The sequence below is a fragment of the Amborella trichopoda genome, chromosome 10, assembly GCF_054954075.1.
Source record: "Amborella trichopoda isolate Santa Cruz 75 chromosome 10, AtrichopodaSantaCruz75HAP2 v2.0, whole genome shotgun sequence".
Taxonomy (NCBI): Eukaryota; Viridiplantae; Streptophyta; class Magnoliopsida; order Amborellales; family Amborellaceae; genus Amborella; species Amborella trichopoda.
The window spans coordinates 13,163,817-13,235,905 of record NC_142345.1 but is presented as its reverse complement, the minus strand read 5'-3'; the positions used below and the strand labels follow the sequence as shown (position 1 = coordinate 13,235,905).

At 42.3% G+C, this 72,089-nt stretch overlaps 1 protein-coding gene across 1 annotated transcript; it reads left to right on the top strand.

Moving 5' to 3' along the window:
- The first annotated feature begins 46,249 nt into the window (after positions 1-46,249).
- Positions 46,250-51,922, top strand: SAP (Transducin/WD40 repeat-like superfamily protein). Its single transcript, XM_006848931.3, has 2 exons — positions 46,250-46,832; positions 50,635-51,922. Exons 1-2 carry the CDS (start codon positions 46,596-46,598, stop codon positions 51,730-51,732), a joined length of 1,335 nt encoding a protein of 444 aa, XP_006848994.1. The 5' UTR covers positions 46,250-46,595; the 3' UTR covers positions 51,733-51,922.
- Positions 51,923-72,089: the final 20,167 nt, after the last annotated feature.

The following is a 72,089-nucleotide window of genomic DNA, read 5'->3' as shown; positions in this document are numbered from 1 at the left end:
TTGGGCCAGAGGGGTGTATTGACCCATAGGTGTCACCACCAGTTGCGAAAATTGCACAGTTTGTTGGACCTGGTGAACTAGAGGAACCGATTGAAGAATCAACTGACTTGGTTGAGCTAGGGGTTAACCTATACCACTAACTTGGTTTGGGCTCGACTCGTAAGCCAGAGCATGAATAGTATAACTTAGGTCAACTTGACTTTTAAGGGCAGCTTGGATGCTCATCTAGCCTAAGGGTTGGTCTAGATTGATGCCTCTGCTGCGTATAATGTTGAGAACATCATGAGTGGTACTATGGTGGCTCAAGGTTGGGTTGGATCCCCTAGACCTAAGTGGGTCTTGATTATGAGATTGCTGCACCTCAAGGTTATCATGGTTCGAGTTGTGGGAATTGGCGTTAGATGCTGTATGAATTTCTTCCCTCACTCGACTTCTACTTTGGTAGCCTAAAATCCTTTGTACGACAACTCCTGGTTGGACCCCCTGACTATTTAAAGTCTTTCAAGCTAAATTAGCTTTTCGGATCACACCGATTTCAGGATTAAGGGTGGACGCTTGGGACTCTGCCTCTAAATGAAGACCTGGGCATTGGATAATGGATTGACCTGAGGTTTGTCGATAATCCCAAGGGATAGCAGCATACTAATCCCTAGGTTTGGGCAGGTTAGGCATAGAATCAGCCGTGGAGTGATCATCACAGTCCCCTTGAGTGACTGACATGGTGACTCTCTTTGGCAGGGTTCTAGAATCTAGACTTAGGGTGAGATCTAGACTCGACAGCTTAGGGCAGACCTAGCTTGACTCTAGGGGAAAAACCTTAACTAAGACCTAGGCTAAGACTAGACTTGAACCTAGACTTGCTAGACTCAATGGGTTTTTGGTTCAAACCCTGAACTTGGGTAAGCCTAGTCTAGCTCTAGAGGAAACTCTAAGCTTAGACCTATGCTAGAACTTAGACTAAAATCTAGACTAGATGGGTACGAGTCTCCGCTCGGACCAAGAATGGGTCTAGGTTCGGACCAGGGGGTGAGCCTGGTCTGGACCTGGACTAAGCTAGGTGCAAACCTGAGCTTGGACCGAGAGGGTTGTGAAAGTTAGACCGAGTATGGACCCGGATTGGATCAAAGTTGAGGTAGGCACAAGCCCCTGGCTCGGACCAAAATGGGGATCTAGGGTCGAACCAAGGCGAAACCTGGTTCAGACCTGGGCTAGGCTGAGTACAAGGCTGAACTTGGACCCAAAGTGTTTAGCTCGGACCAAAAGTGGGTCAGGACTGAGATCTAAGATTAACCAATTGAAATAAGCAAGCACAACACACGAAAAAGTTTGACCTAGATTTATCGATAGGCTTGGTTTGGTTCCTAATTATTGAAATGTGGCTAGGCTGATATAGGTCCCCACATAGGTCTTGGCCTCTTGTTATAGGATGTTCACCAAGTCCTACTATATGTGGAGTTGTTTTGAGGCAAAGGATTACAGAGGGGCGCTAACAGTTAAAGTTACACGAATCTCAACCGCCTAGATTCTCAAAGCTAGGTTCCCCTCACGTCGTTAACGTGGATTTTGGGGGTTTTCAAAAAATTTGTTTGATCTCGGGCAATCCTCGTCCGGTGTGTGTTGGAGTGTGTAAAGAAGCACACAATCGAAAATAATATCAAGCACACAAAACAAGAAAGAAAATGAATGAGCACTCGGCACTGATAGTGCCTAGCGATGTGCGCTTCGAGGCAAGACTCACTCGAAGAACAATATAGATGCAGGTGTAAGAAACCCATAAGAAGGTATAGTCAAGAACAATGAGACCAGGCACAGTCCGTGCTAAGTTGAGCGCAGCCCGATTCGAGGGTGACTCGAACGGGATACGGTTCAGGGAGGGTGCAATCAGCCTTGATGTATATATATATGTGTGTGTGTGTGTGTGTGTGTGTATATATATATATATATATATTCTTTAATTTCTTTTATCTTTTTTAACTTTGATGAAAACACAGTTAAGCTAAGCATGGTGAAAGCAGGGAAAACATGGTTTCAATCAAAATTAAAAAACTAAAATAAAAGAAAGAAAAAAAAGTCAGAAACTGCACAGACCTATCTGAAGCAAAATATTTTTTATATATTTTTGAAAAAAAAATTTCAGTCAAAACTTGGTCAACAGGGAGCCAAAAGGCTCTAGAACAAACCTCTAGGGTCCCAAAATGTTTTTGGGACACTTGCAGTTGGGCGACACGGGTGGTGTCGCCTAGAAGATTTTTTTATTTTTTTAATTTTCTTTTTAATATCGATGAAATAAGACTAATTTAAACTTCGAAGAATAAGTAAAAAACCAATATTTATGATGAAATAAATTATAAAATAAAAAAGATCTGTATCAAGTAAAATATTTTTTTTGTATTTTTAAAAATATTATTGTTCTCTGAAATTTTGTGAACAGTCACAAAAGAGACCCTAGAGCAGATTTGCAAAGTTTCAGAAGATTATTAAACTTTTGAATTTGGGTGACACAGGGAGTGTCACCCTGGATCTGAGCAGCATGGGTGGTGTCGCCCAGAAAAATCAGGGTTTTACAACCGAAACCATGGTTCTTGTTTACTACTGACTTCTGCGACTTTTTGTGACTGAAAACGATGAAAAACATTGAATAAAAATTGTATTTTGGCGCTTGGATCAGGCTTGGAAGGCCCCATGGTGGGTGCCAAACTGTTTATGATAAAAATATGACAGATTTTCTGATGCAAATCTGTTGGATCTTGACACCTTAAACTAATGAAAATACAGTACATAAAGTGGTAGAGAAAGTGGGACAAATCGAATCAGATCTGAGGCCAGATTTGCCCGGAAACGAGTAGATCTGCTCTCAGGTTTGTGGCAGAGCCAGCATGATCCAAAATACTAAAATACAATTTTAAAAGAAAAATAATCAAAATAGATCAAAATAAAACAGTAAAAAGAAGAAGAAGGAAAAACGAAGAAACAATACCAAACCGGGCCAGATGGCCCGGGACTCCCGAGCCTTCTAGGGCTCGCCCGTATCAGAACCGGTCCTCTTTTACCTCTCTGATTCGGATGTCGACCAGTCAGTCTCTAGTGTAATGGGTTAGATCTAGGGTTGTTGTGCCCTATGTCTAGTTCTGATCTAGGGTTGTTGTGCTCTAGGTCTAGGTTTTCTCACGCTTAGGGGTTAGGGTTTTAGGAGGCTAGGGTTTTCTAAAGCTATCTCCAGGGTTTCTGATTTCTCGCAGGTTTTTTATCTCTGTCCCTAGTCAAATGGCCACGAAAAGATCCTTTATCGGGGTCAAAATTAGTTGGGAATGATATACTCCCGTAACAAACGCATACTTATCCAAAACAAAGGGTTTTGAGGGTCTCGGATCTGGGTGACATGAGGTAGTGTCGTCCAAATCTGGGTGACACTGGGCGTGTCGTCCAATCCTCTAAAGTGGTTCAAATTAAAATATTTTTTTCAAGTGTGTTCCTCAGCGTCTTGTGAAGCTCTTAGAGAAAATTTAGGTCAAAACGAAGTTTTTAACTATTAATTATTTTTTTGGTAACAGGGCATATATAGGAATCTAGGTCAAAACATGATTTTTGCAAGGTTCCGGGCAAGCAGACTGGTTGTGGGTCACAAGATAGGTTGTGTGAATTATGGATTTGGGTTTACTAGGTTAAATATAGTCCTAAAGGTTCAAGAAACCATAGAATTTGCCAGATGTAAAATGGGGTGTTTACACTTACCATCCTAAGTTTTCATTGATCTTTATGGTAAAATTAAATTGTGTAGTCCGTACCTTGATGTTGTGTTGAGTTGCTTCATTTTCCTTCATCTATACCTTATTTTCATTAGTGTTTCTCCATCTGATTTTTCTGAGCAATTTAATTAGTTTATTCATCAAGATCAGTGACTTTATCTTCGCTTTTGATAAACAAAAGGTGGGTGATCTTCCTTCTGTGTAGAGTAAAAGTTCGGTGCTCCCTTGCTTCATATTATGTAGCTTAAATTGCTACACCTTGATGCATACAGATTTTTCTTTTCCGAATTTTTCAGAGAACATTAGTGTTTCTCCACACTTTATTAGAAAGTAACCATCATATTTTCAAGTTGAAAATTGGGGTTCGTGGTCAGCGTTTGGGTTGGAAAAAGTTTCGGTGGCCATGGACCACATATTGTAGTTTACTCATAGTTTGCTTGTTTTGTGTTGGATCTATCTCATCTTTTTGAAAACTAATCTCATATATATTTCTCTCACTAATTGAACCTTATTAAGTAGTTTTGAAGTGGTTTTAAGCTTCCGAAGTAAATTGGTCTCATTGTGCAAATAAAACCATCCATGCTCCCATCTATAGGACAAAACTAAATCTTTAAAAGGTCCACTTGTGATTTGGGCACTAAGGGTTTGAATTATTGGCTATCCAAATCTTTTTTTCACTCTCAACTCATTGTTATTAAAGTTGTATATGATCTGAAATTATGTTTATTATGTTTGTGTCATGTATTTGAATAGAGAAAGAGCATATTTGCTATATTTGTAATATGTCAAATTAAGTGACATAGTTTTATCTTTTTGTTGAAGAAGTGTATGAAGCAATGTATGGCTCTGTTATAGAGTTGTATTTCGTTGATATTTGAGTCATTTGAAGTGGCTGTAAACTGTAATTGTTAAAGGCCTTGTCTGTACAAGACTACATAGTGAAAATTTGAAGTTGGTTATATTTTCGACTTTGTCCCCTAGATCTTTATATCAAAACAATCTCCATAGATAATAATAAAAAATGGAGCTATATACCTACTAAAGTGAGGTCAACAGAAATTTCGGTTGATGCATTGACAAAAGGTTTTGTGGCTATGATGCCAAGAAGAAGATAGGCGTTAGAATCCATTCGTTACATAGTCTTTGAATTACAAATTGCAGGTTTAATGTTGTAATAACAAGCAATTTGGTGTGATTTATTGGTAACCAGATGAAATAAGGATTATGTAAGCACCCATTCTAGTAGAATCCATGTGTAAGGAGGATAAGTTACGTTCTTGATGAAGACTATAACTTTTTCTATACTGGGGAATTTTTATATACATGGTATTCTCGTAGAATCACTATATAGGATTGGAAGTAAGGGTGCTTTTTATAAGATTTGACTTGTCTCTAAACTACATCTAAAATCAAGATAAGGCCATGACCCAAAATGTACCTCCAGAAAAAGGAAACTAGAGATGTGCATTATGTATTTGTTGTATTACTACTACTCTGTTGGATAAGCTCCTTGATTCAAAATTATACTTTACCAAGGAACTAGATGGTGTTGTGAATACATCAATTAAAGGTGATGAATACATCAATTAAAGGTGAAAATTGAAAATCTACCTTCAGGTTATGTAAATGATATATGAATGCCTAATGCTTTCATATTATTTCGAGATTAGTGGAAGGATCGTAAAGTACTTTTGCAAAAGAAAATACTATAGGTTATCTCAAAATAATATCTACCTTAAAGTTAGGTAAATGATATATGAATGCCTAATGCTTTCATATTATTTCGAGATAAGTGGAAGGATCGTAAAGTACTTTTGAAAAAAAAAAAAGTACTATAGGTTATTTCAATATAATAGTTTAATAAAAGTTCTTTCGTCTCATTGTATCATCGAGAGAAAATATGAGTTTTTTGTCTCACATTGATAAATTGAAATGAAAGAGTCAAGTATACATAGAAAAACATCATCTACCCATATATTATTGAACTAAGGGAGAGAAAGCCTATCCAAAGCATGTAATACTCTCGCGCGTGGGTGCATTAGCGCTAGGGATGCACTTTATAGTTCGTACACTCGCATCAGCTCAGAGGCACTCGTAACTCATACACAAGTTTGTGGTTCATGAACAATTTACCATGGCAAAAGTTTTTTACTATATTGAGTCACAAACAAGTAGTTTGGTTAATGAACAGCTTTGACATTTTGATGGACCAAAGCACAATTTAGTTACACTATTTGGTTGTGCAGAAAACTCGAACAATATTGTTTAATTACAAAAGGCAAGGAGATTTTACCGTCCTACCAATTGTTACACATAAAACTATTCATTCTTTGATCCCAGATGTTCATAAATGAACTACTATGACTGTTGGCTATCAAATTTCATGAACGGTCATAACTAATTAACCATTTTATGAATAATAGTCATGAAGTGTGATTAGTCAAAAATAGTTGAAATGAGAGACTATACTATATTCCGAAATCGAAAGTGCATTTTGATTCTCTATATAAGAAACTCGAATCTGTCATTCAAAGTATATATATCTCTCTCTCTTTATTATTATTATTTTTTGTCAATGTTCAGAGGCTTTTATAAAAAAATAGCTGGAAAAACATGAAATGACAATGTTGGAATTAGGGGAACAGAAATAGAAAAGGAGGAAAGAGAAACGCCGAGCTTAGCTAAGCGGTCAGCAACATCATTTGCTTCTCGATAAACATTAAAAAAAGAAACCCTATGGCCAAGTGAAGCACAAATATCAAGGATGTCACGACCCCGCCCCCGACTGCCCTTTCTATCGGGTAAGAGGGTGATCGAGTGCGGGTTCGTGATCCCAAGGTAGCGTATGTCACTCAGGTCAGAGTAAACTCAACGCCTTTATCTCAGTAATCAAAGCCGACCAAGAAAAGTAACTAAAACAGTAATTTTAAGTACAGATGAATATTTAAATGATGGAAAACCATACATCATTAAAAATGCACTATATAAAGTTTCTTCCAGAAAGGTTACACTTGAGTCTGGGCCATCAAAGCCCAATAATACATTTTCCAAAATGAACAAAGTTCAGAGCTAAACTGCCCAATTACATACAAGATCTAAATTTTTTCTTAAGCGAGTAAGTCTTCAACTGCCCTTTCAAAATCACGAGCTTCTGACCCTCGACCTGGTGGTATCAATCTACAAGGGGAGAGATACATGGGGATGAGCTATAAAGTCCAGTAAGTAGATTTAGGCACTATCAACATTAATGAGTCTATTCATGCATCATAAGCAGTTCTTCCAATTAGTCGTGTAAATTAGAAGTCAGATCAATGCATCAATTGTAGGCATTATATTCAAATATTAATTATCGTTCAATTATTACAATTGTCAGCATTCACATTCACTATTCAAAAATTACCCACTCACTCTTTAGTTCACCTACTCCCGAAGTAGAGGCCCTATCCATCAGGTTAAGTCAATCCCATTGCTTAGGACTTCTACCGCACCTCAGGAGGGAGGGCAATGACAAGTGGGTAATCTACTTCGTAATGCCCTCATACTCTCGCACATGGTCCCCAGCGCACATTGGGATTTTCGATAGACACTTACCTTGCAAAATATCACTCACTAGTCTCACCATATAAATTTCGAGGGGTGCGACCCTCCCATTCCATTTTCACCTAACCCCATCCTATTATTCAGCGAGTTAGGGAACTTTGTCAACATCACTTTTCTCAGTATAACTATATTCACTCCTGATGGGTGTCCCACCGCTTAGCGCTCAGTATCAGTATAACAGAACAGTGCTGAGCAGTTTAGGGTCATGCAGTATGGACCGAGGCAGAGCAGTTTAGGGTCATGCAGTATCGATTGAGGCTGAGCAGTTTAGGGTCATGCAGTATGGACCGCAGCTACCGTTTAAGGTCATATAGTTTGGACCAAGGCTGAGCAGTTTAGGGTCGTGCAGCACGGACTGAGGCTATACAGTTTAGGGTCATACAGCACAAACCGTGGCTGAGCAGTTTAGGGTCATGTTGTATGGACCATGCAGTTTAAAGTCATGCAACTAGACCTTTGCTACAGTTTAAGGTCGTAGAGTTTGGACCATACAATTTAGGGTTCCGCATCTAGACCATCGTGTAAGTCGCCATGTAGGTGGAGCTTCATAAGGAATAGGTCTATGGATGGTAATCCGACTCCCTGGGGATAAAATGGCTAAGACTATTCAAAACTGAGGGCTCAGATGGAAATGGTGGCCTGATGAAGGATGACCAGCAAAAGTGGACCTTGCTGTGGTTTTAAATGGGCTAAGCATACTTTCTGAGTGAAAGATGAGTCTCTATAACAGGTAACCCTACTCCTTGGGGACAAGGTAGCTTAGTGTGAAGCTGACCCATTGGGGATTGGGGAAGTAAGAATGACCCTAACTTCACTGGCGATGATGGGGCGCAGTATGGGTGTGACTCCTAGTGAGGGATGAGGGACAACTCCTGACTCCATTGGGGAAGTCACAGTTTAGGTGCAACGGCTCAGGTGCAAGTTCACTAGGGATGACACATCTTGGCTTGGGTACAACTCCACTAGGGATAGTGGTAGCGCATACATTGCTTGAAATATGGCCGGCACCATGTGTACCGCTGATGGTCTATTGCGAATATTCAATCGGCGCTAAGTTCTCACAACACAACCAGCGTTGTTCATCTGGCATTGTGAATGACTTGTGATATTATCTGAAGACAACCGGCGCTGGGATCGTTTTGGAGACACTCCCGGTGCTAAGTCAACCGGCACTAAGTCAATCGATGCTAGGGTTGTATTTGGAAACACACCCGGCGCTAAGTCAACTGGTGCAATGGTCGTATTTGGAAACACACCCGGCGTTAAGTCAACCGGTGCTAGGGTTGTTTGGAAATACACCCGGCATTGTGTCAACCAGCGTTGAGGTTCTATTTGGAAACACACCTGGCGCTAAGTCAACCGGCACTAGGGTTGTTTAAAAATTCACCCGGCGATGCATCAACCGGCATTGGGGATGGATTGATGTGAGTTACCGCAGGCCTTGTGTCGAAGCCCGACCCTGCACATTGTCACTTGGCTTCCCTTGGATGCAACTGAAATTTCGAGTTTGTGAAGGGCTTTTGAGGGTAGTGTAGTCTATATAAGGGGGTAAAACCCCATTTTCCTTTATTTTTCACTAAGGGTAAAAAACTTAACCGCAATTTTTCTCTAACTGTGTGGAGAGAGCAATCTGTTGAAGTTTCTAGTGAGCAGTGGTACTTCAGCAGCAGTCTTTGCAGGGAAGGATTTTTGACAGGTCGCAGGATTTCGGCAAGGGTTTTACAAAGAAGACCTTTGACATGCGGACGTTGCCTCGAATTTGCCTCGAATTTGGTGAAGTTGCAGGAAGAGTAGCAGGGAAAAGAGAGTCCTATGGGAAGTTTTCAGCGAAAGGGAAGGAATTTCGACAGCTGTTTTCCTCTCTTATAGGGATTTTTAGGGGTTTCCCGGCGATTGTGGAAGTTTTCCGGCACTGCTAGTGGTGTTATACAAGTTTTCGAGAACTTTAGGGAAGGTTGCAGGAGTTTTTCGGTGAGGTTCTGGTGACACTCAGGCCAAAAACACAAGCAGGAAAGTTCTTTAGTGGGTTTCTGGCCGTACAGGAAAGGTTTCGGTGGGAGACGAACTGTCGTAGGAGGTGGGTCGTACGATTGTAGGAGGTGGACCATCGTGGAAATGGACTGTCGCAGGGGCAGGCGTATGGTTGCTGAAGGTGAACCGCACCCTTGGAAATCGTGTGATCATTAAGAGGTTGCGAAAACTTAAGCTTTGAGGAGTCTCAGTAGGCAAACAATTGCGACAGAGCCAGCGCTAACAGAAGTGCAACTAGCGCTGAGGCAACCGGCATTAATGGTTTGGAGTGCCGACACAATCGGTGCTGAACCTCAAAAAAGGCTACCAGCGCTTAGGGCTAGGAGCATAACTAGTGCTTGCCTTTGAAGAACACATTCGGCGTTGGCTTCAGTCATCGCTCGTCAGCACATGTGGCTTATCACGATGCGAAGAAAGACGCTCGCATATGACGGTCAGTTATGTGCAGGGTTCGCGGCGCTCGACGATGTTCATGGGCCGACAAAAAGTGGTGAAGGATGGGGCAAGGCTTGTGGTACCTGTTGGAAGCCAAATCCTCCAGAATAACAGTGAGGTCCATGTTGTTTTGTGGAAGGGCATCCATTGTGAACAAAGCATGCTTTCCGTCATAGGCCAGCTCCTTGTAAGGATAGCCCCTCTTGTATGTTTGATATACACGTCGAATTGATCCTATGTCGTATGTTCGACATACACGTCTGATGAGGTATTTGGCTTGTATGTTTGACATACACGTCGGATGGACTGAGGCTAACTTCTTGGAGTGGCTTTGCTTTGTCTTCTGGCTTGTAACCATCCTCTTACTCGTCAGATGAATTAAAGCTTACTCTCCAAGTGGTTTTGCTTCTTCTTCATGAGGAGGTCCTTCCTTTTGTGGGTTCACTTCTTTCTCATGGGACAGACATTTGTTTTGGCCTGTAACCGTCCTCTTACTCTCAGTTGCAAGAGCAAAAGAACAAGTTTTTGGTTTGTAACCGTCCTCTTATCATCAGATGCAAGAGACTTGTAACCTCCCTAGCAATGGGTTCTTGTAACTTGTAACTCATTTTTACTGCAATAAACATCAAAAGAGTTAGCATTTTTTTTGGACTATCTTGCTTGTTTTCACGTTGAGTCCCTTTCATTTGAATATACATCATGGATAGTACTTTTTTAGGTATCGCCCGTTGATAGGGGGCATTGCCTCTTCCCCATTAGGATGTGCCAATATGTAGGCTCCATTGGGAGAGACCTTTTTTACTGTAAAGGGACCTTCCCACTTAGGCTCAAACTTCCCTTTGCGCTGATCATGCATGACAATAGGCCTCTTGACAGCTAAGACTAGATCACCACGGGCGACTGAGCAGATCTTGATAGACTTGTCAAAAGCCCTCTTCATTCTCCCTTGGTTGAGTTCAAGGTTCTACTGAGCGTCTACCCTCTTTCCACCCAGTGCATCTAATTCTTGATACCAAAGCTTGACTCTCTCAACTTCGGTTATTCCTTGGTGAATAGCGACTCGGAGTGAAGGGATTTGTATTTCGAGAGGTAAAACTGCTTCACCCCCATAAACCAGAGAGTAAGAAGTGGAATCAGTAGTATTTCGTGTGGTAGTACGATAAGCCCACAGTGCTTCGAGAAGCTTCTCATGTCAGTTCTTCCTTGTTTTTGATACTGACTTTCGTAAGACAATGCACAGAGTCTTATTGGAAGGGCATCCATTGTGAACAAAGCATGCTTTCCGTCATAGGCCAGCTCCTTGCAAGGATAGCCCCTCTTGTATGTTTGATATACACGTCGAATTGATCCTATGTCGTATGTTCGACATACACGTCTGATGAGGTATTTGGCTTGTATGTTTGACATACACGTCGGATGGACTGAGGCTAACTTCTTGGAGTGGCTTTGCTTTGTCTTCTGGCTTGTAACCATCCTCTTACTCGTCAGATGAATTAAAGCTTACTCTCCAAGTGGTTTTGCTTCTTCTTCATGAGGAGATCCTTCCTTTTGTGGGTTCACTTCTTTCTCATGGGACAGACATTTGTTTTGGCCTGTAACCGTCCTCTTACTCTCAGTTGCAAGAGCAAAAGAACAAGTTTTTGGTTTGTAACCGTCCTCTTATCATCAGATGCAAGAGACTTGTAACCTCCCTAGCAATGGGTTCTTGTAACTTGTAACTCATTTTTACTGCAATAAACATCAAAAGAGTTAGCATTTTTTTTGGACTATCTTGCTTGTTTTCACGTTGAGTCCCTTTCATTTGAATATACATCATGGATAGTACTTTTTTAGGTATCGCCCGTTGATAGGGGGCATTGCCTCTTCCCCATTAGGATGTGCCAATATGTAGGCTCCATTGGGAGAGACCTTTTTTACTGTAAAGGGACCTTCCCACTTAGGCTCAAACTTCCCTTTGCGCTGATCATGCATGACAATAGGCTCTTGACAGCTAAGACTAGATCACCACGGGCGACTGAGCAGATCTTGATAGACTTGTCAAAAGCCCTCTTCATTCTCCCTTGGATGAGTTCAAGGTTCTACTGAGCGTCTACCCTCTTTCCACCCAGTGCATCTAATTCTTGATACCAAAGCTTGACTCTCTCAACTTCGGTTATTCCTTGGTGAATAGCGACTCGGAGTGAAGGGATTTGTATTTCGAGAGGTAAAACTGCTTCACCCCCATAAACCAGAGAGTAAGAAGTGGAATCAGTAGTATTTCGTGTGGTAGTACGATAAGCCCACAGTGCTTCGAGAAGCTTCTCATGTCAGTTCTTCCTTGTTTTTGATACTGACTTTCGTAAGACAATGCACAGAGTCTTATTGAAAGCCTTAGCTAATCCATTCGCCCGAGGGTGGTACATAGTCGAGTACCTCCATTCGAAACTAAATTGGTTAACTAAGCGATATGATGACTTCTAAATTGAGGGCCGTTGTCAGATATGATCCGGTCGGGCACTCCGAAGCGATATATGATATGATGTCGAACGAAGTAAGCTACCACTGTCCCTAGAACCTGCTTAAGGGGGATTGCTTCAGCTCACTTAGAGAAGTAATCTGTTGCAGCTAGGATAAAAACATGGCCTATTGCGGAAGGAGGGTCAATGGGCCCTACGATGTCCATACCCCATTGTGAGAAGTGCCATGATGCAACCGTTGGGTGTAAGGGCTCTGGAGGTTAATGAACCTGGCTGGAGTGTATTAGGCAAGCTTAGCACTTTTTAGTATAGCTTAAGGAATCAGCTATTATGGAAAGCCAATAGTATCCCAACCTGCGTATTTGTTCATCGCGTTTAGGACCGGACTGATGTAGTCCACAGATGCCTGAGTGGACTTCTTCTAGCACTTTACTTGCTCCTTGGATATCGACATATCTAAGAAGAATGTCGTCAAATGATCGTTTGAAGAGAGCATCTCCTTCGAGGAGGGTATACTTGGTGGACATTTGACGTATGCTATTGCGTTCGGCACGATCTTCTAGGAGCCTGCCATGGTTTCGAAAATTGGTGATGCTCTCTCTCTAGTCTTCTAGCTGCTCAATTTCTGCACACATTGGGTCAAATAATCCTGGTCCTTGATTTTGACCCTTAGCTCCTTGACTATGTGCTATTGCTTGTTCAGTTTTGATTACTTCTTTGGCCGATAGAAGTGTTCCAAATGGATAAGGGGGACACTCAGAGAAGATATTTCTCTCGTCATCTGCATCGACCTCGGTTCTTAGTTTGATGTGTCTCCATTCTGACACCTAAACAATTGTGGGCCCTGATGAGGACAACTGAATTGTAGCGTTGAGCTTTGCGAGTGCATTAACCTGCGAATTTAGCCTCTTGGGGATGTGACTCAGGGATACATCTTCAAACTATACGATATACGATTTTACATTAACGTACTAAGGCTTGAGGGTATCTTTTACATCATAGATCCCTTTGAGTTGCCAGATAACCAAATCAGAGTCTCCATAGATCTTAAGCTTCTCCAAGTCGAGATCGATAGCTATCTCGAGTCTGATTATAAGGGCCTGATATTATGCCACATTATGAGAACCGGCTTGAGCAAGAGAAAAAGATAGTGGCAGTACTCCTCTCGGAGTCAGGAATACTACTCCGGCGCGTCCTTGATCTGATTGGAAAGCTCCATCAAAGTATAATTCCCACATACGAACAAGGTTAGCATAAAATACTTCTTCATCGGGGAGGTCGCTTGATAAAGGAGATTATGCTGGTATGGGGTGTGCAACGAGAAAGTCGGGCAAGGCCTGGCCCTTGATGGCCTTCTACGGGACATACATGATATCGAACTCCATCAGCAATAATGCCCACTTAGCAAGGCGTCCTGACAAGCATGGGTGTGTCATGAGAAACTTTATAGGGTCAGCTTTGACCAAGCAAGTAATAGTGGAGCTTCTGTACTGTGAAGATTAGGGCTAGACACATCTTTTCTATTGGGGGATAATTCTTCTCGGTCCCCCTGCATCCTGTAGCTGGGGTAATATAACGCAGTCTCTTTCCCTCTTCGTTGTTTTGTGCCAACAATGCTCCGAGTGACTCGTCTACAGTAGTCACATATAGATTGAGGGGCTTTCCCAATACTGGTGTAGAGAGTACTGGAGGGTTGAGTAAATAATGCTTGATGTCGTCAAGGGCTGCCTGACATGCTTCATCCCAGATGAATGGTGTATCTTTCTTTAGCAGGTGTGTAAAGGGTTTACAACGACCTGATAGGTTTGAGACAAACCTACGAACGTATGCCAGTTGCCCTTGGAGGGAGCGCAATTCTCGAAGTGAAGTAGGTGATGGCATTTCGTGGATTGCCTTGATCTTAACTGGCTCAACTTCAAACCCTCGATGTCTGACGATGAACCCCAAGAATTTTCCCGAACGCACGCCAAAAGCGCATTTCAGTGGGTTCATTTTCAGATGATGAAGATGCAAGCTTTTGAACACCTTTTCAAGATCTCTCATATGAGCATCCTTCTCTTTGGATTTATCACCAAGTCATCCACATAACACTCCACCTCTTTATGCATCATGTCTTGGAAAATTGTCGTCATTGCTCTTTGGTATGTGAAGCCGAAATTCTTTAATCCAAAAGGCATCATTGTCTAACAGAAGACCCCTTTTGGAGTTAAGAATGCTGTGGCCTCTTCATCTTTGAGCGCCATCCTTATCTGATTATACCCTGAGTATCCATCCACGAAGGAAAATATTTAACAATGAGCTGTGGAGTCGATGAGCATCTCGGTGAATGGCAACAGGAAGTCCTCCTTGAGACAAGCAGTATTCAAATCGTGAAAGTCATATAGACCTTGATTTGACCATTCTTCTTCTTGACCAAAACGACTACCCATTTCGGGTACTTGACTTCAAGGATGAAACCTGCTTGTCTAAGTTTGGTTATCTCGGCATCTATCGGCATTTCGAGGTCAGATATGAACCTTCTTGATTTCTGTTTGACAGGTTTGACAGTTGGGTCAATGCTAAGACGGTGAATGATGATTTGAGGGTCCAAACCAAGCATCTTATGGGAATGTCAGGCAAAGACATCTCAGTTCATTTTCAAGAAGGCAATGAACTCCTCTTTCTTGTCTAGAGAAATTGATGCTGACATGAAGGTAGGTCTGGGGATCGCTTCATCTCTAAGATTTATTTCTTTGAGTTTGTCAGTTGTGGCTTGACCACCTTCTTCCAATTCTTCTGAAGCCTCTTGCAACTCTTCATTATTGTTTTCAGGGATCTTGTGATTGACCTCAAATGCAGAGACTCGTGATCCTAACATCTCTGCCTCTGATAGAGGCCCAGAGTGGATTATAATTTCTGCATCTTTCGACGTTTGAGGAAGGGAAGGGTCTTTCATAAACAAGGGGTGTTTCTCGGACTGTAGGAGTTCGTCTTGAAGATCGCAAGAAATTTGGGATATAACGATTATAGTGCAAGAAGTATGCCACTACGAATCACTCGGCCTTTGAGCAGCTATTTGCAGTGTTTGGTCCGTACGGGTTGGTGCTTCATCGACTTGTATCATGTGGCAAGTTTCCTGAGGGTAGAAACTTTGCCTCCTTGACTCTCTCAATCTCTACACAAAGTTAGGCTCAGGTGGCCACTGGAGTTTCTTTGGCTTCGACTTCTTGCGCTTCTTTGTGGTAGGTGGCTCTGCCTTAGCTTTAGCGGTCAAGGCATCAACGACCGTTGAGAATCCTGCAGCCTAGGCCAAGGTCTTTCTCAATCGTCTCTGCTGCATCCTACTTATATTGATTCCTTCGAATTCCTGATCAAGAGCCTCGAAGTTTGGGCACATCAAGGTCGTACCTGCAGGAGACATAGACAAGGAAGAATGAGAAGTAAGAGAAGAAGGAGAAGTAAGGTTAGAAGGTAGGGGATTTTTAAGGTCGTTCCCCTCATCAGACCGATTTGAGCAGCTCTATACGTCATCGTCAAAGTTGGACAGTTACAGGAGATCTTTTAGGTCTTTCCCTTGCTTAGACCGTTGGGGAGTGCTTTTAACGTCGTCACCCTCATCAGACGTTTGCTGAGTGGCAGATGGCACGGGGACATCTTCTTGACAGAATGAAGTAAAAAAAAGGATCGTGTCGGGGTTGAAGTCCAGCAAAGTTGGCAACGGAGGAAGGGGCCTAAGAAATTCCTGCTCGATTGTGGGTTGAGTAGTCTTATTTCTTCTGTGAGCAGCCCGTGGTGCCCATCTCTTTCTAGCTTTTTGAAGTGATGTCTGATTCGTCTCGCTGGGGTGGAAAACCGCTCTAGCTTGGCGAACCGCTTCTCGTCTTAAGGACTTGAGTCTGCTATAGTAGATCATCCATGGCTGCGAAGTCGAGGGTTCTGCAGAGTCTGGGTCATTGATCAGAAGGTCCTGCCTTGTGAGATCTTCTTGCCCCAATGAGGAAGTAATTTGGGGATCACTTACAGGGAGATTATAAAATTCTTGACACTCCCATATCTTCTCTATAAATATATCAAGGAAAGTTGTGCATTTTCACAAATAATGACCTTTTATCTGACGGAATGGGCACCAACGATCTTTAGTCCCCTTAACAAGGCGAAGGGGTTTCCTTGTCAGCTTTAGTGTGATTATGCCTTCTTGAAGCATTATAATGAAGAAAGCGTGGAGGATATCAAGAATTTCGTCTTCCTCTTGAATGGTTACGGCATGGGAGGCCTCAGCTGCCTCGAAGGCCTTCTTCAAATCTTCAAGCTTTATCTGACCTTTCAGAATGAGAGCCTCGATGATATCCTTTAGCTTATAGCAGTAATCTGTGGGATGATTGATCCTTCGATAATAGGCACAATAATTTGCCTGATTGTCAAGGCCAGATTGCTTTGGAAGCTGGATCATATTCTGCTCCAATAATAACTGGAACAGTGCACCCATTCCTTCTTGAAGGGATAGACCTTATTCCTATGCCTGGTGAAATAATCACTCCGATCAAAGTTGGCTGGTGGAGGTACCCAATTGTACGACTGTTGCTGCTTGCCATCCTGGGTTGTTACCTTCGCCGTGCTTACCTCTTTAGAGAGGTTCAAATTTTGGGAGGGAGCCTTCTTTGAATCAATGCCCATAACGGTTACACTAATTACCCCTTTCTGTTGGCTACCCCTTGTGATTTCGAGAGCCACCATTGCCCCGGTTGTTCGCTGAACTTGTAGATGGTTTTCGTGCCCCACCATGATGGCGTGACAAACTTTCTATGCAAACTGATTTAGAGATCAACTTTGACATGGAGGTCAGATTAGAGGCCTCGACATGTAGAGCGATTTCAAGTCGCATGTTCCGCATGCAAGTTTGAACTGTTTCCTTCTCGAGAATAGGATTAGGATGGCGGGAAGCCAAGTTTCTCTTTCTTTATATGATATGATCTACGAGCTCATCAGGGTCTTGAGTAAAGGTGAGAAGCTCGATGGTTTGAACTTCTCTCTCAACCTCATAGATGCATTGATAGAACAGTTTCTCCATCTCCTCCCATATATGCATCGAGTTTGGAGGAAGTCGGGCATACCATTGGAATGTTGGGCCATCAAGGGTCTCAATGAACTGGCGAAGAAGAAGTCTCCCGTCAGCTACTGTTTCTCGACATGCTGCTTGGAAGTGGGCGATATGCTGGTTTGGGGAGGTGGTTCCACTGAATAGTGGAAACCTCCCTTTCTTATAGTCTGAGGGGATCAGGACCTAATCAACATAGGAAGGATATAGTATTTGATAAGGCGTAGTACTCTGTATGCCCGGAATTTGTCTATTCCTTAGGCTATGGGTGACCATAGAGTCAATATCAGACTTAGAAATCCGATGCGAGATAGAATTGTCCTGTGTGGTAGAAGTAGGAGGCTGCTGTAGAGGTACACCATCAGAGTGATGGGAATTGGCCTCATGATTAGCCAACTAGCGTGCAGTGTCAATACGATCGATCTTTTCCATCATCGCGTGCACCATATCCTCGAACTTGCTCATGCGATCCTCCTGCTCATCATTGGGCTCGCTTACGACCATTACACTGACCGTTTCGACGTTAGTGGCAACAAAGGGTTTGTGAGCTTGACGGGTCGTACATGGTAGGTCAGTCAGTAAGGGGTCAGCATGCCTTGACTGAACTTGACTTTTGTACGCAGATCGTGTTTGGACTGGTTTCGACGATCTTGGGACCGTGGCTGGGGAGCCTATTCACAACGGTCTTGGGACCATGGCTAAGGAGCCGGTTTACGACGGTCTTGGGACCGTGGCTGTTGAGTGAATGGGTCTTCTTCTGCGACAGTAACCACAACATAGGGCTCATTGAGATCTTCTTCAGGCTTCATCGTCTGAAGGGGGTAGAAGGGATTCAGGTGAAGAGGGTCGTCAAAATTGGTTGTTTTGACTACCTTGGTCACCTCCCAAGTCAAAATTCGCAGACCTTTATCACGTTTAGCCTTGAGGTTTTGATGGACCTCGTGCTAAAACTGCGATCTAGGTTGCAGCTGGTCAACTCCTCCTACACATGAGAGAGCTGTCTCCATCTGGTGCGGCAATGGATGATGGCTAAGAACTAGAGTCATCTTGGGTCGAGGAGGATGAAGGACTCGATCTTTTGTGAGGTCCCTGCCCCAAGCTCTTTTAGTAGCTCCAAAGACATGACCAAAGTGTTGGGGCGGGTTCAGGATGGTACTCTTGAGGAAAACCTTCGAGTACCTAGGCTGAAGGTGCATGCTCGATAAAGGAGGAGCAGGCAGGATCAGGGTCAACTCATGAGGAGGCCTGAGTCGAGGACGAGGGGAGGTCTTAGATGGCGACACGTGTGCATCCCTTGAGGAAGGATTACGGGAGACCTGAGGGTCAACCCGGGCTAGTGCAAGTGATCTGGCCTTAAGAGGTCGTGAACTACAAGCAGGTGTCAGTAAGAGAACAGGTGCAATCCTGCCCCTTACAGGGTGCTTTTGTGTGTGCATAGGAGAAGGACAAGAAGGTCGTCTCCTGTGTACTCGGGTTGGCGCAATAATGACGTTGCCCAGAGAAGTGAGATGCACATGAGTGGCGTGCGCAGGATCTGGCCTTGGTAGGTTTGATCTTGAACATGGTTTCGAGGCAGTAGAACTCGAGTGGGTGACCCACGAGCCTTGTGGTGTGTGTGAGGGGTTAAGACGGTGGGGTTTCTGCCTCGATGTGTTGATCCTCTAGGGATAGAGACCAATGGTGTAGGAATGTGGGGGGTAGCCTTATGGTGACCCGCAGAAGCAATGACAGCTTGCTTTCCTTTTACAGAAAGGGACCAAGTGGCCTTCCGGTGTACCTCAAAAACACGACTGGCAAGCGACTTGCTAGTAGCTGGGTGCACAGCAACATAAGTACCGCCCATGCAAGGAGCCTTGGTGGAGTTTCCACCAGAGCGAAGAGATGGGGAGTGAGGGACCTTCAAGTCCCTCCTCACAGTGGTCCAGGTTAAGACCTGGGAGCTAGACAAGGGGTTTTGCTCAAGAGGATGGTCGAGAACGAAGTCGAAGGACCTTGTTCCCTAGGGACACTCTCGAATAAGGGGATAAGAAAATCCCCGATCCAGATAAATGTGTTATAGAACCCAGCAGCCATAAGCGAATGTGAAAAGAGAATGAAAGCAGATAAAGAAGAAACTAGCCAAACAAGAACGATCTAACTAAGGGGTAGTAAGTCCCCAGTGGAGTCCCCAAGCTGGTTAGGTGCCTCGATCTCACCCTTCGGATCCCTGGAGGATCGGGTAGCATGAATCTCTGATTTCGAGAGAGACCCAGGATGTTTGTGAGATCTCTCTCTCAGGAACCTTGTTCGAAAACTGGGGTAGGTGTTACCAACCAGTGAGAGAGGAATTTAAAGGTAGGTTCGGACTGTAGTTGGGCTGACTCGTGTGGGCACCCTCTTAAATCGCGAAGAAAGCCCCCCAGTAATGAAACTGGTTCAAAATCGCCTCCCTTGACTCTTATTCTTCTTATTTTTTCCTGCAATCACACACTATATGGCAAAGGTTATTGGACAGGTGGGTCAGGCTTCGCCCTTTTCCTCTTAATGATCATACGCAAGCATGCGTATTCAAAAAGAAGGAAGAAAGACGGGGGGGGGGGAGAGAAGAATTCGACAAACCGAGAAGATCAGGGCAGTGACTAGGCTGGTGGATAATTGGTGTAGCGTGGTAGCAAAACGGGCTTGATAACTGAGACTGGCTCACGGGATTGCTATTAGTTGCTACTGCCAATATCGACAAGCTAAGCACGATGGTCAATCTGTTTTGACAGTAGAGCAGGCCAAGAGAACCTGGCACAACAACATTACGGCTAGATGACAACACTGCAATGAGATGCTAAACTCAGTCTATCTTAGTCAAATAAAAGAATAGTAGAGGAATGGTTAAAGAGAAGAAGGGAATGGACGGAAGGAGAGAGAAGAAGGAAGAGAGGAGGAAGAAGAAGGAAGAGGAGATGCAATCGACGCTGGACATTACCGCTTATTTCAGGAGATGGGAGAGAGAGGAAGCAGTCGGCGCTAGGCTTCGCCGACTATGTCAGATAAGAAGAGAGGATGAGAACCAACTGGTGCTAAGTCTCACCAACTGACAGAAGAAGAGAGGAAAAAACTAGCCGACACTAGGTCTCGTCGATTAACAGAAGAGGAGAGAGAAGACCAACCGATGTCAAGTCTCACCGACTGATAGTAGAAGAAAGAGAAGACCAATCGACGCTAGGCGTCATCGACTGACAGAAGAAGAGAGAGAAGACCAACTGGTGTCAAGTCTTGTCGACTGATAGAAGAAGAGAGAGAAGACTAACCGGTGTTAGGTCTCGCTGACTAATAGAAGAAGAGAGAGAAGATCAACCAGTACTAGGTCTCACCGATTGATAGAAGAAGAGAGAGAAGACCAAGCGGTCCTAGGGCTCACCAACTGATAGAAGAAGAGAGAGAAGATCAATCGATGCTAGGCCTCGTCGACTGATAGAAGAAGAGAGAGAAGACCAACCGGTGCCAGGTTTCATCGACTAGTAGAAAAAGGAAGAGAAGACCAACCGATGCTTGGTCTCGTCGATTGATAGAAGAAGAGAGAGAAGACCAACCGGCACTAGGTCTCATCGACTGGTAAAAGAAGAAAGAGAAGACCAACTGACGCTAGGTCTCACCGACAGACAGAAGAAGGGAGAGAAGACCAACCGACGCTAGGTCTTACCGACTAGTAGAATAAAGAGAGAAGACCAACCGACATTAGGTCTCACCGACTAGTAGAAGAAGAGAGAGAAGACTAACCGGCCTTAGGTCTCACCAACTAGTAGAAGAAGAAAGAGAAGACCAACTAGTGCTAAGCCTCGCCAGTTGACAAAAGAAGATAAAAAAGACCAAGTGGCTCTAGGTCTCACCAGTTGACAAAAGAAGACAGAGACAAGAAGAAAACATGAGAGAGAAAGAGAGAGAGAAGAGAGAAAAAAGAGAGACAGAAGAGGCAGAAAGAGAGAAGAGAGAAGAGAAAGAGAAGAGAGAGAAAGAGAGAGAGAGAGAAGAGAGAGAAAGAGAAGAGAGAGAAGTGAGAGAAGAGAGAGAAGGATATAGAAGAGAGAGAGAAAGAGAAGAGAGAGAAGTGAAAGAAGAGAGAGAAGGATATAAAAGCGAGAGAGAAGAGAGATAAAAGAGAGAGAAGAGAGAAGAGAGAGAGAAGAGAGAGGGGAGGAGAGAGAAAGTTACCTGCCTGAGGGTGCTTGCCCTTTCCTTTTCTCTCCTATCTTTCTCTCTAAGATGTACTCACAGGCTCAAGCAAGGAATCAAAATTTTTATTCGATCTTCCAATAATCAACTAAAAGGCGACAAGTCTGTTTATAATGAGGCAGTGCTTATTTATATAGAATTGTGCCCTAACATGGGTGGATTGATCAAAATTAGACCTAATTGTTGAAAATTAAAATTTAATTGAATTAATAGAAATTCTAAAAATTGGTACAAAAGGACTGTTTTTCCCCTGCCTAACAATGTGTGAAATTCCAGAAACAGTCCCTACTGCTGCTCGAGATCTTGCATTATCTTCCATGGCTGACCCGAGGGTGTTCTAATGCCCATTTAATCGAAAGATTAGTGTTTTCTTGGAAGGCTCAGCATGGCGATCGTTTTGATACCAACTTCGAGCCATGAATCATGTTTTTGTGCCATGATCATGAGACTTGAAATTTGTCTCAATCTTGACAACTTCTCATCGATGATGCACTCACTCCTTGATGTTTTTCTATACTTTTTTCATCCTAGCACACTGAGCATGCCGTCATGATCACGTGGCAACAAATGGAATGCAATTTGGAGCCCGAACAAAGATTTCACAACTTTTGAGTTTTGGCCAGAATCTAGAATTCGACATCCAAAATTTAAGTCAATTCATCAACTCTGTGGGTGAAATCCGACCGTTCATTATGTACGAGGATCCGACCAATGATAGCCCTAGACCTTACGCACACAATGGAATTGGTTTCGTGTCAATCCGTTGCGCGAAAGTCATGATTTGGTCTATCGAGCGAGGCATGTCGCTGCTGAATTTTCTGCAACTTCTTTATGGATCAACAACTTCTCTATAACTTTTCTCCCTGTTTGGACATTGTCTCGGGGAGTGCCACATATGGAATTGTTTGTCTTGATGAGACGAATACGCTCACCAAATTTGGAAACGATCTGACTTGGAACGAATGAGTTGTGGGCTCTGAAAGTGACTGCTCGTGACTATAAAAATAGTCACCTTTAATGGTGTTTTGGTGCAGTTAAGCCACATGGGAATAGTATGTGGCCCCTCCTGTTTCAATGTTTTCTCATATCTTTGTTCTGGAGTATCCGATTAAGCCGAAACTTGGCCCATAGGGGGTTTTGATCATGCCGAACCTAATGGGGATGGTCCCACAATGATTTAAGACACCAAAAATGTAGTTTCAGTAGTAGGGTCTGTTTCGGGGTGCTAGAAGCAATTTTTTTGAAAACTTCCCTTGTGTTCATTGCGTTAAACATGTCGGAATGCGACGAAACTTGATAGGTGGTCTTTTGGAGTGCTGATGAAGATCTTTGACCAATTCTGGTGTCATTCTAAGACTGCTAGGAATTTTCACTATTTTGTAGGCTTTATTGACTTGCTTCCTACCATGGACCAAGGTGTTGAAAAATATGTTCAAACAGAGTCACTAGCGCTTCTCGAGCAATAGCGAAGCCCAAGGTCTCGTCATTTGCAGATTCAGAGGGAGCCCCAGTCTCAAGCAGCCTTATCCCTATCAATGCCAACTTCTTCTCTCTGCCCCTCAGTCTCTAGAACATCCTCAACATGGTCAATTCCCCCACTTTGACCTTCACTTGCTGGAACTGCCACCTCAGCCTCGGCAAGTCCAGAGCTCACCCTTGCCCTTTGGTCTTTATCTTATAATACCACCACTTCAGCTACAACCTCTTCTAGCTGGCCCCCTGATGGAGGAGCAGTTGTCTCATAATTCCTCCCGCGAGAAGAGCCTCTAGCAAGAGCACTAAGAGGGCCACTCCCTATTAGTGCATTCAGGTCTTGGATCGGGTGCCCTTCATGACCAGGGACCTTTCGACCCTCCCTCCATTCAAAGATAGAGTTGAGTTTATCAAAAAGGCTCCCCATCCTCTTCTGCATAGTAAGAAATTGTGGTGAGGTTTCATCCACTGCTATCTCACGAGGTACCCTAAGAGTCTCCAATTCCAAGGGTAATCCAAGGTAAAAATATCTCCTAGACGAGGAGTCCTGAGTATCATCTTTTGCCTGGTATCCTGATGCCAATTGCTGTTCTCCCCTTTCCAGGGGTGATCATCCTCTCATTACCTTTTGGTGGTAATCCTCCATCAGTTCGCATAGGCATGAGTCACTCGGGTTCTTCTGCCAAAATGTGGTACCAAGTACTTGCTGACCTCAGTCATTTCTGAACAAGTGGACCATGCAATACGGATATACTCTGGCAGCCATGATTCTCGAAGAGTCCCTAGCTCTTCTTTATTGTCAGTGTTCACTCTATCATGGCGTTTTTCAAAGAATATAAAAAAAGAACAACCCTGGTCAATCCCATGCTAACGAGCAAACTGATGGGGGAAGTACCCTTTGAGTCTGACATTACATGAGGTTCGATAGGCGAAAAACCTCTGACGCTCAAGATAAAAATGAGCTCCTTGATGGTTGTGGGAGAACCTTCCAACTCCTTGCCCAGTTCATCAATGAAGGCTCGATCAGTAAAGTCTCCAATTGGAAAGGTGACCCAATGCATGCTGGAGAACTCATTCCCAAACAAGTTTCGAGCCTCACCCGGGTTGTGAAAGATAGCCTTCTGCGCGGCAATCCTCATCAATAGGGGGTATATCTTCTCCCTTGTACCCGGACTTCTGACATAAGTGGCAGGAAAATAGGCCCCTAGCCACCCATATACATAATGGATGGGGAATGGTGTCTTGAGGCCATTGCACCCCTCTTTGCCTTTATAGGCTTTCCCCCTGGAAATGGCTCCCAACCCGTGATAGATGTTGCATAGGACAGGTTGTGCAAGAGCATATTGGCGTCCCCTCACCATGTCGTAGGCCACATAGAATGTACCTGGACGAATGTCATCTGGCCCTCCAGAAAGTACAAACTTGCAGAAAAACAAGGCCAGATATGCGGTCAAGAAGACGTAGTCATCACTGGTCTCAGATTGGTAGATTGGTGGTGTCCCCTTTACGACTGCCTTCCCCTTTCTTCTTGGAGTACCTCGACTACCTTCCTCGGGGTAATCCCTGCTAAAGAATTTCACCCATTCAGTGAAGGTCACCAGACTGTTGCTCGCCTTGGAATAAAGCAGCTGGTAAATCTCAAAGATTTTCTTAAGACAAGCAGACGGTTCTTCTTCTCCTAGGCAAGCAATGCTAAAAATGACGGAGTTCTGAGGCACAAAAGGTCATCGATGAAGTAAAGATCCAGTAAGGAGATTCCTGCCTCCCCATGCCCAAGGAGCCATGTGTTGCTAACATGACTCCAGGTCTCCAGCAGTACCTTAACGGTGTTGGAGCACCGATCATAATAGTCGACCGAGCACTAAACTGCTGCTAGCAAAGAAGCACGCTCAAGAATGCTTCTGTGTGACCCCAACACCTATATGGTCCAGGAAGAGTATCCCATCAAGTATTGGTGCTCCCCCTGTACCCTGAGACCAGTAGAAGACCATATCAGCCCCTTGGTCTTCACCATCCTCTTTTCTAAAGTGGGCTAGTTTGCACCAGAAGCAACTTTCTAGTGCATGCAATGAAGAAGAGCCATCCCTTCTTCAACATTGACGTTCTCATCATTATCCTCCCGAACCTCAAATCGATCTGAGTCAGTGATGAAAGTGACTCTGAGGGGCCACTCTGGTTTGCATGTTGGGGCCGTTAGCAAAATGAGTTCACCTCCGACCAGACTCTCACTAGTAAATTCACTGGTGCAAGTTTCCTCCCTTTGGAAGGTTCTTCACGTCAGGGATTTAGTTTAAAGGCCCAGTCATTAGACTGACTTTAAGCACTCTCTGCCGTGTGAAAATAACCAAGACACAAGGCTATCACCGTGCATGAAAGGCGTTGATTAGCGCCACGTGTGACTAACGCCGGCTGTGCTAAACGCTAGTTGTGCTAAACGCCGGTTGTGCTTGTTGAAGACTAATGCTGGGTGTGTTTTGAAGGCCTAATGTTGGTTGTGCTAACACTGGTTGTGCTTCCTGAAGAATAACATCGGCTGCGTTTTGAAGGATTAGCGCCAATCGGGTAACGCAGGCCGTGTCTTCAGGACTATCGTCGCTTGTAATTTTTGAAGCAGTGTCGCTCGTATCTCCTGCACGTGCTACAAACTGCACACATGTCACCTCGAGCCCTGGGAGCACCGCCTGACAACCGCCAGCCACGATGTGGCCTGATGCACATCCTTGCACATATGGACTAGCGGCCCTTCATCTCCTCGTGACTGTCCGCCTTCCTGCAGCTATTTTCCTCCCTGCGACCTCTAGGTTTCTTGTTGGGAAACCACTTCCACTCACCGAAAAAACCTCACTGTTACTCTCTGACTACTCCATAGTGACGAAAAATCACCGGGAAACGATAAAAAATACACGAAAATGCCCGACGACCCTCGTCTACCTCTCTCCCACCTCTCCAATGACATGGAAACCCTATCGGAATACCTCTGCAACTCATCGACATTTTCCCTTCTTCATCTAAACCCTCTCTTCCATGGCAAAAACCGTGGCACTTCCTGGAAAACTCCTGCGGACACCTTGCTGAAGCCATTAAACCTTGTCGGAATGCATGCTCTTGCCAGAATCCTTATGCTGAAAGACTTTTTTCTCTCTCTCACTCTTTTTGTTTTACCTTCGGTAAAACAGTAAAAATGGGATCTACCCCCTTATATATAAGAAGCTTTCCCAAAGTGCCCCTCACAAAGCAAGAATATCAGACAACTCCCTGAAGGCCAAACGGAAACAAGTCGGACCGAGTTAGGCTTACAACCGAGGCCCGAACAAAGGCTTTCCGCCGCCTGTGCAATGCCGAGTATCAACCTTCAAACGAGCAGAGCCGGACCGGGTCCAAGCTCAAGGCCCGAACGCAGACTAACGCCGGTTGTTCTCTTTATCTCTGCACTTGACTAACGCCACGTGCGACCAACGCTGCACGTATCATTAACAATTGCCAACGACATGCGTGTCAATACAGTTGCCACCCTCGAACACTCTTGTGCATGTTAGCGTCGCTCGTGCTATCACTGTGTGTGCCAGTGCTATCATCATGTGTGTTACTGCTGTCTGTGGCTAGCGCCGCACATGTCTAAACTCAATCACCATTGTGTGTGTTATACCATCATCCCCAGTAGGAGTTACACTAGTGTCGTAGCCCATCATCCCCAATAGAGTTAGGTCTATGCCAAAAAGGGTCATGCTTACCCCTTTATTCTCCAATGGATCAGTCTCGCACCAAGCTATCTTATCATCAGAAGTTGGGTTACCTTCCATGAGCCTATTCCCTATGGAGTTTCATCTTTCACCTTAGGGAGTTATACTGGTCCCCTAATCCCCTGGGAAACTGCTTCTCCATCAAAACTTTTGCTGGCCTTAATCATTTTATCCCCAGGGCGTCAGATTGCTATCCATAGACCTATCATCTATAAAAGCTTCACCTATATGGAGACCCACAGCCATGGTCCGTGTTGCATAACATTGAACTGCACAGGCTTGGTCTAGGTGCACGACCCTAAAATTGTATGGTCAAACTATATGACCTTAAACTGTAACGGAGGTCTAATTACAAGACATTAAACTGCATGGTCCTAGTTGCAGGACTTTAAACTGCATAGTCATGGTCCAAACTATATGATCCTAAATTATAGTGCACGTCCTTACTGCATGATGTTAAAAGGCTTAGCACCATGATCCAGACTATACGACCTTAAACTGTAGTGGAGGTCTAGTTGCATGACCTTAAAATGCATGGTCCATGCTCCACGACTCTAAATTGCAAAGCCACGGTCCAAGCTATATGACTTTAAACTATAGTGAACGTCCTGGCCGCATGACGTTAAACTGCTTTGCACAGTTCCAGGAGGCATGACCCTTAAAAATGCCCCCACACATACGCACATGCCTTTTACGTGCGTCTTCACACATGCCTTCTCTAACTGACCTGTTCGTGTACGTACACCACCTTCATTACCTCCCCAGTGAGTCCATTCACTTTATTACCATCATTCATCATTCCCCAGTGAATCTCACCCACGCTCACAAAACGGCTAGTCATCCCACCATCCATACTCGCAGTCAGCTAGTGGGTCACCCACTTTCCACCTTCCATCCATACATCATCCATCTTTCATAGGTAGCCTCGTGCCATCTTCTCAAAGTGAGCCAAAACCACCATCATTCTCACTCTATCGCCTCTATAGACTGTCATCCATCTCCATGATGGTCCAACTGTATGACCTTAAACTATAGTGCACGTTCTGGTCGCATGACGATAAACTGCTTTGCGTAGGTCCCCGAGGCATGACCCTAAACCCGCCGTCACAAAAAAAACAAAGAAAATAGAATAACGGGCATGGTGTAAACCTAAATAAGGGAACGTCATGAGTAAAAATGACGAACAAGCATGGTCATGAAACCATGAGTAAGAAAGTTCCATGAATAAAAACCAAGGCACGTTGAAAAACCCGAAAGGGCATCGTGAGTAAAAGTGAAAGAAAAAGGGCCGAATAAAAGGGCAAAAACCATCTCTACAGCACCACTTCCCAAGTCCAAGTGAAAACCCACAAAGGGCGCTTAGACTAAAACAGAGGTTGATGCAGCATTCTCTTTATGAACGACTTCAGCCCACACTAAAAGAAAAATCCCTAGTGTCACAATATCAGAACCTAAAAAGATGAGCATCAAGAAAAGATGTCGATAGCCAGAGTACATTCGCGAAAAGGACTCAAAGGACAGTAGATTTTCCAAGAAGGCAAGACAAGTCTCATGAAGAAGAGTATCGTTCCCAGGAGGTCACTAGTGCACTCCAAGCTGTTGAAGGATCCCCAAGAAGGCTAAGTCAGCCATGACTTTGGACTTGTGATCCAGCAATCAGGATTGAATCCTCAGGGATCGCCTCAGACAAAGAAGAGGGGTATCTTGATTGTCGAGACTGCTAGCAGAAAGAGGGGTTGAACCCAAAGCCGGTCACCTCGATAAACTGAGGTACTCTGCCTGCCAAGGAATATCTGGTGCACAATGCAAATGGACGCCAACCAAAGTCCCTTCAGCAGACTATCCAAAACAAATAACAAAACAAACAAACCCAAACCAAATGGGAAGAAGTGCCCTAAAGCATGGCACTTGGCCACCAAATAGGCCTGATTCTGACCAACGAGGTCCGTACAAAATCTTCAGCTGTCAAAATCACAAATAGTCTATTGAGGGTGAGGACTTCGACATGATCCCTCAATAAAAGCTCTTATTCCCCTAAAGTCACCACAGATGGACCTACGAACAATGCATCCAAACGTCTGAGCATCCTACTAACAGCATTGCATGTATGTCTCATCAGAGTTCACTTGGTCCTACGGCTAGGAAGAAAATAAAAATAAAGCCGAGGAAATATTTTGAATGTTGTCCTTCTCGCTTCTCTCGAAGCACAACAATCGGTGGGGCAAGTTGTTTGAACACATTTTTCAACACCTTGGTCCCCGATGCGGAATAAGGAGGAAGCCAGTCAATAAAGCCTAATTTACATTGGATTTCTCGACATTCTCATAATTGCCCCAAAACAAGTGAAGATCTTCCTGAGGACTTCAAAGGGCCACCTGCTAAGTTTCGCCGTATCCGACATGTCTAAGGCAGTGCAGACAAAGAAACAATTTTGGAAAAATAAGCCTCTCGCACTCTGAAACGGACCCCGTAACTAGAACTATATTTTTAGAGCGTCAAATTACTGTGGAACCAACGCCATTAGATCTGGCATGGTCAAAAACCCATATGGGAAGTTTCGGCTTAATCAAGTGCTCCATGACAAGTTTATGGATAAAAGATCGAAAAGGGGTAGGCCACACACTACTCCCGTGCGGCCTCCCTGCACTAAATCACCATTAATGGTGACTGATTTTACAATCATGGGCAGTGACTTTCGAGCACCATATCTCTTTCATCCTGAGTTGGCTCGCACCAAATTTTGTGAGCGTGTTCGTCTCATCAAGACCAGTGCTTCGATATGTGGTATGTCTCATGAAGACACTCATGCAAGGAGAAAAGCTAAAGAGAAGTTGTTGATTCATGAAGATAGTTGCAGGAAAATCAGCAACGACACGCCTTGCTCGAGCGGCCAAATCACAGCACTCATACATGATGAACGGTCGGATTTTGTTCACAAAGCCAATAAATTGGCTGTAATTTTCGACCGCCAAAATTCTAGATCCAGCTAAAACCCAAAAGTTACGAAATATTCGTTTAGGCACGACATCAAGAAACGAGCGCACTATCGATCGGAAGTTTTCAAGATTCGTACAAATTTTGAGTCGCATGATCGTGGCCTAAAAACGTGATCCGTTACTTGAAAGTAGTATTAAATCAATCGTCATGTCGAGCCCTACGAGAAAGCAATCATCTTTTCGACAAACGGGCGTTAGAGCAACCTCGGATCATCTATAGAAGATTACGCACGTTCTAGGGCAGCAACAGGGACTATTTTGAAATTCCATGAATTGTTAGGTAGGAGCAAAATAGTCCTTTTGCACCCATTTTCTTAAGTTTCTTTGATTCAAAATAATTGTAATTATCATCAATTAGGATAGTTTTTTGGCATCTACCTATGTTTGGGCCCAATTTTATAAGTACATGTTAAACCTAATTGTAAAAAGATCCCCTTCATTCTCCACGTTCATCAAGAAAATTTGAGTTTTTACTTTGAGATTGTGGGTGCATCCTAGAGAGAGAGAGAGGAGAGAGAGAGAGGAGAGAGAAAAAAAGTCTGGTACCTCTTAATGAAGGTAACTTTATCTCTCTTCCTCTTTTCTCTCTCCTCTTTTCTCTCCCCTTCTACTCTTTTCTCTCTCCTCCTTTTTCTCTCTCCACCTCTTTTCTCTCTCCTCTTTCTCTTTTCTCTCTCTTCTTTCTCTTTTTCTCTCTCCTCTCCTCTTTCTCTCTCCTCTCTTCTATTTATTTCTCTCTCTTCTCGTCTATCTCTTTCTCTCTCCTCTTGTCTCAATCTTTCTTTCTTCTCTCATCTTTATCTTTCTCTCTTTTCCTTTACTTCTCTTTGTCTCTCTCATCTCCATCTCAAACATGCTCGACGGTAACCATTGCCGTGCATATCTCTTCCTCTCTCTTTCTCTCTCTGCTTCTTCTTTCCTATTTTCTCCCTGCTTTCTTTCTTTTCCTATTCCTCCTCTTTCTTAATCTTCTACTTCCTTCTCTCCATTTTCCTTTCCTCTTTCTCTTCCCTAAACCCTCAGTCTTCCTCTCTATCTTTCTTTCTCTCACTCTGTTACTTCTTTTCTCTCTCCTCTCCAGTCATGCACGACGATGCTCATCGTCGGCCATAACATTCTCATTCTTCCCTTATTCTCTGAAGACATGCACAGTGAGTCGAGCCTTAACTCGAGTGGCGGGGCGGGCACCTGTCTAAGTTTCCCCTTCCCCATGTTGTGCACGGCGATGCTCATCGCCGAGCATGACCTTTCTTTCCTCATTTTTTAACAAGGACATCGAACCGGGCCCTTCCCCGAGTGGCGATGCCTAGTATCACGTGTTTCTTTCCCTTTCTTGTTCATGTCTCTCTCTTGACAAGGACGGTAGAAGCCATCACCGTCCATGTTCTCTTTTCTCTCTCTTGCATAGACAGTGAAAGCCCATCACCATCGATGCTTTCTTTTTCTCTCTCTCGCCTCTGTCATGGACGGCGAAACCCCATTGTCGTTCATGCTTCCTTCTTCCTTTTCTCTTATCTTTCATGAAAGGTGAAAGTCCATTATCGTCCATGCTTCCTTCCCCTTTCTTTTTCCATGCTTGCTTCCCTCTTCTTTCTCTCTATTCTCTTCTCTTTCCTTTCTTTCTCTTCTCTCTCTTCTTTCTTCTCGTCTTTCTCTTATTTCTCTCTCCTCTCTTCTCTCTTCTTTCTCTCTCTTCCCTTCTTTGTCTTTTCTCCTTTTTCCTTCTTCTGATCTCTTCTATTCTCTTATTCTTCTTTTCTCTTCTCTACTCTATTCCTCTCTTCTCCTCCCCTTCTCTTCTTCTATCTCCTTTCTCGCTTTGTTTTTCCTCTTTCTCTTCTTTCTCTTTCTTCTTCCTCTCTCATTTGACCAAGGGATAAGTCTAGCACTGTCATGTTAGTCTCATTGTCGAGCAGTATTACCGATGTGCCAATCTAAGTTACCGTGCCCATCTTGCTGCCATGTCGAACTTGTCGTTGTGTCGAGCTGGTTGGTGTTGGTATTCTATCATCAAGTAGTATTACTGTCATGCTGATCCTTGTTACCGTGCCCGTCTTGCTACCACATCAGGTCAATCTAGCCACTATGCTAGGCTGGCCACCTAGTCAAATGTCTCTTTCTTTTCTTTTCTTCTCTCTTCTTCCTTCTCCCAACCTTCATCTCATCATCTCTTCTCTTTTCTCCTTTGAATGTGCACGCTTGTGTACATTCACCCAAAGATAAGGTGGGGACCTTTGGCCGACTTGTCTTGTAATATTAACCATGTGTGTGTGATTGCAGAAACAGGAGGGTACAGGCCAAAGGAGGCGATTTCGAACCAGTTGTAGGACTGGAGGGGCTTTCCTTGTGATCTAAGAGGGCGCCCACGCGAGCCAGCCTAAGTAAATTCTGAGCCCACCTTAAATTCCTCTCTCATTGGTTGGTATACCTTCCCTTGTTTCCCAACAAGGTTCCCGAGAGAGTGATCTGCCCATCTGCTGGGATGAGGTGGTCGATCTACACTTCCTCTTATATAAGGCCTCATACGGTTCCATTTAGACGCTGGTTAGGAAGTTATTGTTGTAAGCAAACTCTATCAGGGGCAGATGGTCCTCCCAGCTTGCTTTAAAATCAGTGACACACGCCCTTAGCATATCTTCTAGTGTTTGAATGGTCCTTTTTTATTGTCCATCTGTTTGGGGATGAAAGGTGGTGTGGAAGGTAAGTTTGGTCCCCAAAGCTGGTTGTAGGCTAGCCAGGAATCTAGAGGTAAACCTAGGGTCTCTGTAAGACACAATGCTGATGGGTACACCATGTAATATTACAATTTCTCTGATGTACAACTGAGCCAGCTTATCCAGGTATAAGTCGTGCGGATCGGTAAGAAATGAGCAGCCTTAGTTAATCGGTACACAATGACCCATATACTATCATGTCCAACACTTGACCTGGGTAATCCAGAAATAAAATCCATTGTAATGTGTTCCCACTTCCACTCTGGTATGGGTAAAGGTTGCAACAGTCCTGCGGTTTTCTAATGTTTCGCCTTCACTTGCAGACACGTTAAGCACTTATCGAAAAACTGAGCCACATCTCTCTTCATGTTGTTCCATCAAAAAGTCTTTTTCAAATTCTGGTACATCTTTGTACTCCCAAGGTGTATCGTGTAGCGGGAGTGGTGTGCTTCCTCTAAAACAACCCTTTTTTTGCTCTCATCATTAGGAACACATATTCGGTCCTTAAACCTTAACAAGTCGTCACCACTCATAGAGAAATCCTCTTTTCCATCCATCTTCAGTTCTTCTAGAATTTTTACAAGCTGAGGGTCTCCCTTTTGAGCCACTTGAATTCATTGAAATAGTTGAGGCTCCATCCTTCGACACGAAAGCATTCCTCCCCTCCCACTGGGGCGTTGAGATGGGTGCCACTCAATCACATCCTCTAATAGCTTCATCTCTTGAACCATCAGATGCGCTACTGAGACGACGACTTTCCTGCTTAGGGCATCGGCTACTACGTTAGTCTTGCCTGGTTGATAATCAACTGTACAGTCATAATCATTCAGTAAATCCATCCACCTTCTTTGCCTCATATTTAACTCCTTCTGGGAAAATAGATTCTTGACGCTCTTGTGATATGTTAATACCTTAAATTAGGCCCTATAGAGGTAGTGTCTCCAAATCTTTAATGCGAACTACAGTCGCAAGCTCCAAGTCATGAGTTGGGTAATTTTGCTCATACGACTTCAACTGTCTGGAGGTGTAAGCAATGACCTTACCTCTCTGCATGAATACACATCTGAGCCCTTTATGGGATGCAAAGTCCTCATTTTCTTCAAGCAATGTCAGTATCGGGGCTGTGGTTAGCCTCTTTTTAAGTTCCTGAAAGCCTCTCTCACATTCCTCTGATCATATACATCTCACATTCTTCTGGGTCAGCTGAGTAAGGGGAAGTGCTATCTTTGAGAATCCCTCTACAAAGCACTGGTAGTATCTGATTAGCCCCAGAAAACTATGAACTTCAGTCATATTTGTTGGCCTTTCCCACTTGTATGGCTTCAATCTTAGAGGGGTTGACCGTGATCCCATCCTTAGAAATGATGTGACCCAGGAACGCTACGTTGGGGAGCCAAAATTCACTCTTGCCTAATTTGGCATATAGTCTTTCTGACTTCAAAGTTTGTACGACCTTTCTCAGATGTTGCTCATGTAGTTCCCAGCTCTTCAAATATACTATGATATCATCAATAAAGACCACTACAAAGTCATCCAGGAAAAGTCGGAATACTTTATTCATCAAATCCATGAACACAGCGGGGGCATTAGTTAACCCAAAAGACATCACAAAGAACTCATAATGACCGTATCGAGTTTTAAAAGCGGTCTTTGGAATGGCTCCCTCCTTGACTCGCAGTTGATGATAACCCGACAAAAGATCAATCTATGAAAACACTTGGGCTCCATGGAGCTTATCAAAAAGGTCGTCAATCCTAGGCAGGGGATACTTATTCTTCACTGTTACTTGGTTTAACTACCTATAGTCAATACACAGCCTCAGGGACCCATCCTTCTTCTTCACAAACAGGACCAGTGTACCCCAGGGTGACATACTGGGTCGGATGAATCCCTTATCCAACAATTCTTGCAATTGCTCTTTCAACTTCTTCAACTCTGCTGGAGCCATCCTATACGAAGCTTTGGAGATGGGAACAGTGTCAGGGACTACATCTATTTCAAACTAAATCTCCCTAGTAAGAGGTAGGGATGGAAACTCTTCTGGAAATACCTCGAGGTACTCTCTTACGACCGATATCTCTTGTAGTAGGGCCTGAACACCCCATTTTTCTATTACATAGGCTAGATACCCTTCACACTTCTTAGCTAGAAGGCGAGAGGCTCGAAGAGCATAAATAAAGTGCGGAGGGGAAGTATCCTTAGTGCCCTCAAAGTGTAACCCTGCTTGGTCAGGACGTTTAAAGGTTATCATCTTTTCATGGCAAATTACGGTGGCATGGTGGGTATACATCCAATCCATCCCCAAAATAACATCCAAGTCTTGACTATCTAGGTGAATCAAGTCTACTGACAGGTCACACCCATCAATTGTAATCTTACACTGTTTATATACTCTATCAGTTTCCATAGAATCTCCCACAGGTGTACATACTACTAAAGTATAATTGAGACATGCAAGTGTAATATTCAAATGGCAAGCAAAATGGGGTGCAACAAATGAATGAGAGGAACCAGGATCAATGAAGGCTTTGGCTCTAACACAACAGATAGAGAGCGTACCTCTGACCATCGAGGTGGACGCCTTGGCTTCTTGTTCGGCAAGAGTAAACACTTGTCCTTACATCATTGGTTGGTCCTCAGTCTTTGCGACAGGACAATCCTTAACCCAGTGATCGGGCTTGCCACACTTTAGGCACACGTTCCGCTTCCTGTAGCATTCGGTGGTAGTGTGGTTTTCTTTTCCACAATGAAAGCATATCAGGCGTTGATCACTTTCCAAGTTGCCCGGGTGATTCTTCTAGGCCTTCTGATTAAGCTGATAGGGCTTTCCTCTAATATCCCTCCTTAGAAATTGTCGACGCTTCTTCCCAAACCTCCCCGGCGGCACAGCCTTCATCTTTCCTTCCTTCCTTGATCTATGGTCCCCGCAGTCCCTCTCAATCTTTAAAGCGAGGTCCACCAATGGGGCGTATGACTTCAGGTTGGCCGACATCACTCTCCCTCTAATATTTGGCCGAAGGCCCCTCTCAAATTTAGCTGCCTTCTGCTCCTCGGTGTTAATAATGTGGGGCGCGTACCTAGAGAGCTCTGCAAATTTGGTGACGTACTGCTCTACCGTCATACCCCCTTGCTGAAGTTCAATAAACTCTACTTCTTTTCTCTCCTTGATGGAGTCTGAAAAATTCTTCTCATCGAAGGCTGTCGGGAAGTTTTCCCATGTGATCTTGGTTTGTGACTCCCTCTAGGATTGCTTCACCGAGTCCCACCAGTTCTCGGCTTCTTCCTCCAGTATGAAGGCTCCTAACCTGACTTTCTGCTCATCCAAGCAATGCAACACTTCTAAAATCTTTTCTATCTGTCCATTCCACCTCTTGGCCCTTTCGACTCCTCCTTGCCCCAAAAAGGTTGGGGGTGCCAACCTTCTAAATATTTCTATCAGGCCACTGTCGTTTTGCTTTGAGGTGGGGGTAGACTGGGCTGGCATCGACTCCTTCATCATTTGGGTCATTGCCCCCGGAATCCTATAAAACTCACCGAGCATCTCGGTGTTCTCGTTGTTTGAACTCGCATTTTGACATGAGTCATCGGCATCTTCAACCTAGCACAGGAGCACCCAGTCACTAATCTATCCTAAACTATTCTATGGACTCTTCTAAAATTGCCCTAGGCCAAAAATCATATCCTGTCTGCTCTGATACCATAACTGTCATGACCCTACCCCCAACCGCCCTTTCTATCGGGCAAAAGGGTGACCGAGTGCGGGTTCATGATCTCAAGTAGCGTATGTCCCTCAGGTCATAGTGGACTCAACGCCTTTATCTCGGGTAATCAAAGTCGATCAAGAAAAGTAACTAAAACATAATTCTAAGTATAGATGAATATTTAAAATAGGGAAAAACCATACATCATTAAAACTGCACTATATAAAGTTTCTTCTTGAAAGGTTACACTTGAGTTTGCGGCATCAAGGCCCAATAATACATTTTCCAAAGCATCACTTATCTTGCAAAGCATCACTCACTAGTCTCACCATATAAATTTCGGGAGGTGCGACTCTCCCATTCCATTTTCACCTAACTCCATCCTATCATTTAGCGAGTTAGGGAACATTGTCGGCATCACTTTTCTCAGTGTAACACTATTCACTACCGATGGGTGTCCCACCGCTTAGCTCTCAGTATCAGTATAATAGAGCAGTGCCCACTACCAATGGGTATCCCATTGCGTAGTGGTCATTATCACAGTATCATATTATGCTCAATCATCTAACTCATTCATGCTAAATCAGTACCTTATGACAGATAATGCACATTTTCATCATGCAAAGTCTGAGCCTTGTTCAGAAATATACAGCTATCATGTACACTATGCCACTTAGTATGAAACATCCATTATAAGAGGGCTATCACAAGGTACATGCACTTATCAATTAGTATTCATAACACTTTATCACATTAACACTACGGAATTTGTCAATTAACATTTATTGTAGAGCTATCATATGGAAATTGCACTTATCGATTATCACTTATTGCATGGTCACATAGCATTGTTCACATAACACCATGGTACTCAACATGTAACATTCATTATATGAAAACTATCACATGACTGCAATTCATGGCGACAAGTGACAGTAACGTACCTCTCTTTTCGGAGGCATAACTCCCAATCTAGGGAGAATTTTGAAATAGTTTAAACATGCAACCATAAGCTTACACATAGATCTTAAAAGCGGCGGTGGTTAGAAAGTGTTCGGGCATCGTTAGAAAAATCAAAATCTTGACGCAAAGTAAGTGACTGTTGCTGGAATTTCTTGCAAATGTTAACAGTGATATACTCTAATATTTTGGGGCATAATGCCAAATTTATGGGGAATTTCAAAACTAGTTTAACATGAAACTTTAAGCTCATTCATAGATATTTCAAATGGTGGTGGTTTGAAGGTATTCGAACATATTTTGTTAGGTCAAAAGCTTGGCACAATACAGGTGGTAGTTGCTGGAAATCCCAGCAACTGTGGACAGTGACAAACCCCTACATTTTGGGGCATAGCTCTTAACTCATACAAAATTTCAACATGGTGTAAAAAGAAAACATGAAATTTACAAGTGCATCTTTCATTCGAAACCAATTTGGTCCCATTTGGGCTGGAAAATTCGATGCAAGAACAGTCACAGTTCTGTAACTTCTCACTCTCAAGTTTAACATGCTTTAAAGAACACTGAACATTTCACATGACAAAATAACTCTTGATGCAAACCCTTGTCCATATTAAACTAGTCATACAAGTGAACTACTTCGCAATTTCTCACGATTAAAAATATCAGTTACATTGTTCGATCAATCATGGTATTTAGAGACACAAATCCGAGATTCCAATCTTGTTGTAACTCATCTACATACATAGTTTACATTCTATCATCTTACCCACTTTCATTACACAAAAATTGATTTCTATAAAATTTATCGACGCATAGATGCTAAAACTACTTACCTAATGCTCACGATGCCTTCAAACCTCCCACTCGTAGGCCTCCTCAAGTGTGAGGGCAAGTGAGGGAAAATGGCAGTGGGAAGAGGGGAGAGGACTTAAGTACCCAAAGGTAGGTAAAGGTCATTATAGCTGACCTGTACGGCACTGACAGGTGCGACGCTGACACATACGATATTGACAAGTGTGGGACGCTGACAGTGGTCACATAGTCTCCCTTTCAATTACGGCCCTACACATGCACGACACTACCTTCCTCTCACGTGCGGCGTTAACTCTTCTCTGCCTTCATGCGCGGCGATGGTCCTTTACACATACTGCGTTGCTCTTCCTCCTCTCTCCCTACACACACGGTGCTAGGGCTCCAAGTGGAAGACGAGCGATATTTCGAAACATAAGAGAAGGCTAGGAGCTTTAAATTAATAAAGATATCTGCCCATGAAATTCCTCTCCCATCAACAGTAATAGAGAACCAATCCCATAAGGTCTGCAAACTCTTATCTTTAATGCTAGCAAGATCCAAAGACCTCCCTTCAAAAGTGTGTATGTTCCTCTCTAGCCAGATCTGCCATAAAATATCACTTCTGAAAATATTCCAAATAATAGTTCATGTTTTGGGCAAAGATGAGAAACTGAGATGATTAATAACTAAAATAAGATTTGTTGACATGAGAAGAGTGATACCCAAAAGACTGAAAGCCCACTTCCAAATATCATCAGCAAACGAGCAATGCAAGAAAATGTGGCAACAATTTTATTCATCGTTCTTGCGCATGAGACACATATTAGGAATGATTTTCCCCCTCTTTCAAAGATTGTCTGCAGTAAGACATTTTTCTTGTAAGGCAATCCAAAGGAAAGCATTAATCTTCATAAGGATAGGCCATTTCAATATTGCAAAAAGATAATCCTTGGACCAACTTAGACGATCATAGAAAAGTAGTCGAAAGGCATATTTAACAGAAAAGACCCTGTGAATTTCACTTTCCCATATAACCTTGTCTTCACCTGTAGGCGAGATATAAACATCCTGAAGGATAGATAATAAATTTTAAAATTGTGAAATTGCTTGGTCCGGCATTCTGTTATAGCTATATTCAACATTCCATACAGAGGCACCCGAAAGTGAGTGAGAGAATAAATTTGAAATTTTTGCCACCGGAAGGCTAACTCTCGCAAACAGATCTAGAAAGAGAAGGTATAGGGGCTGATCCCCGTGCCACCTGTGAAACCAGAAGAAAATCTCATTATCATTACCAATAAGCTAGCGAGAATTTCAGAGCACCACATTTTTGCAACTATAAATTCCCTTCCAAATTTGAGAAGAAACCTTACCTTCTCTCCTTTTTTTAATAAAATAAGTCAAAGGTTCAAAACCGTACTTTGCTGCTAAGACATCTTTCCATAGCTGACTGGGGCCTTGAATGATTCTCCACCACCACCTAGAGAGAAAAGCCCATTTCATATATTTAAGCTTTCAAATTCCCAGACCACCCATTTTCATTGGAGTGCAAATTTTATCACATGCTTCCAAATGGAATTTTCTTTGGTCATCATCGCTGAACCCCATATGACGTTACGCATAAATCTTTCAATGATTTTAATAGCATCGCTCAACATTTGTAGAAAGGACATAAGATAAATGGGTAGATTTGCATATCTGAATTTGACAAGGGTAATACGACCTCCTAAGGAGACAATTTTTGACTTCCAAAGGTCCAGCTTTACTTGGTACCGCCGGAGTAGAGGGTCCTACACAAACTTAGGAAGCCTCGAATCTGAGACATAAACCCCAAAATATTTGAGATGAAAAGAGTTAATTTTGCAACCGAGAATAAGAGCCAAAGAACAAAACAAGTCACTAGCACACGAAACTCCAACCATAGAGGGTTTTATAGAAATTTACTTTGAGGCCCCAGGCTAGTTGGCAGCACAAGAAGAAAACATTGAGATTTTTTAATCATGATTGGATCTGCATGACAAAAGATCAAAGTGTCGTCAACATATTGTAAATGTGAAATAAAAGGCACATTACTTTCAGCTTGGAACCTCTTCAGTCTTTCTTTCCTCACTATAGTTTTAAACATCATGTTGAACCCTTCTGCCATCAGAGGAAATAAGAAGGGGGAAAGAGAGTCACCCTGCCTAAGACCCCTAGAAGCTTTAAAAGATCTTTGAAACAACCATTAATTAGGATGGAGAAGTGAGCCGATGAATGACAACCCAAATTCCAAGAAATCCACTTAGTGTCAAAACCCATACACCTCATAATTTCTTAAAGGACCTATCATTCAGCCATGTTGAAGGCTTTTTCCATATCCAACTTGATACCTACCCCAACTTTCCCTTCAAGAGATCTAGAGTGAATGCATTCTTGTGGAATCAAAATACTATCTGAGATCGTTCTGTCACGAATAAAGGCAGACTGTTCACCCGAAACCAAAGAAAGGATGACCACTTTAAGTCTTTCGGCTAGGACTTTTGCAACAATTTTATATAGGATCGACAAAAGGCTAGTGTGCCTAATATCTCCTATATCAACAATGGTATCCCTTTTGAGAATAAGAGAAATATAGGTGGAATTAATTTTTTTAATAATCTTACCACTGCAGATAAATTCCTTTACCATAGACAAGAGATTTGATTTAAGCAATCCCAAAAAACGTTGAAAGGAAACCAAAGGGAAACCAAAAACAACTTTTCTCACATCTTCTTCAAAACCTCCCTCTAAGTTCTCTACTAAACAGGGGATAACATCTTGAATGGAACCCCATCCAAGATAACCCCAAGATTATGCTCACAGGAAAAATCCTTTAGAAAATGATTGATGATGGTATTTTCTTTACCCAATGAATCTCCCTCAACAACTCTAGGCATACGTAGTGCTGAAATGTCATTTTGCCTCCTACGAGAGTTAACTATGGCATGAAAGAATTTTGTGTTATTGTCACCCTCCTTGAACCATTTAACTCTTGACATTTACCTCCATTAGATTTCCTCTAGTTGCAGATAATCATACAATTGATTTCACAAACTGTTCTTATTGGCCAATAATTATGCAGAGAACTGTTGTTGCTCTTAAATATGGTTTTCCAACATGTCAAGGTCCATAACAGTAGGATCAATTTTGTACTTTTTCTGGTAGATTTCTTCCAGGTAATGAGTTTATGCTTGAGCAAATTAAGTTTCCTATGTAGCTGATACCTCACACTTCCTGGGATAATGCAATTACCCCAGGTTTGTTTGATGATATCAACTATATATGGCTCTTCAAGCCAACCAATTTCAAACCAAAACGGCCTTGGACCAGCAAGTACTTCACCAGTATGAAGACACAATGGCAAGTTATCTGAAGAGAGCTTAATTAAAGCGTTAACCTTAAGAAGAGGAAAGACTTTCTCCCATTCGGCAGAAACCAAGAATCTGTCTAGCTTTGAAAGAATTAAATGATTGACACTTGTGAAATGTGCCCTAGAAACAGGAAGATCAAGGAGGTTGTTCCTCATAATAAATTCATTGAACAGGTGCATATGTGAATTAAAGTGCCTAGAGGAAGAAATTTCATCCAAATGAAATTTCATCCAAATGCCTAATCAAGTTGAAGTCCCCCTTAGTACAAACAAGCAGCCCAAAAGAAATAGAGATATTGAAAATGTCATCTAAAATAGTAGGCTTATGAGCAGAATTATTATGCCCATAAACATTAACTAGCACCCAACAAAAATTTCTAAGAGGCCCTTCAAAAGTGATAGCAATACATCTATCAGTTTTAAAAACGTTGCAGCACAGAAGAATCATAGTATCCCATAAACCACCATAACTACCTTGAGGTTCAATCCCCTCAAAACAGACATAACTATTACCCCATATTTTCTTAGCATCCAAAAAAGAGGGATTAGAACATTTAGTTTCCTATAAGAGTAAAGCAAAAGGATGGAATTTAGAAGCTACAAAAAGAACCTCTTTTCACCTACATTCTTCTCCAAGTCCCCACACGTTCCATCTAATGATCTTCATAAAAATATGAGATAGTATCCGACCCATCAAAGCCACCATCTTCGACCGAATCAATTGAGGAAGAAGAGCTAACCAGGGGCTGATTTTCATTGCATATGACTCTAAATGAATTACCACCAGCCACCGAGCGGGGTGTGGTGCATCGAGTTGCAAGTCTAACTGATGAACGAGTAGGTTTATGTGGAATTATGCTCTTACCTTTAGCTTTTGCAGTAGCTTGGATTTCTAAAGACGGAATAACATCAGATTCATCTAGATTGATGATGGGAGACTCACTTGCAAGAGCAAAAGCAGGTGGAAAAGAGGAAGCATTCAAGTCTTCCATAGACGTATCATTCATCGAAGGAGGGACAACATTGTTGCCTATTGCCTCAGCAGCTGCCTGGGAAATGCCATCCATAGCACTGAGAACCTGCTGAATTGGAGCTTGGAAGGAGGAACCCATGTCCCCTAACATACCTACGTACGCAGCATGGTCCTTGGATTGAGAGTTGGGGGAATCAATCAACAGTTCAGCAGTAACCACAGGGAGATCGACATCATACACTTGTGCTAGGTTGCTAAGAAATTCACGGGCAAAGACTGCCAATGAAACATCCGTAGCAGTAGGTGTTGGAACCAGAGCTTTGATTGGACCATTAACTGTGACCTCCGCATCATAATTAGCTTCTTCACCATCCAAAGAGGGTGTGTCACTCGAAAAGGGAACTTCACTGGTTGTAGGAAAGCCTTCCATAATAGCAAGACAATCACTTGCACTATCCAAATGAGGAGTTGCACTAGTTGCATAATTACCTTCCATGATAGTTGGATGATCAACAACCCATCTAAGGAAATTGCCAGCCGTAAGGAGTATGGTTTTGGGTCCCTATCTAAAAAGGTAACACCAGGTAGGTCGAAGATTTTCAAAGACAATCCAATCGAACCTTCCTTAGATGGTCCTGCACCATTAAAAGAAAATCTTGTGAAATAAGCTTGAAACAAATGGCCAGTTGGGATCCATTTTTTTCTCTCTGTAACTGCTGAATTTGAATTGCAAGAGGAGGTTGATTTGGAGGATCCAATGGATGGGAGAATCTTCCATGGTGCGTGCCTCACCATGAAAGGCTTTGCTGAAGCTGGTTTATGAGATTTGGAAGAAGGTTTCTTGACAACCTCCACCCAAGATTCAAGTGGTTCATTTTTAATCACAGCCTTTATATCATGATCCGAAGTTGAATCAAAAGGAGGGGTAGAATTGCCTTCAACAATAATATCTAAAAGAAAATTGTCATGACCAACTTTGAGATAGATCGCTTAGGGATTCATAAGACTTTGATTCTAACAAAGGACATATCCTATCCCACCACAGAATCTTAATCCAGTTCATAATATTCCCCACAATGATTAGCAAGACTCTGAAAGACGCCTAGGTTTTAGGCATAAAGGGGGAGACCCTAGAAACGCACCCAAGAATGAATCATAAGAACCAAGGATGAGTGATAGCTGGGCTTCCATTGATCAATGGTTAGCTACTTGTTCCGAACCCTCCACTGTTTTCGAGTAGACACTCTATGGACATCAGATAAAAAGCAATCGAGTTGATCCCAAACAAACGAACAACAGGAGAATAGAATAGGTTTCAGGTTCTTCTGGCCCACTCGGTAAACCCCGAAACATCTTTCGAAGGGGATGAAAATGAGCCGATAACTAGAAGAGAAGAGGCTTGGCGATTAGCAAAGAGAGCGTGTTCTTCAAAGGAGACAACATGGGTCGAAAAATCCATGGCCAACCCGTTACTTATGTGGTTACGAAGCAAGCATGCTCCCTGCAGAGAGAGAGAGAGAGAGAGAGAGAGAGAGAGAGAGAGAGAATCCCCATCATCTTAGGAGAGACAAATTTTTGTGAAGAAAATAGTATTATATATCTAATATGAATTTGCTATCATATTTGGTTGTAAAAATGACTTACAATGAAGAATCCCTTGCCGTATAGATGAACATCCCCTACTACTTATTCTCAAGCCAACCTGCCATGAATTACCATCCAAACCATACTTAACCACCAGTATCATTCTCAATAAATGATTTTCCTCTTGAGTGCACCTCCATCAGCACTTAGTCAATAGGGGTTTATTCATAACTTAATTTCCAAAACCCTATCCTCCTTACAAGTACAAACTTTCTCCTAACCTAGTAAATGATATCTTCTCTTATCTAGGCTATTGGTTCAAGGAAATGCTTCCATTAACCTCTCCGATAAGCGGACCATTCCATTAGACATGTACATGATGGACATAAAGTATATTAGCAAATATAGATAACGTAGACCTCAACGAGGTAATCCTCTTTCTTAAATAGTATATTAATGATGTCATATATATATATATATATATGAGTAATGATCCTATAGGACCCTTCCCCATCTATGTGTGTAGGACCCCAAAAGATTACCATTAAAGTTGGCGCGAATCTCTAGAAAAGTTATCACATGCATGTGGAACTTGACTTTTCTATAGGATCATTACTCTCTCTCTCTCTTTGTATATATATATATATATAAGAGTGGATTCTATCAGCCCACGGGTTGACTGCTACGTTGTCAGCCAATGGCCCAGATTCAATCTGGGCTAATCTGATGATTACAATCTCATTTCGCATTTGAATTTTCATATTTTCTATACAAATACAAATTACATGAAATTCTAGGTGTTCATTCTTCTCATCAAGGCATACCTAATAAAAATATAAAAACATAATTCACAAAATATAAATTAACCAAAATACCTCCGAAATTTTATAGAGGTATTTTGGTCAATTTATGTTTTACGAATTATTATTTTTATATTTTTATTAGATTTTTATATTTTTCAAGAATAGACACTCTAAATTTCAAGTAATTTGGATTTGTAGAAAAACAATGAAAATTCAAACACGAAATCAGGTCGTGACCGTCAGATCAACCAAGATTCAATTTGGGCCATTGGCTGACACTGTAACTATCAGTCCATGGGCTGACAGGATCTTTTCCCTATATATATATATATATATATATATATATATATATATATATATGGAAGACACTACAAAATGCCTATAGGAAACAATGAACAGTGATTTCGTCTACCCGTATCACCTCCAAAGTTTATCGTACGGTCACAATTATCCGGTAGTGTTTTATTTTTCATTTTTTTTTCTATAAATCAGAATGACCTAAAATTTGGAGCATGCATTCAGCAAAAATAGGCGAATCTATGAAAAATATCAAAACAATATTTTATATGAAATCATTTGACCAAAATACCCTTTACATTTTTGTTATATTTTGGTCAATTATTTTTTAGCGAATTATATTTTTTATATTTTTATTAAGTGTGCCTTATTAAGATGTACACACTCTCTAAATTTCAAATAATTCTGATATATAAAAAAATAAAAATAAAACACTACCGGATAATTGTGACCGTGTGATGAACTTTAGAAGGTGATGAGGGTAGGCGAAATCATTGTTCATTTTCGCTTATAAATGTTTTACACCAAGATTACACCATATGATAAAATTTGATAGTGCACCTTACTTTGATTGTTTAAAATTGCAATCTTATGTAAACCACACAAAAAAATTCTAATTTATTTTTAAAAAAATTCAAATCACGTGTTCTACACGTAGATTTTACTAGCTTAACATGCAACATCTACATAACAAGATCCCAAATTGATCAAACCGTTCTACCTTATGAAATAGACAAACCCAAATACTTTATAGAAAATTGGCCATTTTACCGCCACACAAAACTGGGCTACTAACGCAATTCCATATCAGGTCAACGCCTATCAGTTTGATCTTGTCAAATATTTACATTTTTTAGTAAACAAAACGACTTCAGAGCATCTAAAAAATCTCCCCAAAATAACTGATGCATCACAAAAAAATTAAAATATCATTTGACACATTAAAGGTCAGAAATATTTGGGGCACCCCTTGAAGCCTTGACACCTGTAATAAATACTTGTTCATGTACCACACCGCTTTTAATTTACATTTTGGACGATTTACCACATTTTAAATTACACTTAACTGAAATAGAAAAGAGATTACAGGGTAGAAAGCACAGAGGGCTTGAAGACCACGTGAGAGAGAGCACGTGACATCATATGCCTTTGTCAGGGAAGAACGGCTTATGTGGCAGTGGTATAATAGGAAATTGATACAGAATAATGAGGACAATTTGGGCATTGCAATTTCTTAGGGGGGCGTGATACTAGGGCTGAAGCTCCCTCCCTGTAAACTTACGGGCCGGTATAAAGATACATCCTACATTCTCAGTGCACGTACCCTTTGCACCCCATCTCTCTCTCTCTCTCTAACTTTCTCTCTCTACATCTGTTTTGCACTCTCCCTTTCTCTTTATCTTTCTCTTTCTACATCTGTTTTACGCTCTCCCTCTCTCTCTCTTACCTCTTTTTTATTTTTTTTATTTTTTTATTGTTTTGAGCTCTCTTCTGTTACTTTTCGAGTTCTCTCCCTTTCCTTTTGTTTTTTATTTTTTACTGTATCTGCTTTGCTGTGTGATTCATTTTCAGTTTTTCTCTCTATTTCTCACAACTGTTTTCGGCTCTCTTTCTCTAGAGTTATCCATGTCTTCTTCTACTGAAAACGGAGAAGACAGTGGTGAAGAAGAAGCAGTGGCTTCGACTTCTCGGTTGGAGACGAGGCGAAGGGTTTCTGCATCTTCGGCTGCTCGACTGATAGCATCCACAAATGGAGTTTGGCCTGAACCTTTCGTCGAATCTCTCGCTGTGAATGTTGCTATGGAAGCGTATAATAGCGTTGGTCCATTAGCAGCTGGTCCGGCCCTCGCAAACCTATTCATGGTGAGTAACTGAGTATTCTCTCTCTCTCTCTCTCTCTCTGGAGATCTCTCTAATCAGAACACTCTCTTTAACAAGTTTTCTCTCTCCGTTTTCTACCAGTTCTTGACCACTATCTCTTACTGTTATCTCGCCCGCCTTATTTCGTTCTGATAGTTAAAGAAAAAATACTGTCTTGCTTTCTCAAATTTATCTCTTTATGTTTCCATATGATAATGGAGAAGATGGGGTTTCTCTCTCTCCCTCTCTTCATCATTCCAATGAACCAGTAATATCTCTCACCTCCTTTAGATAATCAAAAGGGAAAGTCCTTTCCCTTGCACTTTGTCAAAAGAAGAATCTCTCCCTCTCTCTCTCGTCGTGTTTCCTAAAGTAGGTCATGTCTTCTCGCCTCTTCCAAAGCGGGTTTGGGGGAACTTACATTTGGCATCTCGTTGTACTTTCCTGCTGCTCCCCTTTTTCTACACCCTTCTCCTTTTCTATTCTCTGCATCTCTAATGCAAAACTCCATTTTCATTCGATCTCAAAGATCTCCTGTCTCTCAGTGCTTAGCTTCTGTGTACAGATATGTGTCCACCTATCAAATCAGTCCCTATTTTGGACCCATTTTTCAATTTTCTCTCTCTAGACATCAATAATATGAGCTCTTTCTGTCCCTCTCTCTCTCTGACCATCTTCTGTTTTTTTGATTCGTCCTCATTTTATACACAAAAAAAAGGCTCCTGGTCCTATCTTTGAATATATTGACTAGTGTTTCTAGCTTTCCATAATGAAACTAATGTTACATCTTGGCGAGAATCTTACACTGTTTATGTTTCTCTATTTATATCACTTTCTATTAATTAGATTGTTTATTTATGCCGTTTTATTTTGTTGTTATGAACCATAAAGTGTAGTTGATATGATATTTAGTGGTTAATTAGATTTCTTTGTTTGGAATGCATCCTGTTTTTTTTAGTAGAAATTGACGTGTGATTGATGGAAAATTTATTGATGTTGATGGATTTTGTTGTTTTTATGGGCTTTGTTTCCATTTTTGGGATCACATATACTGGTTTAAATAAGTACTATGTTTTCTTATTAGAAAATTGATTGAAATGACTTCAATTAACCAATTCAATACCCAAACATACTCTCTGTCCAACTTATGCAGAGTGGTCAAATCCCCAAAGTTTATCTTCATTATCACATCCTCTGTCAATTGTTCAAGATACCCTTTCTTTAAAAGAGACCATTATTTCCTTGTCTATCAGTATATTAAAGTTGAACTTATGTACATGTATATGATATCTCTCTCTTTCTATCACACACATAAAAAGGATGGTCAAAGTACCATAGTCGAAATAATTGCCATAAATTCCTCCATTTGGAATCCCTCTACAATCCAAAGTTCAAATTTTCTAGGCTGTATTTTCTTGTTAAAATGCCTGAAGCATCTCATGTCCCTCTTGATTGTCCTTATTATGCCCCTTAAGCTATTGCAAATCTTATATATCATAAGATTAATGCATGTTGTAGGCAAGAAGCTTGGGCAGAAACTGACTGTGTCAGGCAATAGAATTCGCGGCGCTTGATTCTCAAGCTCGAGTCCTACAAACGTCACTCGATTTTCAGGCTCGATTTCTACAAACGCGAGATCTCTTCCCCCACTAAGCTATAAAAAAAAATTTAAAAAAAATTTTAGAGTCAAAAAGATTAATCCACATCATTACAAAACACCTGGGAGAGATTTGAGGTCCTTTCAATCCTTCTCTCAGCTAACAGACTATCCCATCTTTGTGTTTAATATTTATACAAAATCTTTGTTCAAGTGTGTTTTTTTGGATATTAGAGAAAATGAGAGGGAGAAAGATTTGGATGGAGGGTTTTATGAGATAAGTAGGAGATTTGTGGAGGATATTTTGGGGTTAGCTGATTATCCCAATATTTTACTAAACATTATTGGACCACAATAGCGTGACTGGTAAGAAGAGAGAGAGTGTTAAAGGAGAGAGAGGAACTGACAGTTCCTTTGGAGTTGGCTTTTTGCGGTTTATTCGTGCCTTGTATTTGGACGCGTCTTTGATCTATTTTTCCCTTTTTTTTTCTTTCAAAATTTTATCCCTCGGAAAAGAGGCATGGCGTCGCCTCTTTCCCATGAGGAATAGCGGCACGCTGCCCACCTCCGGCACCCAATCTTTGACTCTCTGTCGCTTTGTTCATCCCCTTTCTGTCTCTCTCTTCATCTCCAAGCCGTTACAAGAAGGCTGCGTCTCTCTGTACCTTTGTCTTTTCCTTGCAATGCTTCCTCTCTTTTCAAAATTTTATTCCACCCCTCAATTTTATTCTCTTCACAGTGTTAACAAAACCGGCCGGGTCTTGGACTCGGCCGGTTATTCGGAATCGTCAAGGGCAGTAAGGCCAATTGGTTTGATCACCTTGACTTGAATATAAAATAAATAAAAATTTAAAAATTTGTTTGTAACAGAATTTTTAATGTTTTTTATTATTTTGAAAAAGATTGGGAAATATTTTGATCATGAATACTCATTTTAATTTTTTTTTTATTTTTTTGAATTAATATTTATAGACACATTGATTTTTTAAAATTTATTTTTTTAATATTTTTAATCTCATTCGGATGTATTTGTTTAATTATATTTTCAATATAATTTTTTTTTTATGTTTTTGAGTGTTTTTATGGGTGCAGTTTGTATAGAGCTTAGGTTCTAAACAATCAAATTAGAGCCTATGTAAAATAGTATCGAGAAATGTGGTTTCAATACTGAAAAGCTTTGTGATAGCTTTAAAATATATTTTGATCTTTATTTATAAAGTTTAAAGCTTCAAAAAATAGTGTAGATCGGCATATCTATGAAAACTTGAAAATATTGTAAATTAACCCAAAAATACGTTAGAAAATATACTATTTTCAAAACTTGAAATCTATTTTTTCCCACATGATTGTGCATCTTGGTGTCGAGATGATCAATTCGAGGATATTTGGGCATCAAAACAACCCTTTTTAGTGAAATTTTTGAGATAGGCTCTAATTTGATTTTTTAGAGCCTCAGCTCTATATAAACTTTTCTTTTTTTTATTTAGCTTTTTTACGATGTTTAGCCCAATATGGACCTAACCCTGAGAAGAACGGTTTCTCATTCCGGTTCTGGCCAATGGCCGGATTCCTGTTCAGAATGGAGCACTGCTATCTCTCTCTTGGCCCAACGCAATCCTGAATTTTCTCGCTCTAATTATTAAGGAAACAGCATTCTTTTGACTGTCTCTCTCTCTAGATTTGTAAGTGTAGTTACAGTGTACTTTCTCTCTCCGTAGGATAAAAGCCGAAAATCGCCGGCCTTTTTGTCCCTTCGAGAGCGGCTGCCAAAGGACGATAACGACCCCGGTTCCAAGTACACTGATCCTTTTTGCTGGGCCGCTCCAGCACCACCCACCAAATTAATGTTCATCTTTCCAAAGTTACCCCTATCTCTCTTTCAAAATGACCTATGCTGCCCTTCCATCATTTTTCCCCTTCACCATCTAGTTAACTGCAACAAAACTTTCCAATGCACTACTGCCACGTCGGCGTCTTTTTTTTCTTTAAATTCGCCGAAACTTTTACTGCTATTTTGGCAGCAGAAATTTACTGATATTTTGGAAGCCTTATTAACCCCTGTTTATGGGCCAAAAAAGGGTCTCATATTCCTGAAAATTGTGGCGCTCATGCTCAACGGTATTTCGGCACACCTGGTCGAAGTATTTCGAATCTCACTGACCGACATTTCGCCTGTCGCTATCCTGACTCCAAAAATTTCACCTGCAGGTATGCTCGACCTGGCGCAGCGTCTCCACCTCCGAAACCCTATGGCGAGTCCTCTGCTCCAATGTGTGGGGTTTCAGCACCCTAACCCGGGCCTCTTGGCGATCCGAATATGCGTTCAGACATCGAACCGCGTCCAACTTCCGCAATCGCCAGTCGCGCCACTTCACCCTCCAGCTCGAGCCCACCTCGCCTGCCTCCACGCCCACTTGCCGGCGCATCGGTCTCTCTGACCGCTACTTGGCCCTAGGCTTCCTTGATGGCTCAGTCCGAGCCTTTGATTTACGCACTCGAGCCCATCTTGGGTCGTATTGTCCAGCCCACTCGGATCGACTGGGCCCGTACTCCCGAGCCGTGTCTGGGCTCGTCATAGATAATGATCGACTCGTGTTTGCCTTGTTGGATGGGAATGTTTATGAGGGGGATATTTCGGGCTGGGTTTTCCGGCGAGTTTTGGCTGGAAACGTGGTGGATAACGGCACATGCGTTGATTTTAACGGTAACGGTCGATTTTGGGTGGGGCTTTTTGCTGGGGTGCCCGGTCGAGCCGTCAGGGTTTGGGATGCGGTAACGGAGGAGACGCTATTTGTTGGGGGTGATCTGACGGACCCAGATGCTGTTCGTGGGTGGCGCCTCCTCACCGAGCCGCACCGGACCCTGGGGCGCGTGCGAGTGGGCGCTGGTGGACTCGTGGTCGCCTGCACCGAGTCAAGAGTTTCGGTAGTTTTCGGCGCCGAAGACGAAATTTACGAAAGCTTCGGAGACTTCATGGTTGGGTGTTTCGACGCTCATGGCGAAAGGTGCCTGGTCGTGTCTAGAGATGAGGAAGCTACAATCAGGCACTTGCCGGACCTGAATCGCACGTGCGAGTTTGAGGTGGAGGGGGTAGCCACGAATGAGGCATTGGGTTGCATGAATTGGACTCAGGGTTTTGTTTGTTCGGAGGGGGTAATAGGCACGTGGGATCTGAGGAGTGGCGAGAATTTGTATCATTTCAGGGAGGATTTAGGTGAGGCCACGGCCATTGTGGCGGATGATTTACATGTGGCGGCGGTTACAACAGACGCGTTGCTTCATTTGTGGAGCTTTGCTGCGCTCTAGAGGGTAGTTAGGTGACAGGTGCGCCCATAGAGCGAGTGAACCAAGTTTGAGAGAGAGGAGAGGGAGATTGACTATTCTTTTTTAAAAGAGGCGGCGGCCGCACAGAATCAGAAACTATGTTTTATGTCCATGGCCATGCTGCTACTGTGTTAGAGAAAAGAGGTTTGGATATGGGAAACAACATGGGAAAGAGTACGAGTACTAAACAATGTTCAAAACCCCGACTCGGGGATCGGACTTGGCCCATGCATGAGCCAAGTTTGTGACTCGGCTTGAGTCGGGCAGGCTCCTCTCATGGCCAAGCAAAAAAGTATTAAAAAATAAAAAATATAAAGAGTAAAACAAAGGAGACATGTGGTTAAAGTAAAACTAAACAAAATGCATCTAAGTGAGGTTAAAAGGAGTAGTAAAAATTTAGATTTTTTAAAAAATCAACTTGGGAGGGAGGTACTTTAGAATGAATTCAAAAAGGGGAAAATATGGGTGTTTGCAAAGTCAGCCAAGATAATCGGGCTCGGGTCATTGACGAGCCTGGTCCAATTCAGGAATGTGTAAAAAAATTTATAAAAATAAAATTTTTAAAAAAATAAATATATTTGTAACATGTTTATTTATGTTTTCTATAATTATGCAAAGATTGGAAAGCATTTTGTCTACGAATACATATTTTTGCATTATTTCATCTTTTTGGATTTCTTTTTTTTAAATATCCCTGATCATAATCTTATTTTTTAAAATCTATTCTTTTGCTACTTTTTTAAACACAATTAATTGTGTTTTGTTAAGTTTTATTTTGAGTCTATTTTTCCTATTTTTTAGATTTATTAATTATTTTTTATTTTTTTTAATAGTTCAGGTGCGATATGGTACTCGGCATTACTCGGTTTGAGTTCCCGAACTTTTTCAACACTGGAAACATAAAAATAAATATTCATGCTCAAAATACTTTTCAATCTTTACGAAAATGACAGTGAACATATAAAAACATATTGCAAATGAATATTTCATTTTTTTGGATTTATTTATTTTATTTTGTATTAAGATCCCATGGTTCACCACCCAACTCGGGATACTTAAAATCACATGGGGCTCATGCAACATTTCCACAATAGGAGAGAAGTGTGTGTAAAAGGTGTTTTTTAGTAGGGGTGGCAACAGGGTCAGCTGGGTCCAGGTTCAGCCCAAAAAAAATATTATGGGGACCTGGACGTTGACTCGAACCCATCTTAATCCGAATTCATTGGATCCAAACTTAGAGCCAATTGGACTGATTAAAAAATAAAAATATCTATGTATTTAAATATGTTTTATAAATTTATTAAAGTTATATATGAATTATTTAAATGTTATAATTAAAATATGTAGTTATATTTAATTGAATATTATTTAAAGGATGAGGTTTTGATGTAGCTTAGGCTTTATGAAAACAAAATAAAGCCTCACCTCAAATATTTGTTTGGAAAGTACTTTCAACAATAAAAATCTCCATGATCGCTCTTAAATCAATTTTCAACACCGAAAATAAAATTTAAACCTTCAAAAATGAAAAAAAGATGTTGTGGATCTAAGAACAGTTGTTTTTAGGGTGAAATGGATGTTGTAGATAATTTGTTACCATATACATTATTTTTTGAGCTTGAAATTCTAATTTTTTTTCCACAGCCATAATGTTCGTGATAGATGTAAAGGTCTTTCAATTCTTGAATTGCAATTCTCGATGAGTTATGAGGTGAGGTTTTACTTATTTTGATAGGGCCCATCGTCATTAAATTATTTATTATTTAAATATCATATATTAAATATTATTTAAATACCACTGCTATTGAAATCGTGTCTACTAGGACTTGGATCTGGACCCGTACACAAATAATATACGGGTCTAAAGTTTGGACCTGGATCCGACTTTTTCAGTCTAATTTTTGAACCTATACCCAAATCCGGATCCATCTATAGTCGGGTTTTAGGTCGGGTCCATTGACACCCGTCCATCTTGAGTCACTTCAGATGGTGAGGTTCAAACATTCAAATATTAGAAGGAGAAGAGGAGGCTTGAAATTCATTGCCAGGTATCATGATAAGACATAGAGGGTTTTACGGCGCATGGCATCGCATTTCAGTAAAAGAAGAGAAAGTGTTCAGTAGGGATCGCAAATGAATACGTGGCTCATCCCGTAAAACTGTAGATGCGTACTTTGTCTGGTAGCCAATGGTAGTGCAATTCAGATGCGCCCTCAACGTGGCTAAATGCATGGGAAGGAACTATGGGGCCCTCCTATAAAAGGACTACTTTCATCACCACATCACTCCACTTGTTCGGCCAACTTTCACTCTATACCATATTAATCTTCGAAAATTAGTGTACCACTAACTTTCAGCATTTCTTCTTATCATCGGCCTACAAAAAAGTGATTAAAAAATAGGTGGTCTGGGTTGGGAATCCTTTATCTGAATTGGTAATTGGTCTAAGTTGACCTGGTTCTTTTTCCGAATCAAGGTGTGATCTGAATCCTGCAGAGTCTTTTAGGTAACTAAGCGATTGGACTAGGTGGATCGCCCGATTCCCACATATTACGCCATCTTTTAGAAACATTATCTCTTTTTTGAAAGAATTGTGGTATTTTATTATTTTAGTGATATATCAACAGTCATACAGTTTAAAAAACTCCTTACAAAAGACAACCATGGACAGTAAGCCTTGCCCCATTCATTCCATCTTAATCGGATCATCTGCAAGTTCATGGGCATCTGTGTTCATATGTCCAAAAGAGGTCTCCAACGGATTATCGAGGTCCACAATTTGAAGCCAAATGGATTTCAAATTCTAATGAATTCTCTGCTCCCTCGTGTTCCACTTAATGATATTCAAGACTTCCTTTCCACTAAAATTATTCTTCCGTCTTACCTCTTATAAAATAGCTTCAATCCCTGCAGCAATGAACTTAACTTTACATGGTTTGCCATTGTAAACCCACACCGGCTTGAATAAGAGAAAAGGACATTACTCGTGCTCCTCTCATTCCAAATGGTCTTCGATTTCCAAAAGTGCTACTATCAAAATTTAATTCAAAACAATATATTGGAGAAGGCTCCCATAACCCTATTGAAGTCCCCCAAATTCACCAAAATATTCACTCTTGAAATCCCCCAACATTGTTTAGTTCACAAAGCCCAATTACATAATGTATTCGTGATATTGTTTTTGATCTTCTCCACATTCATTAAGATTCCATCAAAAATCTTCTATTTCTTTATTTTCAAACAGCTGCCTCGAAAGCTTTCCAAAATTTTCTTCCCACTTTCGGCAATCTAGGTAAGTTCAATTGCTCCAATATATCACTGCAAGCTCCAGGGATTGTTACATTTACTCCCATTTTCTAAAACACCCGTACCCAAATATTGTAAGTTATTATGCAATGTAGAAAAAAGATGATCACTACTTTCTTTATAACTTTTGCATATCAAACATATATTGACAAGGATCCTCCCCCTCTTCCTCAATTCATCCATGTAAGAGTCTCACCTTGCATAACTATCCACAGAAAAGCTTGTACCTTATGTGGAATTGGTTGTTTCCATAACTTATCCAAGGATGGCTGCAACCAAATCGCCCTATTATGAAAGTGTAAATGATAAACTAATTAAACTGAAATATAGCCATTATTTTCTCTTTCCCATTCAACCTCATCATCAACATCGGCAGATGTAAAAATATCGTTTAGTTCTTATAACAACTCCAATAGTTGTGTAACCATGACATATATAATTCGATTGTATCTACACAAAATATTTCAACTAATATTGAACTGAGAACCAATGACTAAACATGTCAACATGGTTGAATGGGTCGTTGATTAATGCAAGAAACTTTGGTGCATGAATCTTCAGTATTGAATCTTCCAACCATTTATGCTGCCAAATAAATGCGATCACCCTTACTACCACCCACCTTATGTTTCTCTCTGCTATCAGCTTACAATATAGAATTCCTTTCCATAGGGTAGATTGACAACTAGCTCCCTTTCCATTTGCTAATACAAGAATAGAATTTCTATACACACCACATTAAGCCTCTGATACTTTTGCCACAATTGATCTTTACTTTGAGTGTTTCTCCATCACCATTTAGTCATAGTTGCACGTCAATTAGTTGTAAATGTACATTCCCCAATCCCCCTTCCATGTTGGATGTATATACCTTCTGCCAGCTAATCAATTGATACTTCCTCCTCCTCTCAAAATATCCTCATTGGAACTTCCTCATCATCCTTTCCAGATCTTTTATTGTTGCATTAGGCATATACAATAATAACATTGTTATAAATAGGCAAGTTAGAGAGTGTAGATTTTATCAAAGTGATTCTACCCGCTAAAACTAGGAACCTAGCCATCAACAAATCCAATTTAACATGAAACCATTGAATAATTAGGTCAGGAACTGATCTCGGCAACCATGAACTTGAAATAGGCCTGAGCACTTTATGAGAATAACTTCGACCTAACACCCAATACAATCAACCAATGCTTCATTCAACCCTCTCTAGCATGCAACTCCTACTAGTGTTGTTTTATCTAGTTCACTTTAAACCACAAGGCCACTTTGCAACATCTCATAATCTTGAAAATTAACCACTTAGTCCATCTTAGCCTCACATAAGATAAGAGTATCATCTACAAATTGAAAAAACAAAATATTTAGAGCCCTACTCAATACCCTTCAAACCTTGAAAATAACATAATACTCTCCAATTTCTTAAGTATAGCACTGAAACCTTCTTCCTTCATTGTAAACAAGAATGGTGATAAAGGATTCCCCTACCTCACATTCCTAGTTTCCCTGAAAAACCTTTTGAACTTCCATTAACATTAGATAAAAATCTCTAATCCTCATTATCCATTTATCACCAAAACTCATTCTCAGCAAAATTTCTTATAATACATTACAATCTACTCTATCATATGTATTTTCTATATCACTCTAAAATAAGATACATGGTTTGTTCTCATGTTTTCCTTAGTGGATCCACTCTTGGGCTATGAAAGTACTATCTGTAATTGATCTATTTTGTATGAATGCCAAGTGGTCCCTTATAAAATCTAATGAAAATTGACGTTCTTACTCTCCAAAATTTTTGTAATGATTTTATAAAGGCTGGTCAGCAAGCTAATAGGTCATATATAATTAGTACTTGCAGTTTCCAATTTCTTTGGGATGATGGAGATATCGGTGGTATTCATAACTTTGTTAATTACACCTCTCTCAAACCATTATGGCACCATTTTGATTAAATCAACTTTTACCAAATCCCAAAATCTTTGGAAAAAAAAACTAGATGATAATGGTAATAAGATTCTATCCAAACTTAAGATTTGAAAGACGTGGGTTATGCCAAATTTCAATCTTATAAAAAAATCAACTTGAAAAGACCTATTCTTCGCAAATCATGCCAAGCCTGCTTAGGTTTGTGTAAAATTCCAAATAAATAGAAACATAAATGAAAGCTAGAATAAGAGACAAAGGAAATACGAATGTAAATCAATGGAAATAAAGAAGAATTCTAACAAACTAAGGGAAGTAAGAAGGAAAGGAATAAATGGAAGAAAGAATTTGGAATATGGGCCCTTAAGCCATGCACTCAGAATTGAGTCTGGATCTACGACAAAGATTGAGTCCTTACTCCCTGATGTTCGAGATGGTGGATCCTGAATGAATAAATGTACTCTGAGGAAGAGAGTTCCTTAGGAAATTTGCATCTAAGGTTTAGATTTGACTTGAAAAGATTTTTATTATCTCTGAATTATTACTAAATTAGGGTTCATAGATCTAGGGTTTAGGGCTTCTAAGTTTAGGGTTTGTGTCTCAAGGACTAGAAATAAAGTTTGAATATGAAAACTAGGGCTTCATATGGCTTTTTGGAAAGGTCGGGAAAATGCCTATTTAAAGATGAAATTCATCCAAAATAGCACGTTACTCAATCAGGACAAATTAGGAGCAGGCACGTCGATATGATGCGCAGTTACTCCACGCATGAGTATGCAATTGTGACTCTAGAAATACTCAAACATCCCTACCCTGCAAAGTGATTAGCCTTGGACAGAGCTTTATTGAATTTTTAGGTTCATAGGTTCCAATGTATCTGGGATATGTTGTTAATTATATTCACACCTCAACAAATAGAGGAGAAAAATACCTTTGTTTAATTGTTTATAAATGACTATACGTAACAATCCTAAACTTTTAAAAAAAATAAAAAAAAATAAATATAAATAAATAAATAATTCTTTATAGTGTGATGGTCCATATAAGTATTATGGTCCTTAAGGACCATCACCACTTTTGTTAACTTTTTCCTTTCCTTTACAACGTCCTTGAGTTGACCGTGGGCCTTAAAGGTTTCATGTTTAATAGTATTGTCACACCTCATGTATGAGGTGGAGCTTAATAAGATAATATAATAATATGTCTTACGAATTTAAATTGGAGAGGTGAAGACTCCCACCCTAGAAAATTTTTGAGATCTTTCTCTCTCTAGTCGAACCACAATGAGCTCCTCTCTCAAGCCGAATTTTTATCGGAAGCTCCCTCTCAAATATTTTAGGTTAGTGACTTCATTATCATAAAAAATAATCCGTTCTTTTTAAAAATGAAATGAAATAATTACTACTGCTTATTATCATGAATTTTAGGTACAATAAATTTAATGCGCAAGCAACCTCATTATTTTGAAAAATAATCTTTTTAATAAAATTGTGATATTTTATCTATGTTAGAAATTTTAAATGCTGTAAATTCTTAGAAATAAATTTATTTATTTTTCTTGTCTATTGTTAGAGAATTTTAGACACTGTAAATTTATTAGAAATAAATGTGATATTTCTGCTTTTAGTACAATTGTGAGATTTCTTTCTACTGTTTTTAATATTTAGACATTGTAAAATTCATGTGCAAATGACTGCCTTATTATTTGAAAACTGATATTTTTGCATTTGATTATAGCATTGTCCGTGAAATGTTTATTTGCAAATTGACATCCCATAAATTGTGATAATTCCGTATTCTTGAATTTCTATAAGATTTTTTCTATACATATTAGATTGGCAATTATGCTAAAATGTTTTTACAAACTGCTACCTTTCTAAATTTGAGCCCAAAATATTTGACTGGTTATTTTTGAAATGTTATTGAAAGTGACTGTTATTAATGGTTTCATTGAAATTCATATTAATAATTTCAGTGATATGTTGAGTACATGATATTGCTGCTTTCGAATGTTTAAAGAGATTTAGAAATACTTTAAGTATGCAAGTGGACTCATCCGGTTCGCCGGTGAGGTATAAGTGGACCTATCCGCTATGTCGGTAGGGATTAAGTAGACTTATCCGGTACGTCGATGAGGTATAAGTGGATCTGTATGGATTAAGTAGATCTATCTGGGACGCCGATAGGGATTAAGTGGACCCATCTAGACGCTGATAGGGTATATAGATGACCTACTTGGGACGTCAGTAGGGTATTTTGTGAAATCTTTTGAATTATGTACTAACGTTAAAATGTTATACGCATTTCAATTATTCGAATTATACCTAATTATGCATTTTTGAAAGTGAAACTGTTGATGCATATTTGTTAATAGATCTCCTTTTTGAAAATATTGATATCTTTCAATCATGATTATTTTTAGGATTATGATGATCACCTACTGAGTAGCCAAACTCATCAAATTATGGTAAACATTTTTTTCAGGATAACTGTGGTTTCATTTTGAGTGCTCGTCAAGATCAACTCTGGAAGATATTGTAGTTGTGCTTAAACTTTCTTTTGTTATTTTGTAATAATTCGCTATTGTAAATTTGTTTTAAAAAGAGATATATATATGTTTTGACTGTCACATCTCAAGAATATCAATATTGTAAATTCTTAGGGCGTGATACTCTAACTCAAAAATACAATAGGGTTTACAATTTACTTCTTTTGCATACATATTGTCTGCTATTGTGACCCTCTTGATCGTTATTTTTGGCTTATTTTCTAGCCCTTGCTACTTTTTGTCTTTTCTGTTTTGTAGCTCTCTTGCCTTATGACTTAGACTTTTAGCCTTTGTATAGCCTCGTTCTACGTGATTACATGGCCGTGCCCTATAAATGGTACCATCATGGTCATTATATAATTGAGTTATGGAGATTATTTTGTCGACTACTTTCAATAGGTGAAGCTATATTGTAATGCTCCGTGCACTGCCTCTATCATGCATAGATGCATTGACTTAATTATACTTAATGTGATATCTAGAAGATGGGTCTTTATTTTTTTGGATAACAATGATGCACAATAGGAGGTTATCTTATGTGACTGAGTCATGGTCAAACTACATTATTTTTTGGAAATCAATTGTTCCCAGCCTTTTTTTTATTATGTATGACTCATATTGTTCAGAAAAAGGCCTGTCCCTACATAGAAATCAATGTTAGCATATAGAAACCATATCTCATGTAATTGAGTACAATGTATACAAAGCAGAAACAATACTGGTTAGATACCTCAATCTCGCCCTCCAGATCTAGGTGATTTGGAGGCACGTGTCTCGGGTTTCTGGTGAACCCAAGATTTGAGTTTGCTCTCTCGGAACCTTGCCAACAGCTTGAACTAGTTTGGAATTGCCTCCCTTGATCTGTAATCCTCTTGTTTTTCGGCACAACACTTCTATAGTTAATTTGTAAGCCAAGTGGGTAGAAGGGACTCACCCTTGTTTTACGGCAATGCACGTTAACATGAGAATGCGATGAAGTGCAAGGTTCGGTGAAAGATAGGAAAGAAAAGAGAGCCTGATGTAGTTGTGAGGCTAGCATGACAACCAGAAATTACCGACTCGGAGTGATAGCAAGATGGGCATGGTTCTCAGGACCAGCACGGCGGCAATACTACTCGAAATCGAGGTCGGCGCGTTGGTGATAGGCTAAGTGAGAGGAGAAAGAGGTGAAGAGGAAAGATCGAGATGGATAAGAGAAGGGGAAATCCAAATGTCAATAGGCATCGCGATGGGCAATGCAAGGGAATGACGCATCCCTTGTGGACGGCCGTAGCTCATGACGAGGCACACGGTGATAGTTACTCCTAGGTCGCACGACGATAGGCACAAGACGCAGGGAGAACGACGACGAACACTGGGCATGCGGAGGAGGCTTGCGAATGGCGATAGGTGTTGCCAAGGCCCTTAGCGGGTGGCGATAGATATCGTCGTCTACACTAGACACGCGACAAGGAGAGACCCCTGCAGCCGGCAACAAACCTTGCCATCTAGGTTATTCAACGAGACGTCAAAGCTACGTCCTTCGGTAGCAATGGGCAGTGCCATCTACATACCTCACTTGAAGAAAGAAACAAACGAGTAGAAGGGGAAGGAGACTCGCACATGGCTCTGCCATCACCATGCGTGCCCTGTGAGACCAAGGGAGAGGCATGCACGGCACTGCCACTGTCGTGCGTGACCCCTGCGAGGAACTCAGATGAAGGAGAAGAGAGGGGAGAAGAGAGAGAAGAAGAATAGAAAAAGAAGAGAGAGAAAGCTTACCTCAAACCTAGGGGTACCAATCAAAAGTTTCTCTCTCCTCACTCCCTCTCTCATGCATGACACAACAATGGTAAGAAAGAGAAACTTGTATTAAGTGAAAGCCCTCTCTTGTGTGCGTATGCCTCTGTCTCTTTTCTTTTACGTACAATGATGGTATGTATATATAGAAGTGTGCCCCAAACATGGGTGCATGATCAAAAGTAACCCTAATTGCTGAAAATTAAGATTAAATTGAATTAAAAGAAATTAGAAAATAGGGTGCAAAATGACAAATTTGCCCCTTCTTAACAAGTTGTGGAATTCAGAACAGTCCATGTGTTGCCCTTGGACTTGCATGGCTGATCTGGGGTGTTTTGATGCCTGGTTGATCATAAGATGATTTTTTTCTTGTAGGGCTCGGCATGGCGATCGATTTGATACCAACTACGAGCCATGGATTGTGTTTTTGGTGCACGATCATGTGACTTGAAATTTGAGTAGATCTTGAAACTTTGGATCGATAGTGTGCTCGTTCCTTGATGTTTTTCTATGTTTTCTTCATTGAATCACTCTGCGCATGACACTACGATCATGGGGCACCAAACGCAGCTTGATTTCATGACCGAACGAAGATTTTGCACGTTTGGAATTTTGGCCGAAATCAAGGATTTTAATGACGGAATTTGCAGTCTGTTCATCGGCGTCGTGTGCAGAATCCGACCGTTAATCATGTATAAGGCTCGAGTCAGAGATGGCCCAAGACATTACGCCGCAATGGAATTTGTCTCGCATCGATCGGGCTAGGGAACGGCGTGATTTGGCCACTCAAGTGAGGCACGACGCTGCTAAATTTTTTGCACTTTCTTCATGGATCAGCAATTTCTCTCTAGCTTTTCTTCTCACTCGGGTATCATCACGGGGCATGCCACATATCAATCGCTCGTCTTGACTAGACGAACATGCTCACCAAATTTGAGCATAATCTGACTTAGGACGAGTGAGATATGATCGTCGAAAGTCACTGGTCGTGACTGTCCCTTCAATGGTGTAGTGTGGTGGCACGAGAATAGTGCGCGGCTTCTCCGGTTTCACTTTTTCGCCTATAACGTCTTCCTAGAATGCTCGTTTCTGCTGAAACTTGACCCCTGGGGGTTTTCAACTGTGCCGGATCTAATGGTGGTGGTCCCATAGCAATTTGAGATGTTGAAAAATGTAGCTCTAGTCATAGAAGTCCGTTTCAAGGTGCTAGAGGCAGATTCTGCCAGAACTATTTCTCCGTTTGCACTGCCTTAGACATGTGGGAATGTGACCAAAATTGGCTGGAGACTCTTGAGAGACCTCATAAGGATATTGGCTAGTTCTGGGGCTATTATGAGACTATCAAAATTTCCAGTACTTGCTAGGACTTTATTGAGTAGGGGCCCCATGTTGATGAAAAATATCTTCCAACAGCATGCCCCGCCAAATGTTGTGCCTTGAGAGAATCGAGAAGTGCAATCATTTCGAAAGTTTGAGGGACCTTTGTCAAAGTCCACACCCTCAAGAGACTATCTGTGGTTCTGGAGCATGAGGCCTTTGTCAAGACCTCCTTATACAGAACCAGGCCTTTTTGAAGGCCAAATGCTACGAATCTTCGATCAGCATTGTTTGCTGCTACACCAGGTTATATTTCGATGCTCAAGGTATCTCCTGTAGGTCCCATCTAGCGGGGTCTAGTCGGGGGCTTTTAACCCAACCTGAAAGTCTGGTCCCATGTAGTCTAAGGGGTTTGGCGAAGACTACCTTGAAGCCTGTGACAGGTTAGACCCTGGTTTCGTCAGTTTCCCAATGGCTCTTAGTATTTTTGGAGGGATCTTTTGGTCATCGTTCTCACCCTCAAACACTCTTCTTATTGTTGAACTGGGGAGATCTTATGCGGCTCTCACTCCCTGATGACCCATGAAACTGTGGAGATCATATGCGTTTCTCAATCCCTAATGAGCCATGAAACTAGGGAGATCTTATGCAGCTCTAACTCTCTGAGGAGCCATGAAACTAGGGAGATCTTATGAGGCTCTCACTCCCTGATGAGCCATGAACCAGGGATATCTTATGCGGCTCTCCCTCCTTGATGAGCCATGAAACTGGGGAGATCTTATGTGCTATCACTCCTTAATGAGCCATGAAAGTGGGGAGATCTTATGAGGCTCTCACTCCTTGATAAGCCATGAAACTGAGGAGATCTTCTGTGCTCTCAATCCATGAGGAGCCATGAAACTGGGGAGATCATTTGTGCTCTCACTCCCTGATGAGCCATGAAATCGGGGAGATCTTATGAGGCTCTCACTCCCTGATGAGCCATGAAATTGGAGAGATCTTATGAGGCTCTTACTCCCTGATGAGCCATGAAAGCGAGGAGATCTTATGTGGCTCTCACTTCTTAATGAGCCATGAAGCCGGAGAGATCTTATGAGGCTCTCACTCGTTGATGAGCCATGAAACTGGGGAGATCTTATGAGGCTCTCACTCCTTGGTGAGCCATGAAACTGGGGAGATCTTATGCGACTCTCACTCCCTAATGAGCCATGAAATGGGGGGATCTTATGAGGCTCTCACTCCTTGATGAGCCATGAAACCAGGGAGACCTTATGAGGCTCTCACTTCCTAATGAGCCACGAAACCGGGGAGATCTTATGTGCTCTCACTCCCTGATGAGCCATGAAACTGGGGAGATCTTATGAGGCTCTCACTCTCTGATGAGCCATGAAACTAGGGAAATCTTATGAGGCTCTCACTCCCTTATGAGCCATGAAATCGAGATCTTATGACCTCGCACTCCTTGATGAGCCATGAAACTGAGGAGATCTTATGCGACTCTCACTCCTTGATGAGCCATGAAACCGGGGAGTCGGCTTAGGCTGTGGAAGTGCGTCAACCTACTTTGTCGGTCCAAGCGCCCTTTCTTGGGTTTTCACTTGAACATGGGAAGTGGCACCGTGAGGACGGTTTTTACCAATTTCTGTATTTCTGGGCTCTTTTACTCATGACTTTGTTGTCATGTCCACCCTTTTCATCCATTTTTGCTCATGGTGCCCTCTTGTGTTTTTCACCGTGCTTGGGTTTCTTTTTCCACAGAAGTCTTTTACTCATGGTTTCGTGACCATACCCTTCCGTCATTTTTACTCATGGCGTTCCCTTGTTTAGGTGTACACCATGCCTGTTTTGTTTTGAGAAGGTGTGTTTGAGGGTCGTGCCTTCGAGACCTATGCGAAGCCTTTTAACGTCATGCGGCCAGGACATGCACCATAGTTTAGGGTCATATAGCTGGACCGTAGCAAGAGGGAATGACAGTCTGTAGAGGCCACATAGTGAGTCCAATGATCACTTTGACTCACTTGGGAGGATGGCATGAAGTTGTCTGTGGAGAGTTGATTGGATGGTAGGTGAAAGGTGGTGACCCAATAGCTGACGAAGAATATGGGTGCCAAGATGGCTTGCCGTTTGATGAGCATGGGTAAGACTCATTGGGGGATGATGAAAGATGGTGAAGGTTGCCCGCGCACACGAATGGGTCGACTAGGGAAGATGTGTGTGGAGATGCACGTAAAGGGCATGTGTGCTTAAATAGGTTCACTGGGGAGAGGAAGAATGTACGCGCACACAAATGGGTCGGTTAGGGAAAGCAAGCACTAAGATGCACGTGAAAGGAGAGTACGGTTAACGGGGGCATGTTTTAAGATCGTGCCTCCCAGACTTGAGCAATGCAGTTTAACGTCATGCGGTCAGGACGCGCACTATGGTTTAACGTCATGTAGCTTGGACCGTGGCTATGCAGTTTTAGGTCATGCAGCCAGGACCGTGAAGTTTAAGTTCGTGCAATTAGACCTCCACTATAGTTTAAGGTCATATAGTTTGGACCATGGCTATGCAGTTTAGGGTCATGCAATATGGACCGAGTACAATCGCCATGCTAGTAGGGCTGCATGGGGGGTAGGTAGAAAGCTTTTTAGAGAGAGAGAGAGAGTCAAAGCTTTCTAGTGAGGGTTTTCCAGCGAGCACTTCCCAACCAAAACTTGAAGAGACAGGTCCTTAGGGACTTTTCTGTCGAGCTTCAGGAGGTTCGAAACTTCGCAGCATGATTACGAATATTTTTCAACAAGTGTCGAGGCTTTCTGAGCAAGGAAGAGGGTCTATCGGGGCCTTAGCAGAATTTGTAGAGCTGCCCTATTGGGGTTCGAGTGTTGCTCCAGCCATTCAGCTGCTGAAGTGGAGGTCGCAGAGAGTTCAGAGGGCTTTGCCAGCTCTCTAATTGTTGGAGGAGGAGGAGAAGGAGAAGGAGAACGGGTTGCATTGAGTTCACCGAAAACCTAGCAGAATTTTGGTGAGCTTTGGTGAACTGCTGAAGTGGGAAATTAGGGAGAAGGGCAATCCGCAAGGTCGCAGGGACTTACGGGAGATTTTTCTGGGGACTTTTGGTGGTTTTTCACTAACTGCAGCAATGAGCAGAAGGTGGGAAGGATTTTCCCGGTGGGTGGGAGTGAATTCCCGGTGAAGAGGGAAAAAACCGGTGGGAAACCGAAGAGTTGGGGGATCATAACGGTCACAAAGAAGAAGGGTCGTGGGGCGACGAACGGTCACCCTCCACACGAGCGGCGACAGGCCATGCCGCAAGTGTCAGGCGGTGTGTTCGGATTTCAAGCACGTGCGGCGCGTGCTGACAGCTGGAGCAAGGCATTAATACGCCTTGGTTCGCAGACGTCGAAATTCCTTAGCTGATAGTGAGACGGCGATTCCCTCCTGGTGGCGATAGTCTTGCTTTTGACTGCGAGACGAAGATTCCATCTCAGTGGGCAGACGATGATAGTCCCGTCCTGGTAAGCATAGTTTCTTCGTGGCCGCCTAGCGTCCTTCAGTTTTGATCTAATGGCCAAGTCTTCGAGGGCCATGCAAGACGTGAAGAACCTCCAGCGAGAAGGGAAGCTTGGCAATGATGTTTTCATCGGCAATATTTTCGAAGGGGAAAAGGTAGGCAAAGAAGCCCCGCCAGCCGAGCTTCGTGAGTTGTTCGAGATCTACCAACAACTCTATGATGAGCCCAAGAAGGGGCGGGTTACCTTTGCCAAGTGGGTAGCGTTCTTTTATGGCGACTATACGGATGAAGCTGGTCCATCGCTAAGAAAAGAGGGGAAGGAAACCCCACCAGTTTTCGAGCTGCGAAAGAAGAATGTACATGTCTTCTTTGCAGCTTACTTGACACTTTTCTTGTGCAAATTTGCCCTACCAGGAGTGTCAGACGTCACTCGTCCCGACACCTTTTATGTGGCCTGTGACATGGCGCTGGGGAGAGAATACACGCTCGTACAGCCCGTATTGTGCATCATTTATTATGGCCTAGGTGCCATTTCTAGGGGAAGACCATACCAGGGGGATGAAGGGGGGAAAAATGTCATAAGAGAGGTTGAGGCCTTCCCCGAGGATTTCAAGACCCTTTCCCGGTTCATTACATGTACGGCTGGCTTGGAGCTTACTTTCGGGACACATACCTTAGAACCAAGGAGCTGAAGGACAGCATGTGTCCATTTTTGCTGAAGATTGCCTGACAGAAGGCAATTTTCCATCCCTCGGGCCATGCGCGCAGCTTGTTTTTCAACGACCACCTCCACATGACCCAGGTGGCGTTCCGGTTGGAAGCCTCACAGACTGCACGTACGTCAACGAGCTGCACCATCACTTGGATGGCGACTTCACCTGCTTGAAAGAATTGATGTATATGCTAAGTGTAAGAGAGGGCATTCTCGCTTATCGCATTGTCCATGGTGCGAAGCTTGAGGGCTACTTTCCTCACCGGTTCACCTGGCAACATGGGCTGGATCAGGGGTGCCCGTTCTCTGTGCTCTTTGAGAAGCAGCATAGTACGGCAGCCCACTGGAAGAAGGATGAATTGGGAACCCGCCGGGAGACTTGGCACCTGAGGGACGTTCGCAGTGCATGGGCCACATGCCTGGAGGCCACCCAGGTCAACAAGTACGTGCTGCCCCATTTTGGCAGAACGGCACGGGCGACCAAAGCCCACGATCATTGGTGGAGAATCATGAACAAGGGGTACTGGGACATGGACCACCCTAAGACACCTGGTAGGAAAAATTGGCTAAGACCCCTCCCTTAGGAGAATCTTTACCCTAGGCTTTCTTTATGACTGGCGCATACTCGGGCGGCCTCGCCGACTTACCATGGACAAGTCTTTGCCACGGTTTCTCAGTTTGGAGAAGAAGATAGAGAGTTTTTTTTACCACCTCTTTGAGATCTTCAAAATACATGGGCGAGGAAAGAGAGGGAGAGGGTGTCGAGCCTCCTGAGGTGGGGACGGTCCGAGAAGAGGAACAAAGGGGAGAGGGAGCTGTTGTGGTGCATCATGAGATTGAGGTAGCGGCTTCAGGTGAAGCGGCCAGTCTTGCCTTGGCTGGGGTTGCGATGCCAGCAGAGGACGAGATTGAGCCTGACATGGTCATGACCGGGGGCTAGAGCGCGGGAGCCGTTGCCGAGGCACCAGAGCAGCATGAGGTTTCTCCCGAATCCGGGGAACCTGAGGTTCTAGTTGCAGCGGAGAGTCCTCCTGCTGTGGTTGCTCCTGCCGCATTGCTCGGGCCCACTTTCAGTGGAATACCGGGCGTCTTCTTTGAGATGTTGCGGGTGGGTTTCCAAAATCTAAAAGAGCTGCCCCTTGAAGAGAATGGCACAATGCTTTTGCGGTTGAGGGGGATCGCCGTAGGAAATGTGCCTGAGGTGCTCCCTTAATTTGACAACCTTGCTAACGAGCTAGAGGGATGGAGAATGGAGGCTCTGTAGGTAGAGAAGGCTGCTAAGCGACCGGAGGATTCGAAGCTGGAGTGGTAGGAGAATTCCCTCAGACAGGGTTGAGAGTTGGTTGATGCCCAGGTGGGGAAAATAGATGCTACTGCCTCCCAGAGGTTCGCCCTTGCCGAGGAAGCCGCAACACGCCACGGCAAGGTACAGGCCTTGAAGGGGAAAATCGATAAATGGGTGCGAGCGCTTGAGGAGTTGGAGAAGGAGACAGCAGCCTGGGAAGCCATGGATAAGGAGTTAGGCCAGAAGTTTAGAGCTCCATGAGGGAGCAACTGACTTTAGTGAACCATGAGGCCCACATGGTGGCCGGATTGAGGGCTGAGATTGAGCAAGTGAAGGCTTCAACCAAAGAATGTAGAGGGAGGGTCAATGAGATTATTGACCGCTTTTGATGGTGCCTTCTTCTATTTTTTTTTTTATAAAAGCGAAGACACTTGTAATATTTTTTCTTGATGAATGAAATGACCATTTTCTCTTCCCTGTGCATGGCATGTCTTTTGTTCCCTCTTTTTCTTCTTCATTTCATTGCTTATGAGCTTTCATGGTTTGAGACGAGATTTTATGATATTTCAATATATCTGTCCTTCATGGCCAAGTGGGAGATGTTGGTACGTGTGGGTGGCCATGGGCCCTTTAAACGTGTAATATTTCTCTCTCTTATAATTTAATGCCTATCACTAAAAAATGGAGGCTTTTTAGAGATAGAAAGTGTTGTTATTCGAAAGTAACCACCTACTTTTCAGGGTTACAGGGTCATGTTTTCTCAGAGATTTCAGGAGGAAGTCGAACGGCCTCCTCCATCCCTCTTTAAGAAGGGTTTCATGGCTATGGAGAGGTACACATAATCACAGTTCTGGTAAAAGCCGGATCTTTACGATCGATAGTCTAAAGATAGTGCCCCTAATCCTAAGAGTGGGTCCATTTCTTACCTCAAGTTGTTTTAACACCAATTCCCTGCCACACCCAACCTCAAAGACCTTCACCATCGGCTCACGTGCAATCACTCACGGGCCTCCCTCACGCTGCACCACCACCAGTCACCACTCACTTTCCATCTGATCTCACCTTCCTTCACCCTGCTGCCACCATCATAGCAGCCATCTTCCTTCGCTACCAGCAATCTCCACCTCTGCTCTATCTACGCAGCAGTCTCCTCCTTTCTCAGTCGCCACACACATACCCTCCCAATTGGCCAGCTACCTCTGCCTTCTTCTTCCTCAGTCATCACCGCCAGTCTCTGTGTTCTCTTTAATTGCCAGCAATCAGCTGCATCTCACTGTTCCACGACTCCTCTTCTCCTGTCGAACCACCATCTCAGCCCCTCTCTTCCGGTCAGCAACCTCCTGCTGCCCTCTCCACCACCTTGCTCATCCACCTGCCCTCTCATTTCCGTTCTCTCTCCACCACTCTGCTGCTGCCCTTCAATCCATCTTCACACGTTGCTGCATGAAACCATCCCTCTATCACCATCGCCTTCCCCTATCGCTCAACTCTCCCGTTCTCCCCTCTGCAACTTCCCACTCTCCGCTCTCTGCAATCTCCCGCACTTTCTCTCTAGAAAACCCAACCACAGCTCTGCAACTCCTCATCACCTTGCTGCTCCCTTTCTCTAAAGTCTCTGCAACTTCCACCTGCTCTCGTGAATCACCTCCACCTGCCGTTTGCCGAACCAATTCTCTTCTATGCAGACTCGCTCAATCACCTTGCTGCTGCAACTATCACTCTTCGTTTCCTCATCTCCTGCAGTGTAACCCATTGCTTCTCTCCCCCTGCTCATCTCTCCACTCCAACCACCACCTACTGCCCTCGCCTCTCTTTCCTCCCTCTCTTCTCTCCGCCATTTCCGCACTATCAGCTGTGACCCAGCCCCCTTTCATTCCGCCAACTCTGCTGCAACTCACTGTTGTCCCATTTCCGTCACCAACTGTAGCCCCACCGTTCCCTGCCATCTTCGCAGCCTCGTTTTCTCCTCTCGCTTCAACCTTCCTTTCTCTCACTAAAGCCCCACAAATGAACAGTCCTTTTCCCCTTGTTCCCTCTTTCATTCTTTAGTCCCTTTTTTTTTTTTTTTTTGTCTTTTTCCCTTCGTCGACACATTTCATTAAAACCCTCTCTCTCTCAACCAAACCAGTATTTCCTCTTTTTGTAATACGTTACTCCTTTCCTTCTCTCTAAACCCAACACCCAACCCTCTCTCTGTTTCATTTAAAAAAAAAACCCAATAGCCACCTCACTCTCTCTCTTAACCAAAACACGATTCTTTTAACACGTTACCTTCCCAATTCTCTCTTTCTCTGTCATCTAAATAACCCAAACATCAAACTTCCCTTTTCTTAAACAATTTATTCCTTTCTTCATTTTATTCTACTTAAACCTCATCCACCCCATTTATTCTACCTTAGTTTAAAATATTTCCTTTATACTTTTTATTTTGTCTTATGTTTCCTCACCTTATTTTTATTTTATTTACCTCATTTATTTTATTTTATTCCTCTTTTATTTACCCCATCTTATTTTATTTCATTTTCTTTTATCCCTCTTATTTTATTTTGCTTTACTTCATTTTATCTTAATTCATTCCTTTACCTATTTTATTTTATTCCATCCTAGCTTCATCTTCCAATCTTATTTTAATTTAATTCATCTCTCTCATTTTCATTTCACTTTATTTTCCATCATCTTTATTTCATCATCACTTTTATTTCACCTTCATCTCTTTTGGAATACCTAGTGAGACTCAAGCTAGTCTTCACTTCCCATCTTTCTCTTCTTTGCTTGTTTGACCAGAGGGCAGGCTGAATGTTGAGCCGTCATGCCAGTCTTGTCATCGAGCAATATTGCCTCTATGCCGGTCTGAGCTACCGTGCCCGTCTTGCTACCCCGTCAGACTAGTCGTTGCGCCAGACTAGCTGTCGTGTCAGTTCTGTCGTCGAGGAGTATCACCGTAGTTGCGGTCTGAGTTACCATGCCCGTCTTGCTGCCACGTCAGACTAGCCAGTGTGTCAGGCTGGTGGGTTTTAATTATGTCGTCGAGTAGTATTGTCGTCGTGCCAGTCTGAGTTACTGTGTCCGTCTTGCTACCATATCAAGTCAGTGACCATACCGGTCTAGCCACTGTACCAGCCTAGCCGCCCGGTCAAACTTCTTCTCTCACTTTCACTTCAACTAATAACAAGGTGGGGACCTATGCCCCACTTATCTGTACTTTTAATTGTGTATGTGTTTGCAGGAAAGGAGAAACAAGTCAAGGGAGGCAATTCCAAACCTACCCTAGGCCAGGGGGCTTTCCAACATGATCTAAGAGATACCCACGGGAGCCAGCTCGAGTGTGTCACAGACCCACGTGAGGTAAGTCCCAGCTTACGACCTTAATTCCTCTCTTACCGATTGGTACCTGCCCGCGTCTTCTTTACGTGGCTCCCAAGAGAGCAATCTCAGGTCCCGGGTCCATCTCGGACCCGAAACCACGCCACTAGGTCAACCCGACCCGGAGGACGAGATTGAGGCACCTAACCAGGGGTCCCTTAGCCCACTTGTCTTGTAAATTAACCATGTGTGTGTGATCGCAGAAACAGGAGAGTACAGGTCAAGGGAAGCGATTTTAAACCAATTGTAGGACTAGGGGGCTTTCCGTCGTGATCTAAGAGGGCACCCACACGAGTCCGGACCAAGGTGAGGTATGTCTCACCTCTCCTCAAATTCCTCTCTCATCGATTGGTATACCTGCCCTTGCTCCTTAGGAAGGTTCCCGAGAGAGCGATCTCAAGTCTGAGGTTCCCTTGAAACCTGAGACACGTGCCACCAGGTCATCTCGACTCGGAGGGCGAAATTGAGGCACCTAACCAACTTGGTGACTCTACTGGGGACTTATTACCCCTTTGTAGGTTCGTGTCTCCCGTTGTTTTTTTTGTTTTTCTGCACACACATGGCTTCAGGGTTTCGCAACCCATTTATATGGATCGGGGATTT

Coding starts and splice junctions, on each gene's coding strand:
- SAP (XM_006848931.3), top strand. CDS start 46,596: ATGTCTTCTTCTACTGAAAACGGAGAAGACAGTGGTGAAGAAGAAGCA. Junction 46,833..50,634: donor CCCTCGCAAACCTATTCATG/GTGAGTAACTGA, acceptor TTTCACCTGCAG/GTATGCTCGACCTGGCGCAG.